The 72,089-nt window shown below is 37.7% G+C and overlaps 1 protein-coding gene across 2 annotated transcripts; it reads right to left on the bottom strand.

Moving 5' to 3' along the window:
- Positions 1 to 28,881: 28,881 nt before the first annotated feature.
- Positions 28,882 to 70,072, bottom strand: ZBBX (zinc finger B-box domain containing). Of its 2 annotated transcripts, XM_054075047.1 has the most exons (20): positions 69,854 to 70,072; positions 59,452 to 59,529; positions 56,823 to 57,023; positions 52,884 to 53,060; positions 51,366 to 51,520; positions 50,850 to 50,948; positions 45,723 to 45,810; positions 45,010 to 45,123; positions 43,403 to 43,511; positions 41,989 to 42,037; positions 41,745 to 41,848; positions 34,681 to 34,848; positions 34,027 to 34,192; positions 33,045 to 33,165; positions 32,452 to 32,582; positions 32,131 to 32,234; positions 31,695 to 31,801; positions 30,754 to 30,785; positions 30,220 to 30,464; positions 28,882 to 29,018 (listed from the first exon to the last, which is right to left on the bottom strand). In XM_054075047.1, exons 6-20 carry the CDS (start codon positions 50,881 to 50,883, stop codon positions 29,007 to 29,009), a joined length of 1,584 nt encoding a protein of 527 aa, XP_053931022.1. In that variant the 5' UTR covers positions 50,884 to 50,948; positions 51,366 to 51,520; positions 52,884 to 53,060; positions 56,823 to 57,023; positions 59,452 to 59,529; positions 69,854 to 70,072; the 3' UTR covers positions 28,882 to 29,006. The 2 variants fall into 2 exon arrangements, with proteins under 2 accessions (XP_053931022.1, XP_053931021.1); XM_054075046.1 differs by lacking the exons at positions 28,882 to 29,018; positions 59,452 to 59,529 and having other exon boundaries at positions 29,417 to 30,464.
- Positions 70,073 to 72,089: the final 2,017 nt, after the last annotated feature.

Below are 72,089 nucleotides of genomic sequence, written 5' to 3'. Positions count from 1 at the left end.
TTGCTGCTAAGAGTATGGGTTCAGCAGTCGGAATGGGCTGAGGACACCTTTTTTTGTATTTGATTATTACTGTTAGTAGTATTAGCATTAAAATTGGTATTACTATTGGTTTTTTCTCTTCTTTTCTTGTTTTATTATAACTGTTTTATTTCAACCCATGAGTTTTCCTTTCCCAATTCCCTTTCCCTGGTTGGTGAGGGCTAACTAGGTGGGAGAGCAGCTGCCTATTGCTTAGCTGCTAGTTAAGACCTAAACTGGCGTACCAGCAAAATCTGTAACAACTTGGAACAGTAGTTAGTAAGGCAATTCACTTTTGGAAAAAAAAATACATTTTCACTCCGCTCCAAAATTGTTATGCCATGTAAAAGGACTATTAACATAGACTTTTAGTCTGAGCCTCTCTTTCACCAAGGTAAGAGGCACAAGACCTGCAGACAGGCTTCCAAAGAGCCTTTCACAAACTGTAGTTGTGGTAAAAATAGGAGACCTCTGTGTGTGCCCAACAAGGCAGCCGAATTAACAAAGACAGTCATTACGAAGCTATCTGGGGAGACATTCTACCACTGACAAAAAACTGCTGCAGGAACCAGCCTCCCTCTGAGGATGAAATGCCCAGCCAGGATGCACAAGAAGTGAGAGGAAGAGCGGCAGTCTAAAGTCACCCTCCAGGCAGAGGACAGGCAATCTCCAGGCAGAGGACAAAAACTGAGTTAAATTCAGACCTCGTGTCTCAGCTTTACACCCTTTCACAGGTCATATCTTTAACGAGATAAAAACACTAAATTTCACCCTGAAAACGTTATCTGACAACAGAGTGGTGGACAGAAGCCCACCTTTCTGTTTGCAAACTGGGCACAGTTCCATATTTACTGTCTTCACATTCAAACCATTATTTGTTTTTGCTAAATTATTGAGGCTAATGAAGTTCAGTCTGAGAGTATTTGTTTTGATGTTCAGCTTCAGTTATTTATATTTGGTGACTGCTCATTTGTTATTTCTGCCATTGCTCTGATGACAAACATTTTGAGGAGGAAAATAATTAGGGCAGAAGGTAAATCATCTTCCTACAATGTCCTCTGAGTAAAACTTAAAGCCCATTTCGGCTGAAAAGCTGACACACTGCAGTTTAATCTTGAAACAGATCCAGCAAGGTAAAACAATGTCAGAAGTTCAAGGGCTTGAGCTGTAGCCAAGAAAAAGAAAAGTTAGCCAAGGTGCTATACAAGTACAAACACAGAGTGTGAATAAATGCAAAATCCGCCTTTCATCTGAGGAGAGGCAAAGAGAAGTAGACAAAAAATCCCACCAGCTATGTGACTTAGCCCAGGTATAGCAGAGCTTAAAACACTGTGTGGAAAAAGTAATAAATTTCTGTCTTTCTGAAGCAGTCTGACTTGAAACTTTTCAATATTTTACATACATGCAACATTATTCATTGCTAAAGACACCAAAACCATAAAAGAATCAAACTAGAAGCTAAATGGCAAACCCAGCCACCAGCTTATAGAAATTTTTTACACTGGAGAATCAGTGCAGGACCCCATGGGAGGTCTGGGATATCTAGTTCAAAGTCATCCCAAAACTCCACCGTCTGTCAAGATGTATTTATATATAGTCTCAACAGGATGATTTATGCCACTTGTATCAGATCATCATCAGGAGTTGCAAAAGCTGAGTCAGTTCAGAGTTGCAGACAGCCAGAGGGGTGAAGCTCTGTCTTGTTGCTATTGCTAGCAAAAGAAGAGGAAGAAAAGCCATGTGAAGCTGGACGTAACAAGTTGTTTTCTAGCGCTGCAAAACCCTACGAGTAATGAAGAGAAAGTTGCAAGTGGTATCACTTTGGAGCCAAAGCATCCTTTAAGTCATAGACTGTAGCAGTATGAGACCACACTACCAAATTACCCAAGCACATGGCTTCAGAAGATCCTTGAAAGGATGTGAATTACCACAACCACTGTCTCTCTAACCTGCCTTCACTGTCATCTCTGACAAGTTGTTCTACTTCTGTCAGTGGAACACAAAACCTCCAAAATTTTCAGTTCTATACTACTTGCAACCCAGGATTTCTTCTTTGTTCTCTAGTACCGAAATAGCAAAGGATACTATAATTTCTTACAAGATAGATGGATGTTGTCCAAAGGCAATTTTTTCTAGTAGATGACTCCTCCCTTATTTCCATTTTATTTAAGAAAATTTTTGCAGCGTTGTAGAGCCCTACTGAAGCAACTCAAGTTCTGGAGTTGCTCTGAATTTGATTTGAACAGTGCTGTCTCATGAACCTCTATATACTCAGTAACAGTGGTAGATACTTCCTTAGGTAGGAATAAAAAATAAAACGAGACTTAGAAAAACAACCAAACCAAAATCTGGCTGACTACTCTTATATAAAAGATCTATGGAAGTTTCAAAGAGCAGCACAGAAGACAAATTTTCTAGGTCAAAAATGTGTAAATGCATATGAAAACATCACACATTGATCAATCTGATGTCCAGGGCCTTTCATTTAACACTGCAAGTTTGGAGTAAGTCTCAAAATATTTTGCAGACATATTTCTGAAATAAATTCCTCACACAACCAAAAGAGATTACAGTGCATGGCACATATAAAAATATAGCCTACTCTGTCTTCATTGAAAAAATATCTCAGCTGTTTGGTTAGATTTAAGGCATTATCTAAAAGACTTTCAATGGGGAAAAGATTAACATCAGCGACATTGTTAAAGATAAAAATAGACCATGTTAATGGCTAAACAAATAGAGTACCTTGGGGTTTTTTGTTGTTTCTTTGGTTTTAGCTTATTTGGAATTACTGTGGAGTTGGATTTAGATTTCAATTAATTATCAGTTGCTCGTAAAGAACATAAGAAATCTTTGATCTTAAAGAGGTCTTTCTATTCCCAGTTATAGACATGCATGATAAGAAAACAAAGAACATAAATTCATATTGTATCTTGTTAGTAATGCATGAAAGCTGTGAAATCAACAAGCCACGGTTCTGTTGTACACCACATGACAGAGCCAAGATTAGACAGATGGTTTGCCTAAGCAGGGAGCTAACATGAATCACGGTCACAATATTCACCAGAAACAGCCATGGTCCAGTTTTTGGACAACAGCTTTAGTGACCCCATCTGATGCAAAGCTGAGCTGAGTGCCCGTCTCAGGGATAGAACTTAGGGCTCTGGTTACATATTGTGCGTTGTTACACATTAAAACTCTGTTGCTTGGGGTAATGGGTATAAACTGGAGAGGGGCAGATTTAGGCTTGATATTAGGAAGAATTTCTTCACCATGAGGGTGGTGAGGCCCTGGCCCAGGTTGCCCAGGGAAGCTGTGGCTGCCCCATCCCTGGAGGGGTTCAAGGCCAGGTTGGATAGGCCTTGGGCAGCCTGAGCCAGTGGGAGGTGTCCCTGCCCATGGCAGGGGTTGGAACTGGATGGGCTTTGAGGTGCCTACCAACCCATTCTATGATTCTACGTTTTGTTTTTTTTTCCTTTTGGAGTCACCATCTAAACAGCAAGCATTAATGCACATTCCTTTATCTTTGAAAACACTGGGATCAAACTGGCCATGCACAGCTAAGTATGCAAATATAGTTCCAGGTCAACTGTGTAGGACCTGCTCCAATCTTAAACAGGATTTCCCTATAATCTAAATCAACATAGTTGTAATTGTTCTTTTAATCATTAGTACTGAACTTTCTGGGCAAAAATCCATAAGGCAAAAACCTGTCTCCATTTCAGATTACCAACCCTTCCTTGTGTGTATTTTTCTCTAAACTGATAGAATAAATTACTCTGTAGGGTTAAGAGATTAGCTCTCCGAGCAGTTATACTTCAGTGAAAAATACCCCACAGATCTATAAAAATGTTATGTCAAAGGACACACTTAGTTAAGCCAATTAGCTATAAACCATTATATGGTTTAAAGTATTTTTTTCTGCTAAGGAACATTGTATAAATGAAACGGCTCCAGCTCTAGGACTGGTTTATATGTCCGATCTGAGATTTCCTAGGTGCAAATATATGCAGAACAGAGCACAAGTGCTCCGTACTGCGCAGTAAATCCAGCACTTCAGACAGGCATTGGATTTGCTGTATACACACAAATTAAGTCCAAGTCTCATGCTTTCCTGAACAGCCAGAATTGCTGTGGCTCTGACAGACATTCTGCATAAGCAGAAACATCCAAGACTCCTACAGCCGAACGGGTCACTCACAGCTGCTGCAGAGCAGCCACGAAGGATCAGATCGCTCTACGACCAACACCCAGACTAAAACAGAGTATCCTCAGAGCATCCAGCTGAACAGGAAGAATGATTCCTCAGGGCATTTTTAGATGACATTCAGAAGAAAAGAAAAGAAAAAAAAACATCCTTCTAAGGGCAAAGCAAAACCAGGCTCAGCAGCTACACAAATAATCCAGTTCAAGCGACTGACAGCAGCTGAGTGCAAACCTCAGTGACAACGGTGAAGATGGATCAAATAAGAGCTTGAAGATTTCTTTTCAGATCAGGAAGGGTCTTTTTGTTGGTTTTTATGCCCTTGCATTTTACCTGGATGGCAACAGAGATAGGAAAACTTGCCCACACTATTTTTAAAATTAGAAATAACTGTCAAAAAGGCCCAAAAGTTTAATAGTTTGGCATTACTGCAGGATGACAGCCCTAATTAATCTGTTTCACCACAGAATTTTCTATTCTAGGTGGGGGAAAAAAACATGCTAAGGGGAAGTTAAAATCATCAGGTCATATAATTAAATATATTCATAGAGTATTTCAAGAATTTAAAAAAAAAAAATTCTCACCCATCAGAAATCTGTGAGATGCAAAATTAAATACTGCTTTTAGGTGCCTTAATTGTGCTTCTTCAAGGTCCTCAAGCACTGATCTTTTGTAGAATATATTATCTTGCTTTCTTTGCTTGCAAATCCTAAAAGAGTAGATCAAACGATGTGGTTATTACTGTTCCTTTTCACAACATCCCTTGTTCTTTTCCTACAGCTTTCCACAATCCGTACACTGTAACTTCCATACGGACTATCCAGGAGTTCACCCAGTTAGCACTAGATGGTGGTGTGATGCACTGCATGTTCTGATTGCAGACTGAATCATTCTTTTGGGGAAAGGAAAGTCAAAATGAGCTTTCATTCCAAATGGACTGCTGTTAAAATGGTTCAGATAGCTTATTTCAGAAAAAAAAAACCAGCTATAACTCTGCATTCCTTGATTTCTTTTTAATGCTAATTTGATTATTGTCATTCTGTCCTAAACTAGGGATGGTAACCTTAGTTAATTGACTTAGAATTGCAAGATGGGAAATTACACACTCTTTTTCTTACAGCTTCCATCCTTTAAAAGGTTTCCATAGCAAATGAGTTGCCACTGACATTTCCTGATTTAAAAAGTTTGGTTTAAAGTTTTCATTTTTATGATGAAGACCTGAAAATTATTCAGAAAGAAAGAAATACATCCTATAAATAAAGAATGCCCCATGAAGATCCCCAGGTTTTGTAAATTTAGACAGACAGTTTTGTGGATGGGCTTTAAGTTCCACTATCTGCAGTACTCCATATCCAAAGCTGCCATGTGTATGACTATTTCTCCCACACGGCTCTTGCAAAAGTTACTCTTGGAGAAACCTACTGCTGCCATCAGAACTACACTCCAGGGGAGGCAGAAAAGAGCACACAAGCACAGAGCACCACTGCATCAGAAGGCAAATTTCTTGGCCTGAAAAGAAAATGCTGTAGAGAAGAACTACCCGATACTCTTCCTTAGGTATTCATACAATCTGCAGAAAGAGCTCCTAAAATGGAGCAGTGGAAAGCGAAACGTGTTTCTTCCCCTACCCTTCCTTCATCTATATTTAAATCTATTTGAAGTAGAAGAAAAAAAAAATCTCATTATTTTGTAATCACTCACTTATCTGTCACCGGAAACTGAAGGAGTGAAGTCACTAAGTTTTATTTACTCATAGTGATCTTTTCATGGAAATTTAAATATCATGGTAAATATCATCGTAGAAAAACCTAAAATCTGAACTATCTTACTGGTTTTCTCTTTCTAAAGACTTAAAGAGGGGAAAAAAAGTTTCATTTGATTAGTTTTTTAAAAGTTCATTTCCATAGTTCTACTTGCTTCTCAGACAAAAGTTTCCATGACTGTCAGGCCATTTTAATGAGTTGAAGAAAGTGTTTTCTTATAAATTATTTATCTCTTCGCTCTCTTACTTTTTAGTTTTTCTTCTTACTATATTATATTAATATTCTATATCCTATATAACAAAATCTGTACTTCAAAATTACATTTGACTTTTCCATCGAAAAAATTTAATAAATTAAGTGCTGTAGAGAATCCTGTCCGCAATTTCAATGCATCGTACACAATTTAATCCTTTTTCATCTGTCATCCTTTTTAATTTCTTTCTTTTTATGTGGTGGGAGGATAGAGTAAAAAGAATGAGAGAGGAACCTGAGATTGATGAACTAGCCCTGCGTGCATGAAGGTTCAAGAAACACCTAGAAACTTTAACTCGTCTGCAGCACTGGCTGATATCACACACTTCAGTACAACATCTAATATTGTCAAAAAACCATAAACGATCTGGATAGTATAGGAAGAAAAATCACTGAGCCTATCTAATGATCTATTTATATCCTGAAGCACGAGAACTAATAGTCTTGTAATTTTATCCCAGCTAGTGAAACAGCAGACTCTATTCTTATATTCATGATAAATGAATTTACACCATCAGTGATTTAGAGTCTTATTGGGACAAACAGAGATAAAGTAGTCTTAGCCAACAATAAATGACTGTATTGCTTTTGGCTGAGTAGACTCTCAAAAATATGTTGCCTTCATATACTATTAAGACAACTGCAGATAGTGAAGGTTTAGCACAAAATAAGCAGCTGAACAATTTTGGTAAATATTAACGCTACTTATTAGTACTTCAAAAACATACACATCCATCAAATAAATATTGTAAACATTACACTTTACAGAAAAAGCAATCACACAACTCACAGAAGGAGATGCTGAGCTGAATTACCCAGAAATTTATCATGATTCCTTGAAATATCAGAAGGTGCCTAAAGCTAATAATTAGTAATTAGACTTCAACATCTTCTCTTCTCTCCCACTATGAAGACTGTTTCGTCCTGTTCCTTCTTGGAATTTATACTCATTTATATTCTAGAGCCCATCTTTTAAGAGAAATGACCCCAGCATGAAGAAACAATGAGTAGAGACTACACACTGAGAAGGGTCTTAGAGTTTCACTAGCAAACTACACAGCAGCTAAGATCCACAAATGCCAGAATGTTAGACAGAAAAAAAAAAACCCAACAAACCAGGAAATAAATCTTGGACAGATTCCAGAAGTGAGGAAAAGAGACAATAAATAAGAGTGCCGAATCTTGTAAATCAATTTATGATGATAATGCTTGAGGCTCAAGGATGGGGCATGGGAAGGAAACAAGCAGCTGAAGCTCCAAGGAGAATACACACCATACATTAGACACATTCAGGGCAATGGAGGGATAAAATTTATACAAAGTATGAAAAAAGGCAAACAAAAAAATGTACTAGAACATAATGATAGAAAATTGCACATTAAATCAACATCCTACGAGAAGTAGTTTCACTTAGTGTTAGGCTGCCATAGATATAGCATCCACAGAGTACTCTTATGTGGAGCAAGTCACCGTTTAAGTTCCATTAGTTCAGATTTGTCACGGTATTGTTACCTTGAAGTAATTAAAATGTATGTCATACTCTCAGTTTACCACTCAGGAACACATGAAACTGCAGAGAAGTTGCCCATAGTTTTACGAGCCTGCCGTTATCAGGGTATCTGTGCATCTCAGCCACATAGTTATTAGAAATATTATTCTAATTTTAATTACATTACCTTCAGTAACATGAGATCATTAAAGCTGCAGAAAGTCTAAGAGAGAGCTTCTCTGGAAGTAGAGGGACTTTTGTTCCCAAAAGTGACTATGTCACATAATCTTCTGAAAAAAAAATCATTTCAAACTAATGTCAATCAGTAGACCCTATGCCATCGTATTTACAAAACTCTGTCGTGTGCAAATAAAAGCTCCACTTTTATATCCAAACTGAACTAGTAAATCTATTTCAATTAGTCAGTTTAAATTTTTTCTGACTGTTCACTGAACACTTTGGGTTTTCCCCTCTCCCTTCACTGAATACATTTTTCTCTCCTCCCCAGAAGGAGACAAAGATCTTTCCTTATATTTCGCACAGCATATACAATCCCTGGTTCTTAACGTGTAATTTCCCAGTTTGCTAAGAAGTGCCCAAAAGCCTACTTGAGCTGGTTTCCTACAGTCAGACAATCAGAGCCGTTCTAGTTTCTTCTGAGCGTCACATAGCTTCTCTATTTAATTAACCTCAAGTGCTGTATTCTCCAAGGAAGAAGAGGGAGACTTTATTAGCAGGTGCAGTATAAATTACATAGTAATTTGAACAGAGTGCAAATCCAGGAGAGTTTGTGTGCAAGAAATCTTTCTTTCACATACCCACCGCTTGAGAGGCTAAAGGTCAGAACGAGGTTTCCAGCTCTCATTTAAGACCACATGGCACTATAATACCTCAGCATCTCTAGCAATTTGATCCATTAGGTATGCACACGAAGGCCAGCTCCCAAAGGCTTTGTACAGATTTTGAGAGCTTAAATCAAAATAACCATCCAAAAAAAACAACCATTCTTACTTGCTGCCTAGGTAAGAACCTCACAAAATGTCCCCTTTTGCCTGAAAACTTTTAAAGTTGCCTCTAAAGGACCCAGCCCTTAGGAGCCAGATACATAAATCCCAAGTCCCTAATTAAGCAGAGAGCCTCTTAACACCCTTGAGACCCCAATCTACTAAACATGTCCCAGGCACAGCTCACAGGCAAGAGCAACTGTATTGGCTTTAAATGATTGCCAGAGCATCACTTCTACATTATTAGATAATAGCTTAATAATTAGAACAGCCCTCCAGAGAAGTGAGAAACAGGTCAATATAACCTTCTTCCAGAGAGGATTGAAGACCGCATTGTTCACTGCTGATGACAATATCCGAGTAAGCATCCTGTAAAGCAGCCTATGGAGAAGAAAGAAGAGGAGGGCAACTCATTCTGCAAAATTATGCCAAATGAACGCGGCAAAAGAAAAGACTGTAAAATTAACAACGATGTTGCGAGCCTTGTGATCATGACACTGTGGCAGAAGGTGGAATGGTGACCCTAGGTCTGCCATTATTAATAATTCACACATTTTATGCTGCACGACAATTGGATTAAGGAAGAAATAACTCACTTACAGAATTCTTTTTGAAAGCTAGAACTAAAACCACTGCTTCCAACACTCTGTCTACAGCTGCACCTTTACCACTACTACCAACCTGTTCCTTTAGAGACGTGAATTTATACTTAGATTGAAGTACCTATTAATACTGGCTGTAAAATGAAGGTTCAAGACATCTCCTTCAACACTAATTTAAAATAGTAAGTCCTATTCAACACTTAAGGAAATTATGTAATTTCATACTTTAAGCAGAGAGAGCAAATAATATACACAAAGGGGACCCGAGCACAGTTTACACTTTGGATAGCTATGAAAAACAACACCATCAAATGCATACATACTAATTATTAATGCTTATCTCAGCAATCAGTTAAGCACAAAACCAGAAGGTTTTGCAATATAAAATGGCTACATTTTGGGGCAAGTGGAAAAATCTTCATCAATTCTATCAAGCTACAATTTTATTAACAAGATCCATTTCAGGTGTCAGTATTAACATGATGAAAAAATGTGAATTATTTTAAAAGACTTTCTTAATTGCCACAATTATAAAGTGAGAGGAGGGGGGAAATCTCTTGCATCAGGTTCATTATTAAAAGGATAAGTAAATAAATCTATAAAACAATTTATTCTTAGTTGCTGGGAAACCTCATTGTTGATATGACAACCATGGCACAGTAAACCAGACTACAGCTTCCTTCTGATCTGTGAGTATTCTACATTTTCATTAAGGGAAGTGTTTTCTATCCGCTATGCTATAGTGACACCTACAGAAAAAAGCAGTAAACATGGGGCATCAGTGTTGCCTAACCACACGTGTTTATCTATGCAACATGTATTGTTTAAAATCCAATGTGGAAGCTTTGGAATGCCATATTCCAATCTCTCAGGACCCAATTTATAAATGTTTCCATGGCAGTTATGTCAGAAAATCATGTTAATAGCAAGTTTCCAAGCAAAGTTGGTTATTATAATTGCTGAGTATATTTTGCTAACACTTCTTCAGAGGCAGTAATTTTTACCATTTTCAAAACACCAGCACTTTTCCCCTGTAGCACTGCTGAATTTACAAAAAGGAGCATCTTCAGGATTTCATATTGATTTTGAATTGTTGCACTGATGCTGTACAGTGTGTTTTCTCTTGAAAATGTACTCAAGACTTTGCCTCTGCTTTTGCAGTAGAAATATTCCTTTTTCTAGGCCTCCTTTCCTTTACTAACTCTAAATGAAATGCTCTAAGAAGTTATGCCTTTTGAGGCTGACACTCTTTTCAACACCAGAAGCCATTTTCATTACTCTAATTCATTCAATATCATATTCTTCAACACTCAAAGCCTGACACTTAAAACACTATTTTCATTTTCCTTTTCATATTCCTCTAAATATCCTGAGATATTTAGAGAGTAGATTTTTTTCCCCCTCCAGGCTCTTTTAGGAATGCTTTTCGGTATTACAGTTAAGGAAGAGTTAAATAGCAGCATAACATCAAAAGCTTCTATGAAGAGGCTTCTTTCTTCAAAGGATTTGTTAGAAAATTTTGAATCAATTTTAAAAAGCCTTTATTACATTTCCCAATATAATATTAAAATACTATATTTTAAAATCAGTATAATTTTCATGGAGAAGAAATTCAGTACTGAGAGTAGTACTAAGCTTTCTGTGATAACAACGCAACATCCACAATATTCTTACTTTTTAAGAACTACAACACATGCTTCCCCAAGCAAATGAGATTATAAGAGATACAATGTCTTAAACAACAATACCATTTTGGCACATCCATCAGACAGAGATTCTACTAAGCAGAATTAGAAAAGATGTTAGTGATATCCAAGCTCAGCATGGCAAAAATCCCACAGGCACTCAGGTCCTCCTGACAAGGGATGACAGTGAATGACCACACTGGAGGTATGAAGATCAAGGAATCTACTGTTTCATTGATTTTTCCAGCATCCTCAGTTAATAGAGTGTAAGAAAGGTACTCTACTTCCTAGCTGAGAACAGTTCCACAATCAGAGGGGAATGACTGACTAAGGTTTCTTCTCCCCCGTGTTCAACATCTGAATATAATCAGAAGGAAAGACCTAAATACCTAAACTTGGTCCTAAATGTAACACAACAAACAGCTCTTGCAGTTGCCTTTATTCATTGCTTTCTATTTAACCTATTCCTATTGGATAATTCTTTTTCTTTAGTTTTCTCAACTAACTTGGCTTCAAATTGGGCCAGTCCCAGACATCTGTATATGCTAAATTGCACAGATGACATTTATTTCCATAAAGCAGCCACACATTAATCTGAGCAGACCATAAGGGCTCTAAGCAGTGCTTGATACCACTCTTAGGACTATGATCATTCCAGGCTGGCAGCAGAAGGCCTCTGTAGAATTCCCTGTGAGTCTTTGAATAATTATAAATAATCACAAAGAAGCTACCATCCATAAAACATTTTTTTATTACTTCCTTCATAAATGTTTATTTAAACTCACAGATGGTTCTTTCTAAGGCAAATGATAAATCAAAAGAAGCAACAAGGTCAAAACGATGTGGTTATCCCTGTAAGAGATACGGGTTACTCCTACTTCACTCCCTACCCAAAATGAAATGGAAAAGTTGGAATAAATCGGTGAGATGCAAGAGACATTACTGACAGACAGGCACTACCCGTGAAGAACAGGCAAGAACTTTTTGCTGTGTACAGCAAGAGTTAAAACTAACTCCATTATCTCCTTCCTTAGAAAACTCCTCACATCCCACCTACCTTAAATTGCTCCCTGACTTAAGCAATCATCTCTTTCAGGCCCTTAAGCAATAAAAACTGACTGGAGCTAGAGCAAGTGAAAACCAAATAACATTAGTATCAGTGGAGGTAGCACAGCAGAAGCAGAGGTATTTCTGGTATCAGCAAGCGTATAAAACATTTGCAGTTTAGAAAGGAAGTCTTTTTACATACTACAGACACACTGCAGCTAAAACATTAAAAACCTGAGTGTTATCCTAGGCATCCCAAAGTTTTTTTGTAGGATATAATTCATTTTAACAATTCTCTCCGACACAGAAAGCAAAGTATCAAGTCCAATAAACTTGTGTTTTTGTGGAATCCAGATCCACACTTCACCCAAAGCGATTATCTCTGCATTTCCCATGGGAGCAAAGGCAGCTTTTGGAGTCAGCGCTGTGACATGGCAGGCATCTGCCCTCGCAAAAGGAATGAAACGGCTCCACTGCCAGTGCTGCCCAGTATTTCTGCCACCTTTGAAAGTGTTATATCACCCATCCAACTCTGTCTCAGTGCGGTTGTTATCATGATATATCATGATATTTGCCGTAGTTAATGCAGTTAAGAGTGTGAGTGGATGCTTGTAAGAAGGCATGGCCATATATGTGTTCAAGATTTTAAAGTACCACGTGTTCATCACCTCTCAGACCGTATTGCCTCTGTCAGTGGATTTTCATTTACTTCAGTATCTGAAGAGCTGCAACTGATTTCGGATCAAACAACAGGGCTGCCTTGAGGCTCTTACTTTGACTACTTTGTGACTCAACTCCCATAAAAGTATTGCTGCTTTAGCTTCCATTATCTTTTCTGACTGCTTAAATTTTGTTCCATGCATCTTATGCTGGTGAAGAGTCAGTTATTAGGTTTCCTCCTCTCCTAATCCTTCCCTCTAGCCAGCAGAAAGAAATTGTGTAGTATTTTAAAGCAGTGTCCTGCAGCAATGATAAAATAAAAAGGGGCAAATCTGTTCCCAGACATCTCACGTAGCTCTTCCGTAGCACCTTTTGAATCGACCACACCAGGGGCTGTTTATGGCAGTTTAGCACAGGGTGCAAGAGGAATGAGAACTTACACAGCACCATTCTCAGGACCCCACCTTTGTTGTTAAATGACCTTTATGCTTCTTTTGATTTGCTTCCTTTTGCTCTTCATTTAAAGGCTTTGGACAGCAGATGCCTGGAGAGGGCTGACGACACTTGTGGCAACTAAAATACCAGCACCTCTGGACATCGGCAGCCTGTCATCTTCTCTCAAAGCAAATCACCTTATACATTTGTTTGGTAACAAATCTTTCAGGTTTTGCTTTCTGACTGTGGTGAATTTTTGTTTCAGAGAAGCGTTTCAGCCAGTTTCTGTTCTTCTTATCATTCAAGATAGGAATGGTCTTATTTAATGCAGCTCCCACTCCTTCCTTTATTTCCTTCCTTTATTTCATTTTCTTTTCATGAATCAGAGTCTCAAGTCCCACCTCAATATTCTGAAAATTTCACTTCAAATGCCCACTGCCCACCGCTGCAGAAGGGAAGGTCAGTAGAGGTCCAAGTCCAATAAGGACCTGATAAAGCAAGGTATTCAAGTGAATAATAAGCCGTCCTACCAAGAAAAGCCATCCTACCAAGAGAAGACAGAGAAATGGTTTGTACTATCTCAGCTAACCGCCCTCTATCCACTGCCATGACACATTGTTACTCCAGGGACTTGGACAGCCACTGAACAAAGAAAAAAAGAACATAAATATTTGTAAGTTCGGGGACCTGTACCACATTAGAGCAGAGAAAAGTGGAGGAAAAAAAAAAAGAAAGAAAAAAGACACTCCCCAAAAAAAGAACCAGTAAAAAATCTTGTCTGAATTATTACATCAAGAAAACAATATTAATATCATTACCAAAAGATAAGGACCGCTTCATTTTAGTGTCTAGAAGCCTATTAGGCTACTTCATTTTTCCTTTTGCATGTAACAGGATATACCTCACCTTCACAGGCGATGACAGTAACAAACAGCACAGTATGAAAGGCTGTTTTCCTTCTAAAACAGAGTGCAGGTTTCTTTCTACAAGCCTACCAAGGCCCCTACCAAAATCAAGATTCAGTAATTCCGAATGTCTGCATTAAGCACCCAGCTGTTGTAGCAGGCCCAAGATCCTGAGCCGGCCCAAGGGAACCATCCTTCACGGACAAATGAGTGCTCTCTAAAATTGAAAAAAAAAATAAAATAAATTGTTCACAGGTGGCCAGCAGTAAACTGGATATAAATCAGATTATAGAGCTGTCAAATGCAAGATTAACTGTTCTCTATTCAATGGGGGAGGGAGGTTCCCTGCATTGTTATTTCTGCTTAGGAAATTACAGAAATCACATCCTTGAAAAATACACAAATTCTTTAGCATTTAGTGAATAGTCTTTGATATGCCACATAATATAGCCTTCAAAAAGCAATGCAAGCTAAACCACTCCTTTAGCTTGGACACAGAGTGTTTCCTGTTACTGAACTGCTGGTAAGAGAAATTATTTATCCTTATACACTGAAAACTAAGAGAACTATTTTGCTTCAAATAGTGACTTACAAACTTCTTTCTATGTTCATTTTCTCTTGATTTTAGATAAATATGGGCCTTAGTGCCTGTCTTAAACTCCCGTTATTTAAAATATCTTTCAATGTTATACGCAAGCATCGAGCTTTATTGGAAGAATAAGAAACTAAGAAAGTATACAGCAAATTTCCCACAAAACTTACCGACTTCTGTTGATGAGAGCTTCATTCTTTCTCAAACTGCATCATTATATATTCATATCACACTTTTGATGCTTTGCAGTATAGATTTCCATAAGCACCTTTGATCAAAAGTATCCGAATGTTTTCTTTTAGCTCCACCAAATGCCAGATTTTGCATCTATGCAACAAATAAGGAATTTTATGAGCATTATACAGTCAGTCTTCATGGCATCTCAAAAGTAATTTGCTTCATCTTGTGGATGGCTGCATTAAACCTCTTCTAACTCATTTACCTACGTTACTAAACAATGCATCTAGCATACCTTTTATACCAAAAGTAGGGGCATTCATAAAAACATGAATTAGTCATGTGCTATTAGAACGACCAAGGGGGATCTCGTGAAAGAGTGCTGTCTTTGTTCAGTTTAGCAAAGTGCCATCTTTTGGGTTTTAATTGCTGCCTCTTACTAGATACAATGGATTGAAAGAAAAGCACTAACGGAAAGAACAGATCCATTTAAACTAAAAGTGCAATTTAAAAATAAATATATTTCTGATGGCCAAATAAATTAACAAATAAAATCAAAGTTAATTCAGGAGTGAGATGAAGGTTCCAACTTGACCCCTAGAGCAGCAAGGTTCTGGAAGCACGTCCCAAACACAGTATCGACAGCAAAAAACAAACAACCGAAAGAAAAAAAAAAAACACAACTCTACATGCTGCCTCCAAAATAAAGATTAGACTTGCTGATACAGGACTGCTTCTTCTAGGACCTAATTTTCTAATGGGGATTTTTTTTCCTAGAACAAGCAGAGAATCTGAATCCTCCTACTATTACATCAACAGTGCCACTGTATACTGAACAATGTAGCATAACTAGCATCTCTACATAAAGAATTACGTATGTGGCAGCTTGATTGCCATTCAGCTAACATTCTCAAGGAACTATAGACAATGATTATTTCCCAACTAGCAAATTTAAACTCATCCATGACTTTGACTAAGGTTCCTTCCCACCCACAGACAGTAATTTGCTTATCAATATTCAATTTCCTCTGTTACCCAATCATTTCTGTAAGCTTGCACGGTTAGTTTTAATTAGAATAATTAGTCATTTTGCATCAAGAGTAAATTGTCACATATTTGCCTCCTTTTCCAGTCCACTTTTGTTACATAGAATCGCAGAATAGTTTGGGTTGGAAGGAACCTTAAAGCCCACTCAGTTCCAACCCCTTGCCATGGGCAGGGACACCTCCCACTGGATCAGGGCCTCCAAGGCCCATCCAACCTGGCCTGGAACCCCTCCAGGGATGGGGCAGCCACAGCTTCCCTGGGCAACCTGGGCCAGGGCCTCACCACCCTCATGGTGAGGAAGTTCTTCCTTATGTGTAGCTCTGGCCTTGTAATTGTCTTCTGCATGAAAACATACAGTGCTGTCCTTCAGTTCCTCTGCCTTTTAAAGTAAGTTACAAATGCACAAAGGGCCGGCTCTTTAATCCAGTGCTTGTTCAACATCCTAAAAGCTTTTTATAATTTATAGAAGGCTTTTTGGAAAAATCTATGCACAATATGTCAATTATGTCACCCACCATCAACAGACTTGTTAACTTCTCCAAGGAACTATCATCTTCCCAGTACTGTTCATCTTCATAAAAGTTACAGTGATAACTCTCCAACATATGTCTATCCTCTCCTCTGATTGCCTTACTTTTTTGTTATGCTGTACTAATAAGTCAGACTTACTTGTCTTTGAATTCAGCTACACGCTGAAACACTAAAAAGGCTGGTGTAATAGTTACTCCCTGCTATTCTTTCTGCACTGAGGCAGATTTAAGTGGTATAACATAGCAGTAGTCTGGTAATTTCCCATTTTAATTCCCTTAGAAGTACTGGGTGAAGACCATCTGGTCTCTTTGAAGCGTTACTGCTCAATTTATTGATTTGTTTCAAAACCTGAGAATTGCTAAAGAGAATAAAGCTGTTACAAAGGTCAATTCAGTTCAACAAACACTACATAAAACTCACATTTTGCAGTATTGTTTTCCTAGAAAAACTCAACTACAGACGCGGTGTCTGTTTTTCTACGAGACATAGCTTGTTTGCCATCCTTCCAGCTGGGTTAAGCGAGGTCAATATCATAAAGGAATCTGACCAAAGTCGTAATACTAAAGCTGCTATGTATATTCCACAATCTTGCTACAAATCATTTGCCTTTATTAAGCCATTTATACTGCTTTTATACACACATCTCTGAAAACATATAAACGTAAGGTTAAGCACCTATAAATACATTGCTGCTCTCACAAAATGTAACCTTTCCATTTTAAATCTAGTTCCTCTTTGAAAAAATATGAAGTTCATTAGTTTCAAAGTCATATACACATACTGTATGCATCCATACAATTAGAACTCCTCTGCCTTTCTCCCTACCGTTCCTCTCCCTACTCCCTTCATCTTCTAAAAAAAATAACCTGAAACCCAAGCTCGTTTTTATAGGGCTTTGTCTACTGGATGCTACATTTCTAATAACCCAAAATAAGTCAATGATTCTCATCTGATGGAAATGCACACATCTTCCCAAGTTAGAATTTGTACAGAAGAATCATGTTGTGTGCATCTTGTGGTAGCTTTTAGTTCCTGGCTATATAAAAGAAGAATAGCAATCGATTATTTTAGTTTCCTGACCTGAGATCTATACAAAGTGTTCAGAAAGTACAAGCAATATCCCTGCTGAGGGCTGCCTACAAATGAGAAACACTGATGAACAAAACAAAGGCTAGAGCGAGACGGCCTGCTGAGGAACAGAGGTCAGGCACTGCCTAACAGTAGGGAATCAAGGAAAAAATCAGCAAAACCTTCCCTTGACTACAGTGAGGGCTGGGGTGGAAGAAGAGGCCTGGATATATCAGTCCTGGAGACCAGAAATTTCTGTAGCAAGTGCCCGAAGGAGAAAATTCACCATTAAAGACCAATTCTGCTGTGCAATCAGCCACATCTTTTTCTTGTCTCTTCTTCTCTCCCCTCCATTTGTTCATTACCAGCTACAATGGGAAGGAAAAGAAAGAGATTAAGAACAGGAAGAAAAGTTTGAGAGGGAAGCAGTGGTTAACTCCCACAATAGGAGATAAAGGAAAGCAGAAGGAAATGTGCCTGTTTACACAAAAATGGTTTATTTGCTTTACCTTGCAATATATTCCATCTTGATTAGCACCACTGGAATGAAAGGGGACAAGGGCGGAGGGAGAACATGAAGAGAAGGCACAGAAAAAAAAATGGGAGGGAACTGGGCTAGATGTCTTAGTGTTCAACACCCACAATACTTTGCATAGAAGCTTTCAGAAATAGGTAGGTTATTCAGAACCTAGATAAAAGTTTGGCTGTTCACTATTACAGAGGATTGCTCCCAAAAAAAAGCCGTTTCTAATTAAAAAAACACTTTCACTAAACAAAACAAGTAAAACCAGTTAACGTTCCTCAGTTATCTTTCATATAAGATAAACCTAAGAATGGAACAGCTGCCACGTTTGGCTGACAATTTGGTTGACATTTTGACACATCATTCAAATTCAGAGCATTTTTCTTCTCTCTGAAGCAAACAGATTTTTCTTTAAATAGCCCATTTCATGCAGTGATACTTGCAGGCACGAATCCTTGGTTGTCATTCAGCAAAAAACCTTTAACTGATTTATAAATTATGAGTGACTTTGAGAAGCACAGAAAGATTTTCACATTATGAGACAACAGAATTTGAATCAAAATGACGAGTCAAACATAGAACAGATATCACCAAAAGGAAGAGACATTATGCTGTTTGGAACTTTTTTTTCTAATTAAGACAAAATGGCAATAGCACACATCAGGATATTTAGCACTTTTCAGGATGCTTTTCTTCAAGCACCTATTAAACTGCTGGACGTGGTTTGGGCACCGACCACACAATTCATAGTGCTCTACAACATAAACTACAGTGCTGTTGTGAGAGCCTGCAGAAAACCTGAAAACATGAAAGCTCTGTCAGTAGAGGATTTGCTCATGCAATTCAGCCCCACCATATACCACACAAACGCTGTCAGTAACATTCATACTGCTCTGCTATGCTATTTCTTCCAGAAAAATTTCTGAAAGTATTTCAATTCATTCCATTTGATTTCTTAAGTTTGTGACTCTATTCATATCTAACTTCTCATTTTTACTCAAGTCCTGCTGTTCTATAAGGTGAAAATCTTACTATGCTTCTCAAAGTCACTCAGAATGGACGAATAAAGCATCTTCACATGAAACGAAGCTCATGCTTAGCCTCACAAGGCTTAGCTCCCTTCTTTTTCTTACTTAACATTCATACCGAAACATTGTAAGAGGTTACAAAACATTTTTTAAAAGCACCGTTAATTTAAGTAGTGTTAACCTTTGAGGAAACTGAGAGACCCTTAGGACACAGTCACACATCAAACTACCACGGGCAACGATGGTGATGCAGAACTGGGGGCTCCCAAGAGAAGAACAAATCTGATCTCCCCTTCTGGCTTTTCAAAGATCACAGAGATGTGTTTTTTGGAGAAAGAATGCAAAGGACTTACCATTAGGGTTCCAGAGGGTTTACAGTGCAGCTTTTCCCTCCCTAGTAGATTTTTCCTAGACAGGACATCTGGCCTCATTCATCCCCCTACCATAGACGAACCATTACTAAGCATTGCTGCGCTTTTCGTTGTTTTCTTGCTTTCCAGAACGCGCAGCAGAAAGCATTAACAGTCTTAACACCAAGAAGGAAAAATACTGCATGACTCTCGTAGTGATTTTCCTATGCCTTGGCAGAGTACTTAACACCACTAATACCACAGAGCGGCCCATAACTTCTGTGATGAGTTTTAAATTGATTAGCTTCCTAGGCTGCTGTGGCTTCCGCACAGGTTTTATTTTGACAACATGCTGAGAGTCCAGCTGTCTGGGCAAGTTATCTGCAAGTAATAAAACTCTACAGTTATTTCTTTTTCTGATATTTGACTAAGTGAACAAAAGCTTTTGTTGAGCAGTAAGAATTCAAGAGTTTAAAAAATTGTCAGGAAAGAAACCTCATGATTGCCCCATTGCCTTGTTAAATGTAGATGCCATACAAAGTAGTAATTATAAACACCCTGCAGACAGATCAAAGTCCTGTAAGTGAAAAACAAACCTCACTGTTGTGAAATAGTTTATGTAGAGTGATTTTCTAAGCATGCATGACACTCCCTACATGCTGTGCCGTAAGCCATGGTCCTAGTACTGCTACACAATTCCCATTTCTGCAGCTTGTGTTGTAGGAACAAAGGAAATACAAGAGACATCAATGTAGAAGTTGAACATCCTAATTTTTACAGTTTCATCATAAAGTGCTGCAGGGATGTGGAAGGCAATTGGTTTACTTTGAGATTGTTGGTGTATTCGAGTGTTACACACAAGCTATATAAGCAAACTCATAAACTTTCCTGAAATTACATTTCCAAATATATTCAGGTAGAAAAATTAACATGCAAAACCTTCTCTAAAAAGCTATTTTGACTTTCAGAAGAGTCATCTCATGCAGCATAAGAAATGTTACTTGGTGACAGTTATCTAAGACAGCTACGAAAGTTTTAATTTGTTCTGTAGAATAGAATTGCATATAACTATAAAACACTCTTCTGAAGTCATGTAAGTTATAAATGTCTGTTAGATTATGAAAAGATACTTCATGTTCCTAGTGCGATATAGAAAAAGTAGAAGGTAATCATTATATTTCTGTATTGGTTTTCGATGAAATAAACAGCATTTTAAACTGTAAATTCCACAGAACAACAATCTCCGTATTCTTTCAGATGGTTTGCAAAACAGCAGGATGATTTCCACTACCCGTTAAATACACATTATATTGTTAAATACAAACATTTGCTGTGAAAATAAGTTCTTGCCAAAAAGGTCTAAAAAGTTTCTACTAAAATCAAAGTTGACTCAGCAACAATAATATTCATAAGTATGAATGTTATTTACCATTATAGCTGGTTACTCTATCATTACTTTGGCCTGGCTAATAAAATCATGGCTGAAACAGTTCTTAACCCTTCAGCCTACTTAAGAATTACACAATCTAAACAGCTCTTAAACAGACAGCAGGAAACACCTGTGGTTGCTTCATTACCTCTATTAAAAATGTAAACCAGCAAAAATATTCCACACAATGCCATACAGCATTTCCTACAAACAGAGCAAATTCTGATCTATTTAAATTAGCACGTCTTTCCATATTGCCTATGAATTTCCAGCTTGAAAACAGAAACATCTAATTAGCTTGCATAATATCTACACTGAAATTGAAGTTTAGTGCTGTACTTTATCAAAATGAATATTATTCCTCATTCCCATCTCAAAGCCCTACACAGCATTAAATTTCAAAGCGTTCAACAGCAAGTAGTTTGAAAAGAGGAACAAAGCCACATGAGCATAACTTAGAATTACTTGTGTCCAGTTCTAATTTTCCCAGTCTTTGCTACATCACAAGGAGGAAAGACTCATTTATAACCAAGCTGTTAGTAAATACTACAGCTTCCAGTATCGGAAACATTAGTCTACATACAAGAAAGCTGAAGGTTTTATTTCCTTCCACATAATCTTGAAACCACCACAAATACACACAAGCAATTTACACAGCAGAGCATGAGAACTTCTTTACTGTCTCTCTTAGCGACTACTACGACAAAACCTACCAGTGATGAATTTCTGCACGTGTGGGGAATTATTTCAGAAGTCATATTATGGCTTTAAATAAAAACAATGGACATGGATTTGTAAAATAGGGTTATCCAAAAAGATTTTAATGGTTCACTTACAACAGAAGTCAAGCCAGTCAACAGATCACACTGGGCACAGAATACACGCTCTCTGTACTAGAACATTGTCGGAACACTATTTCTGTTGCTTTTTATTTCTTAGGCAGTTTAGCCTGAACCCCGTCTTCTAAACTTGAGGAAGTTCAGAGCAGTTCAAAGACTTTGGAAATTATTTCTAGGAGCTCTTAACACGCAGTACATAAGGGTACTGCTCTTCATTCCCCAACCCCCTCTTTCCAAGCGATGCCGTACATTAGGTTGACTAACCTGACAAAAGCAGATGAAGTCCAGTGTGCAGCAGCTAATGCAGGCATTGGGGTCCATTACAGTGATGGAGAAAGATACTGCATCATGTAGTACATTTTATAAAATGAATTCCAAAGTCATTTAGCCAGTGAAAGCAAAAAAATGTGACCAAGAACATTATGTACTTTTCACTGGCAAGACTCCCACAGACTTTATTAAGAACAGATAGACTGTCCCTGGATGTTCTTAAGATTTCATCCTTCATAATTAAGCCATTTGCATAATTTGTGCTGAAATGGAGGACAGGATATTCTTTTCTTTTTACCAATGGTAGTAAAGAGTAATCAGAGTCCACATCTCTACTCAGATTTGACCTTCTCCAAAACAAATACACAACAAAACTAACTTTTCATCTTTTAAATGTACACAAGCTCTCAAAGTCACCTTTAAAAATGCAAGAATTAGAAAGAAAAATTGGAAGAGGGGAGTGGAGCAGGAGAGCAGTGGTTGTATCTATAACTGTAGCTTTTTCTGTTCTAAAAACCCTTGCCATAGTTCTGTTTTCTCACTCTTTTCTTGCCTGCTTCCGCAGTCCAACTTTTATGAAGCACAGGTCATCTCAGCTACCAAGAAGGCTGTGTAGCACAAGGAGGCTATAACCTCAATTAGCATGTTTTAGTACTAGTTTTATCTCACAGATACGCTAACAAATAGCAAGGGTTGGGAGAGGGGAGGAGGAGGAGATGGAGATAGGAACACCAAACAACAGTGTAAGAACAGTTTAGCCAAGATGGAAACAGGGAATTGGAATTAAAGAGGACAGATGATACACTACCCCTTTGCCTCTCAAAAGCCCTCTGTGCTTTCCGTTAGGTACCTGGTGTTCCAACTGTGATTATAAAAGCTATTTTTATAGCACTTCAACAGCTAAACGCAAATGCCAAGAACAGTAGCTGTGTTTTACGCAACACATGATGACTTTGATAATTTCATAGTAATTCTAACATAATATAGTAAATAGGAAAATGAAATATAGTAGCAAAGTATACATGTGTTCAGCAAGCTATGGTAGCTAGACAGAAAAAATCCCACTGAGCATTACTTTTTCAGGACCATATATTCCTAGTACGTTAAGAAAAGTGTTCACATTTTTCACACAGAGCCACATTCAATTAACTTTTTTTCAAGTTTCCCTGTAGAAAATATTCAAACTTATAATAAAAAAATAAAATACTTTGTCAGGGCTCTGGTGCAAAACAGCACTGGCAGGAGCAGGTTGTGTGCACCATATCATAGGCCACTATATTTATAAAATCAGAGGCTACCACAGATGAGCTCTCTGAGCCTGAACACTGAACCTGTACCACGTCCATGTCACAGAGACAGAAGCCCAGGGACTATTTCCTTCCAGACTCTGGGGTCTTGGCATCCTTCACAATGGAAGGAGTGTCTCATGCCTCTGAGACTCATCTGCTCAGACAAGTGCCCTTATTGTTTTACTTTGCTGTTGGACGTGTGAGCATAGTGCCACAGGGAGCACAGGTGCAAAGCAAAGAAAAACACTTTCTGTAGAGAAATGTATCTGCACACAGAACAGCGGTTTAGACTCAGAGCCATTCGAAGACTACAAACTCCTCTCTTCCAACAGATAAGTGGACTGATTTTGTTCAAAATCTCTAGCAAAGGTTTTCCTGTACTTTCTCCAGCTCCTACTTCTCATTCATACAAGTTTTGAAACTAGACAAGCACCCTCCTTTAAAATAGAACCATTGTTAGTCCTCCAGTTAGTTGAGAAACCGAATATGTCCCAGCAACACAACCGGAGAAATGCTTTGCCCTCTTTCTTTCTCCCCTCAAAATAATTTTGTAAGAAGAAAACCTGTGCAACATGAAAAGCCATGCTGGCACATATCCCATCGTTCAGAAGAGGAGTACAAATAGGTTTTCATCCCTCTGTCTTAGTCATGTTTCTATCCTATGAAGTTCCTTCTACAAAATGGATTTCCCAATTTGCAGCCATTCATGGCTATAAGAAGAATCTAAGTAGATCCAAGTGCAATTCCCAGTTCACAAGTATCACCCCTACATCTTTATACAACTGCTTATTTAGAAGTTCCTGCATCCACTGCCATTGTTTAATGGTACAGAACAACTTACTATAGCAGAAAATCATGGAAGATCTGTCCCAGGGAAGTAAGGAGTTCTTGTAGCCAGCAGTTTTCAATCTTGTGTCGACAAATCTGTAGTAAATGTAATATATGGAAGATTCACAGCAGACAAAGGAAAATAAAATACATTTACAGAGTTTTACCATTTCTTCTTCCAAAATATTTTTTAAAAATTATTAGGCCACAACTGAAACAGTTTAAAAAAAAGAAGATTCATTTGTATTCTTCAATACATTAATACAAGATAATTTCTAGTATTGGGTTCAGAGAAATGTTTTAGGTACGTATTGAATCAAATCCTGAAGTACTACTTAATGTGGATATTCATGAGGGATTTGCTGAGTGGTTTGGGCTTTTTTTTACAGAATGTTAACTTAAACTAGTATCAAGAAACAAATTCCAATCCACCAAGGTTTCACACTTGTCACCCTGCAACCTTTGCCTTCCTAATCAGCTACTACTCGGAACTGAACCTGATATGAACTGTTGATACAGACTCCAAAACCTGACCTCTGCTTCTCAGAAGCCCTGTGCTTTTCTTGACTGAAGCAAAGCAAAACCATTGGAAAGATGGATATTCTGCTGAATATTTGTTCCTTAAAAATCTCTGTTCCAATTCCTTCAGAAATCAGCACTTCAAATTCCCATTTTACTGAAATCAAAGTTTATTTTTCTTTTTGTGGGTTTTTACATCCCTCAATATAAGGAAAATTAGTTTTGTTTTTCTGAGGCTTCCATTTCTTGTGTTTGTTAACCGATCTGTAATATTAATATAAAGTAGATTATCATGTTTCCCTCCCTTACAAAAAGCATAAGCGTATTCAACAACCTAATTAATCCTAATTAAATAGAAAGTCACGGAACACTTCTCTCAACCAAAATAATTTAGAAATGCCCTTGTGTTGATGGCTTGCAATTTGCAGAACTGATTTTTCAAATGAAAAAGACAGATGTATTTTTCTTTGATCTAAAGTGTCTGGATAAATTAAAACTAATTGGTTTCATGCTTTTCTGATAATTGAATGATATGCATGTAAACCATATTATGACGGAGGAAAGAACAGCTCTCAATTTTTGTAACCAAGATGCAGCAAATGAGAGCATCTTATTAAAGTCTATTAAAAGTTACAATAAAACAGTAAAATAGAGCCCTGCTCTGTTAGAGGAAGAGAATGGACCAAAGACCTTTACAATACCAGCACAAGTAGAGTCACAAACAGTATTTTCGAAGTAATTCATTCATTGCCAGAACTGGTTGAAATGAAACACGAATGGGAAAAATCTCAATTCTCACTTTCCAATCTTAACACGTTCTTGTGCGTACAGCCAACTACATTAGCAGAAGTAGATAGCACTTCACGTGGTTTCTGTAACTTGACTACTTGGATGAGTGCCCTTTCTATACAAAAAAGATAAGAAAGTTAGACATTATCAGCCAGTCAGTCAAATGGCATCCAATTAAAATATTTCAAGGACTCCCAGGTAAGTGCTTTAGAAATAAGCATTCAGCTGAAGTTAGCAGCTATTAAGTTTGTCTGTAGTTTGAGAATAAGACACATTCATTTTACACTGCAAATTCACTCAATGATCATGAAACAGCTGTTTCATCTTAAACAACTACATAGACACACATCAGAATATGGCATAACAGCACAGCACCCTGGATGGATGCTGCCATTCCATGCTACTTTACCAGTGATTTTGTGACCTCCTCTGAAATGCACTAAGGTACCCAGAGAAAGACAAGGGGAATAGAAGTCTTGGAATTACAGCACTTGGGAATAAGACAAATTTCACATGATTCCTTTACCATGGTGCTAGATATTTCTCTTATGGCAAGCTGGAGGACGAAGAGATATTTAAAACACCAAGATACAGAAAGTGACTGAAAAATATTTGGCAACTTGTTACCAGCTAGATTGCCCGGAATCAGTAGATAACTTTTACAGGTAAATCTGGTAGGTACACAGGGAAAGGTAATTTCAAGAGAACAGTATGAACTCCGCTCAATGCACTGTCAGTTTGGGGCACAAGAAAAAAGAAATACTGGCTGGTAGCAAAGAATCCTGTAATGACCAGAGGCTACGAAAGCTCAAAATCTTAATATGGGAATTTTTGCATCAGAGATGGGCAGATGATCTCTGTGGAGCACAAGCATTTCTCTAAGCATCTAGAAACATCTGATTATTAGCATATGCTAACTCTCATTGCTTACATCTGCCACACTCTGACATGTAAACTGCACAAGCACGCTGCTCTTGGCACAGGTCATAAAGCCTGACAATTAAAGAGACACTTCCTAGGGGTTTCATTCAAGTTATTACATCCCCTGGTATTAAATACGTTTGCAACAAGTTTCTAAGCAGAAGAGTGGTAGAAAGAGATTTTTCATGGGTCTCACACCAAGCTCTTAAGGAAAAAAAAAAAATCACGGGAGAAAAAAAAAGCTAATTTTGTTGGAAAACTAATATTTAAACATTACAGACAAAAATCATGCCTCCTATATTGTCTTTCGTTGAAAGGACAGAAAGAAAACATTTGCTCCCAAGGTAACAAAGGAGCCTTCAAAAAACTCTCTGCTAATCCAATCCTTGCCAGGCTCACCTATTCTTATACTGTATAACCATCAACAAGAGTAAGTCCACCTGCCCAACAAGCAGCCCTCTACATCAATGTATCTTAAACTGAGAGTTGGCCACATTCCAACAAGCGGAAAAAAAAAAAAAGAGACACAGACCTGGAGAATCTGACAGATTCCTGAAAACTAGGTATGTCCACAGGAATCCCAGATTACTTTAACATAGAATGAATGAGGTATCCTCTTTTAAAATCAAGTTAATTCATAGGCTCTGTTTCATAAAATCAGAAGACATGTAGACTCACCCTAAGAGCTTAAAAAAAATAAACTCATCTTTCACTTTTTCACTCCTTCTTTTCTCTTTCTCCAAATGGATAGTAAAGATCATTTTTCTATGCAAATCCCTTGACACCTGAGTTTAGCTGTAGCCAACCCTGCAACAGGCACAGGAGGCGAGGGAAAAAAAAAAAGGAAAAATCCCCACAACTTAACCATTCACACAGTGTATCAGTATCACAGCAGACATCCAGGGAAGTACATTAAAACACCCATAATCATAAGCAGTAATCTTTCAACACTGGATTTTTTCTATATGCAAGACAAAAACAAGCAATAAATGTCACAGAACCACATAACTTCCGATGTTCTTTTTGATCTTCTAGTTAAGATATCAGTTCCACCACTATGTCTTGAAGAGAAAAACATTCCACACCAGAAAGACATCTTCAAGTGTGTTAAACCTCGGAATACAAAACTGACATGCAATTAAATCATCACTGATTACCCAGGGAGATTACTAATACATTGAAGTAAGCTTATTTTTAGTCCAAAGTTTGTTAGAGGAATCATCAGAAGAATTTTTTTCTTTCAAGAAAAAGGCATGGGAAGGGAAAAGTGTTAAAATCAGATGCTGAAAATAGTCAGTGACTTTCTAGTTACCTCTGACAAGCACAAATACAAAGGATTAACCTGGTTGTTGAGGGCTCTAGGCACACACTACAGCAGTATGTGTTTCATTTGTTTTCTAGTTAAAAAGGGCTGGGAAGAACATGGAAGAAGCAAGCCTATCTGTGCAAGGGAAATTACTGTAACAGGAATATTTGAAAAAGTAAATCAAAAAGAAAGAAAAGCTTACGTTCATGAGAGAAGAGCTCTAGCCTTAATCTACAAAGTAGAACACCTGCTTTCAGATTTTATTCTTAGAATTTCTGGCAAAGAACTACTGTAATAAAACATCAGTATGGTAAACTCTATAAAGAAAACTGAAGTGGAAAATATGCCCTCACCTTAAAGACAAGAAATGAGGCAGGAAATCAAATCAATGGTCTGTTCAGCCCGATGGCTCTAGTTGTTATGAATTAAGGTTACTGAAGTACTTTTTCCTGTAGAAGAAATTGTTCAAAAGATTACTATCTATCTATGTTTTCTAATAGTGGTGCATAACTGCGGTGAGAGGGAAGTGGGGCAGACAACAAAAGCATATTCCATTGGAGTCCTGTGGAGTGGGGAGAATACAAACAAGTGTGTGTTTAATTGTCAGAACTTAAACAACACATTTCAGTGATTCCACTGATACATTAGTGAAGGTCACTTGCCACCTCTGAACACAGAAACACAAAGTTTTCAAGATGAGCCTTCAAAGATGTCTTTAAACATTTGAGGCTATAAACAAAATTAATTTCTTAAAACTATCTACACATTATAATTAACCAATTTAGTGATGGGAATCAATATCTCTGAGCAGAAAGTGCCAAGTTTACTGCTAGTAGAAGATGCCTACAGAAATTAGGAAGAAAGCAGTGGAGCAGGAGAAGTAAAACATACTGTGTTAAACTGTTAATTCCTATTCTTCAAAATCAAAGTCTATTAGTGGTGAAATACATGATAAGGAGTAAAGTATACAAGACCTATTACACTTTCTACTGTACATCTCGCCACATAAACTTGGCCACATCAAGGCCCCAGGTTTAAGAACACTCCATTAACACCTCTTGCACATTCCCTTTCAACTTGGCAATGCAAAACTGCATTTGGAGACATAAAATTCAATCTGTGGGCAAGGAATCTTGTATTCAATAAAAATTAAGGATAAAAAATAATAGCACAAGATCAATTTTCTTTTATTCTGTTACTTCTTCATACTAATAAAAAGCCAAAATCAAGGGATTTTTAAGCATTTATTGACAGATTTACAAAATAATCATTAATAAATAATATCTTGAGCAACACTCAAGATACTTCTCTGTCTGCTTCTTGGTTTTGTATGATATGCAAAGATAGAAATTGCATTAAGGTCTTCGTATGTTCATTGTAATGCAAGAACTGGTCGCTTATCCTTCAGAATATCTTCCTCATCATCTGTTTGGCATTCATCCCAGCCCCTTAAAAGAAACATACAACAGAGATTTTTCAGCACCTCGAATTCCTCAGGCTACTCTGCTTTAAGACTTAGTGACATATGTTCACATATGCAGAACTAAAAGGCATGAAAACAGCTTTTGCTGTATATTGCAAGCACACATATAAGTGAATACATTTCATTTTTCACCTCAGTTTTTGTTACATGAATCTTCACCTTTTAAACAAATAGGAAGTAAATAACATTGTCACCATTGTGTCTTAATGGAGATATCACACATCCCAGATCAGGTAAGCTAGGAAACTGAGACACACTTACACTACGCAATATTTGCAAATAGTGTTTAGTTCAACACTGAACTGTAATTTCAATATTATGAACATTTAAAAAAAAAAAAAAAAACACAAAAAAAACCCCCAACCAACTGCAAACATCTGAATCCTGAAGCCACTACAGTCACATAGCATGTAGTTAATCTCAGTGTCTCACCACCTTTACTAATTACGAGATCAGAGTAAGAAACTAATGACAGATAGAACTTTGGGGAACATCCCTGTTTGTAGTCATCCACTTAGTCTCCAAGGCAATATAACAGAGATATCATAGACTATGGTGAGTTAAAACCTTAAAACCAAAAAACTTCGATGATTTGTTTGTTCTCACTTACCTTTGTGTACATCAACTAAAGTTATACTGTTTAACAATGGCTCCAAATCTAATTTGCCAACCTCCTCCATGATTTTGCTTTCAATTTGATATTCAGCAAAAGTACATTTGAATAACTGAGGTTAGTTACAAGTATCTATATTTTTTGTCATTCAACCAAGAGGTGAAGTGACCTTGATACCAACATGGGAAGAGCTGTCTTCTCCCCTGATGCACATTTTTTTTATCCAAGACCAGTCTATTCTTTCTTTTGCTTCTTTTTGAATATCAAGAGAAGATTGCCTACAAATTGGAAAGTACAGAAGCCTTCATCTCCTACAGAAGAAATATAGTAGGCAGTGACAATCCTCTGATTAAAACTGTACTCTTGATTGCTTTGTGGTGAGGAGGGGAGCTGGAGGAGAATGGGGAAAAGCGGTAGAATATTTCATGGTAACCATACACTATCACTACCTCTCAACTGATTCAGCAACATAGTACATTGCCTTAAGCTAAACTAGGAAAGTAGACTAGGCAATATAGTTTATTTATTGAGCAATCAAAGATAAATATTTTACCACTGAAGACTTTGTAATTATAGGCAAAACCAGACTCTGGCTATTGCAGACACTGTCCAGTTCTTGCAAATCTTTACTGGTTTTCTGTCGTTGTGTCTCAGGGAGATATTTATTGCTCATTAGTTCAGTAGGACTAGAAATCTTCTCAGGCAGTTCACAGAAGCTAAGTGATCTTCTCATAGTCTTTTGTTTCACACTCTCTTTCTGAACTGTATTTCTTTCAGGACTGCAGACAACCATTTTTTCTAAAAGTATACCAAAAAAAAAAATCATTACAATAATCTTTTTTAATGGAAATGAATATGAATTATAACCTGCAAATCTACTATATTTTCTTCATGAACTTAAACTTGCATCAGCTTCCTGTCTGCTACCGAGACATGCCAACATAAAAAGCTCAGGGAATGACACATAATTTAATGATCTTCAGTTATTTTGGGGAGGCAACCATTGTAGTTGAGGACCACATCCTATATGAGACTGATAAAACTGTATAAGCTTATGTATATTATAAAAACAACTTTCCAAATTTACCTTGAAGTACTTCTTTAGAAGAAACAGGATTTCTGTCAAGAGGAAGAGGTAAAAAATATTGAGTGTCAGCTGCGGATATTAAGAGACTGTACTGTGTCATTGTGATCTGCAACTGCTGAACCACTTTGAAACAGAGGAAGGAGGAAAGACCAGAACAGAAGAACAAAATACAACATAATAGATCACATCTGATCATAAGTAAATTTTGGGAGATCAAAAGAATTGCACACATATCATTAATTCTTAGGAGTCCTAGTTTTGCCTGGAATGACAAGATCAGTCGAGTGCAAGCATCTTAAAAATACAAAGCATTGACCAATTACGATTTGTCTGTATGCTAGTAACTGCTTCTACTGAGATAAGAGTATGCAAAAGAAATTCTAACTGCAATTCAGGCCATACACATATAAAGAAATGTATCCTATATGGTTTAACATTGGAATGATCAAGCAAACAAAATAAAGACATTTCAAAGTGATGTCACTCTACTTACTGGCAATTAACATACCTTTGTAACTCCCTGACACAGTGGAAGACACAAATTTACTATTCACTAACGTCAATGGTAACGTGTTGTACACCTGTAAATGGCCAAACTGTTCTTAGGCTGTCTTACAAATTATTGATCAAATCATTAAGTCATTCAAACAGGAACTTTCAAGGACAAAACCAGCAATGATAGACAGGATCTTGGAAGAAATATAAAGGAAGGGAAATCCGTAACTAAGTGTGATGACAATAGCACAGTCTGCATCGTGTGCCAAGGGTGAGAAATCTTAAATCTCACTCATGCCTTAAAATAATTTACTGTTTATAATCTAGGCCTCTACCCTTTCATTTGAGACTGTCTGCAAATAAAAGTGGCTATTTTTTAGGAAAGCAACTAAATCAGAAAACAGGATTGTTCTCTTTTCTCTCCCAAATATCTACATTTCCGATACCTTCCATACTGCTTGAATGGTTCTGTTTTCCTTTGCTGATTCATTCTCATAACCCCTGCTTCCACCAACAAAGAGTCCGATGATAGTTCCAAATCCTTGCCATAAGACTAATTAAAACACAATACCAAAAAAAAAAATCACATTCAACAACAGGATACAGTTCCCAAGAACATTAACTCAAGTGATTAAAAGCGTGCAGATTTTATTTTTATGTAATTTCTATATAGTGAGAATGCCTGAACAAAACAGGAAAATACTACAGGACACATTTGGAAAGATGAGGCTTCCACATTTGTATGGAAAAGGTAATGCATCAATATTTTTTTTACTAGAAATTATTTAACACTTACTACTTTAAATATTTGACAGATCAACATTTAGACAAATCACTTCAGATAATCGTGAAGATTTGTGAAGTCCTCCATTACATACTTACATCATCAAGAAATTCAATCTTCAAATAGGACTCAACATTTTCAGAAATAGCGTTTGGTTCTTCCTCTACAAAAACAGATGCCCAATGTCTCTTCACCTCTTCAGCTACAAAATATAATTAATGTGATGTATTTCATTTTTTGCTGCTCCAGATACACTTACAAACACGAAAACTTCTACTTATTGTGAAGTATCATAAATTTCTTTCATTAATGTTACTTTCTTTAATCAGAAACTGCTTATGCGTATAACAGCAATCATAGCAAAAATAAACAAACTCAAGAAATAGTAGTTAGATTCAATAAACAGAGATCTATTACACCTGTTAAGTCATCGACTTCATCACCATCATCTCCTTCTCCATCTCCTCCAATCCCAGCCTGATGTACACTCAGTGTTTGCACAGGCCTTAAATCTTTATTGCAACTACCAGAAATTTGATCAACAGGAGTTCTAAAAAAGGAAAAGAAATCAATCACTGTCATTAAAAACAAACAAGTAAACAAAACACCACACTACTTCCTGCAGCAGTATGAACTACTGCTGAAAAGCAGCAGCTCTTCCTAATTTCACTGAGATTACTTCCCACCTCAGGAACTAACAAAACAACTCTGTAATGTTCATGAAAGTACCCTGAAAATTGTACTTTCTTTTGTCTATAAAACTCCTGCAGCAAATGCCCCCAAATCATTATCAGTCTTCAAATTCTACAATAAAGGGATAGGAATAAGAATCCATCCAAATAATACCTCTGCATGTTATCAAGTCTGATTATAATGGTTATTTTATTAAAATAAAGCACCCTGTATACAGTCACCTTAACTCTTGACAGTATAACTTAATATTTTAAAAGTTTCAACTGAATTTTTGTTAACGCTACTATTTCTGACTTAGTACCAGCAACTTCAACAATACCTTCTGTATTTCTTAAGCAAGAGTTTCTCCATGTAGCTCAGGCCATCCTTCTTGAATTCAATTTGGATAGGTTCCTTTGGAACATTAAGATTGGTCTGTACCTCACAAATTCCCACAGATTCTATTAGAATTACATATATAAAAAAATTATACAGCTATTCAGATTTATAAACTTGATATTTAACTACATTATTTTTGAATGAATGCCACATTAGCAGCCTATGCCTTGCTAAATCTCTGCATAATTCCAGAATTTAAATGCCCAGCAGTATTATATTTACACAACACAGTCAGTAGTACCGGTAACCAGTAAAAACTCATTTATCACAACTTCTGACATAAAGGAAGATTATCGCATCAGGCAAAGGGTAGGAATGGGAAACCATGACTCCAAAGAAAAAATCCCACCATATCACAGGAAAGAAATCAGTATAATATTTTGTTGTACAAAAATACACAAAGTAAAAACATCATCCATGGACAAGAGGAAAGAGTTAGCTTGCACAAATCCAATCAGATAAGAGGGGTTTTTTCCATGAACATTTCAACTGATTGCATCTTTTCACTGGAACAAAGAAATACCAAGAGCCTCTGGAAGGCAAGAAGAAAATGTACTTTGGTACAACACACAACATCCTGAGACATGCACATTCCTTGTCTCAATTAAAAGTTGTGACTTTATGCTTGAGCACACTGAAGTTTCACATGAGATACAATGCTGTAGAAAATTACAGGGACCCAAGCTAAACAATCTCGCCAATGCCACAGTTCATTTCAAGAACTGAGATAAGCACTAATCCGCATACTTTTAAAAAATTGTGTTAATTTTGTTAATTTATAAAGGAACACAGAGAGAAAACTTAAGAAGAAATACTTACTATTCTAACAAAACAGCTACCTTCACTAATCAAAAATCTGCTAACTCACCCAAATGGCTCCTAATGTTCTTAAAACCTAATTAGAACAGAAAAAAAAATCATACCTGATAGGACGTCTTTGGCATGCGGTTGTTCTTGATTACCTTTCCTCCACTGAAGTAAAACTTCCTGAAAAGACTTTGCAGATTCTTCCTCATTAAATGTACCATTTAGTAATAACTCTTTCTCCTGATTTTCAAGGCCTGTACAAGTTGATTCTGAGGACAGTTCCTAAATCAGTTCCACAACATACTTAATACAGCACTTCTGACGGTAATCGTCCCCCCAGTTACACCAGACAGCAATAACATGTTTAGTATTGTCAATAGAAATATTTTCTAGGCTTAGTCTAGCTACCCTGATAATCAAGATCATTCAGTTTTTACATGGTCTTGCTCACAACCAAATTGTAATGGTCTATCAAGAGTAAAATAAAAAAACAACAACAACAAAAAAAAAAAACAAAAAAAGTTTATATAAGCACACAAACCAAACACTTAAGTTAAATGCTTTTAGCAGGCAGAAAGCAGGAGCCATGGATAACCCACACCTCATGTGCAGAATGACGTTAGGTTGACAGACACAATCAGGGGTCAACGGACTGTGCAAGTCTGACAGCTCGATCTCTATCTTAGCACAGTGCAGAAAAAAACTGACTCCACTCCACCTAAGATGTCCTAAACAAAAAGAATTATTTTTCTCCCCAAACTGTACACTACCTCAGCAACACCTGCTGGAGCTAGGAGAGATGAAAACTTGTCTGAGGTGACTCGATGCTTGCTATTTACTTCCTTCTGCTTGTGATTAATTTTTGATTCATTCAGATTTACGTCCTTGATGAAGTGATCAACAGCTTGCAATTTTCCTGCATGTATATTGGCTTCTGTCTGTTAATGAAATATTATGAAATCATTAATTTATTCTAACCTTACTCAAACATTCCACCAAACATCATATTAAAAGCAGGTAGGTAACCACATATTGAAGACAGACGGTGACAGAAGCACATAATAATTTCAATAATCAATAGTGTGCAAATGAGTGAGCAAAAATTCCATAATATTCCATTAGGTACTACACAGGACAGACTAAGTGAGGCATTTTATGCAGCATATAACATTTAAAGAAATTTATGAGCTATGTACTTTACTAATGAAGTTCTGCTTAATGAAGCTTTCGAGTAGACAGAAGCACATCTGCAAAGGTCAACAAGAGGAAATGTACACTGAAGGAACTAACTGGAATACCTGTTCACCTGTCCTCACACACAAAAAAAAAAAAGTCCAGGGAAGTCCAAACTATTAAGAATTAGATGAGAACGACTGAAAACAGCTACAGAAGGAAAATATCAGTTTTACTCACACTGGCACTTTACTGATTCACAACCTCCATTAGAACAGAAGAAAATTACTGCAGAAATGTAATATAAAGGTTTTGATCGTCAACCCTTGAATGATTATCAAACAAAAACGTTTATGCTCATCCTTTCCCTGCACTCTCTTCCTATGCACAAAGACCAGAAGAAAACATCCTTTGTCTATAAAATCCTCAATTAAGGCACAAGAGCAGTAAAGGCACAGGCAGAAAACATAATCAGAAAGCATTAAAGATGTCAAGCAACCACTGCAAAACCAGAATGTACTCTCAACTCCTCCTTTACCCCCCACTCTACACTACAAGGGATCCAGTGACTTTGCAGCTGCTGGTGGCACATTAAACGATACTTGTGACATGTCAGGGAGCATGCATGGAGATGAACTGCTTCACATAGTAGTTACGTTCTTCCTTTTGCAGTCTTCCTCTGATTCCTATACCGCAATATAGGATGAATACAGCTCAAAGTTTACTGTATGAATTTGTGTGCTTTGTTTTCCTCTATCCCAGTAGTCCATAATCATCCATAACTGACAACAGTGTTGCTAACACACATTGAGGTCACAGAAGCACACACTTAGAGAAAGAGGGGCATTTCTCTCTGTACTTGTCCTTCTCTTTGGCCCATTTTGTTTCTTGCAGCAAATGCATTCAAAAATACATAGCTAAACATTGTGATGATTTCTTTTCCACCGCATAAAGAAAATCTTAACGTTAAAGTAGAAGTCACATTCCTGTGAATGAGATAATTTTATTGATGTAGCTTGACACACCTGGTCTCTTTGAGCAGGCATAACTGCATTATATATGGTTCTTTTTGGTACCCTGGCACACGGTATATAACAGCAGATCAATATTTGAAAGATTCACCCTGCTGTATTATTTGTTTAAACAACGCTAACAGCTTCATTCATATTTTGCTCAATTGTTTCAAAATATTTAAGAAAGAGTTGCAAAACTAATTTCAGAGAACACTTACAAAGCTTATTTGTTCTGCCTTCATGTTAAACTCTCCAGCAGCTGAATGCAGACACTACTTTTCTCCTACTTTGATGCCTAATCAACCTACTACTCTTTCCAAAGCAGCAGTCAGGAAGAGGGCAGGAAGGAGGCAGAAGCAATATGCCCCATCAAGAAAGCTGGAAAGCACTTCTCTGGATTCTCACATCTAGAGTGACTGCCTTGAAATTTCCTATTGCATAATTTCTTTAAAAACAGTCTTTCCTCCTCACTCAGACAGCTAAGGTTCTAGATCTAGAATTACATAACCTCGGCTGGACTGCAATATCCTTTCCCCCTTTGAAAATACTGAACTACAGCTACTGTTTTCTATTCCAAACAGAAAAAAACACTTTTTGCATCGCTCTGCTTCCTATACTCTTTTGTTAGCTCCCTTTATTAATAGAGGCAGTTTCTGATTAGTTTCAGAGTAGGTTTGAAGAAAAGAGGGAAGACAAGGAGGGTAAAAGGGAGGGAGGAGAAGGTGGAGAGGATCATCACAGCTAAACTGGAATACTCCTGACACAGATGGAATGATCACAGCATTCCATGATTCTCCATTTAAATCCTTGTATTCTTCCACTGCACTGCTGTATGACCTTTAATCCCTACAAATAAACCTCCGGCATCTCAATACAGTTTGTTTACCACCAAAAATGAGATAAGTGGCTTATCCCTTTAAAAGAAAAAGGCCTGAAAGATAACACATTATAAATGTCAAGATTTATCACTCTTATCTCACTAGTGCTACCACCCAGATTTCAGTCCTAGGTTTAAAAGATCTGCTACAGTATATTAAAAAAAAAGGAACCCTAAGCAGTCTGCATTTAGATGCGTGTGGTGAATTATTTTTATACCCATGCAAAACAGCTCACAGAAAAACTTTCATATCTACTGCCTAACTCAGGATAGCACATCATCCCAAAAAGATTATTTATCGCTGGCTTTTCGTGACTCACAGGTTGGTGCATCCTTCAGTAACTGCCTTAAATTCTCTCTTGAAGTTTTTCCATCAAATGATGTAATCTTTCTACTAACAGACTATAAGTAAGGATTATTTTGACAAGGGCATATTTATGACACCAATAGCTTTGACAATATACCACCGTTCTAAAAGGACTATACTTCTGGGAAGAAAGAATGAGATAATCAAATAAATTTTAGCGGGATAACAGAATGACATATCCAGTGACATCATCAAAAAGCAAAATTTACCTTCAGGAAACTCTTATATGGTAGAATGGATATAGTTAAATCAACTTTCACTTAATCAAAACTCTATTTTCATTTTCTGTGTTTATATAAACTTGCAGTTTCATGTTAAAATAACTATGATTCTTTGTTATCATGAAAATGATATACAAATCCAAACATTTGTTTCATAAAAATGTTCCCATCCACTTTTCTTTGATTCACTAAGTCCAGCTATAAAGTAGTTATTATCAACATAAGAATGAAGGAAAAGGAAAGAGAGCATAATAACATATATCTGAAAAGTATTTTTAAAAGTCAGATCATGGCATTTTTCTAAATAAAAATTGGAATAACATTGGAGAACAAAAAGAGTAGTTTTATTCAAAAGATAAAATCCAAAATGCAGCTACAATTTGTTTGAAAAAAAAGAGTTTTTACAACCCATTCACAAAATACAAACAAATATAAAGCACAAGAAACTTCAGTATTATACAATTAAGTGTTAAACAATAATTTGAGGATGAATCTTTACTACCCTAATTAAAAACTTATAAATTTTTTATTATTTCATAATAGATATGTGACATCAAGTTGTATGATAGAAACTGAATAGTACTCTGCTGAATAATAAAATCACACACAACGCAAGCCTCCACTGCTCTGTACAACTCTTTATTTTCATTGCATTTTATTCTTTTGTGAGTAGAATCCAAGTATTAAAAAATCAAGAATGCTGAAAGTGGCATCTGAAAGAGCAGACAGAATTATAAGTAGGAATTTAGATTTTCAAACTTACAACTATATTTAAATTACAAGTAACATAGACTGTTAAATGTACTCACAAGGATATATAATGGTCTGATTAATAAACAAACACCTTTGGCCATTTTTAGAACTTATTTTTTTTCTAAATTGCTTGACATCCAACAGTTTGGAAGTCTGAAATGTTATACCAATAGCAGTATTCCAAAGAGCCTGTGTAAAAATCTCCTGACCCAGCAATTTCTTATGTATCTCCAACCACATAACACTACCACTGGTTCTATTTCACTTCATTTCCTGAGGCATGCACAACTAGAGAATCCATCAAGGCACAAGAAAAGACAGCAGGATGGGGTTTTTTTCAATAAGCATTGCAATGAAATAGTTTTGCTATTTGCTTCTATGAAAACTCTTTTTAACCAAAACTCTTTCTACTGAATAAGAAGCAGTGGCTGCACCAAAAGCAGCGCAGCCAGCAGGTTGAGGGAGGGGATTCTGCCCCTCTGTTCCTCTCTTGTGAGACTTTGTCTGGAGTATTGGGGCCAGTTCTGGAACCCTCAGTGTAAGAAGGAGATGGAGCTGTTGGAACGGGTCGAGAGGAGGCTACGAAGATGATGCGAGGGCTGGAGCACCTTCTCTACGAGGACAGGCTGAGAGGGTTGGGGTTGTTCAGAGAAGGTTCTGAGGAGACCTTATAGTGACCTTCCAGAACCTGAAGAGGCTACAAGAAAGCTGCGGAGGGGCTGTTCATCAAGGCTTGTGGGGATAGGACCAGGGAGAATGGGTATAAACTGGAGAGGGGCAGATTTAGACTAGAAATAAGGAGGAATTTCTTCACCATGAGGGTGGTGAAGCACCGGGACACGTTGCCCAGGGAAGCTGTGGCTGCCCCATCCCTGGGGTGTTCAAGGCCAGGTTGGATGGGCCTTGGGCAGCCTGAGCCAGTGGGATATCCCTGCCCATGGCAGGGGTTGGAGCTGGATGATCTTTAAGATCCCTTCCAACCCAAACTGTTCTATGATTCTAAGAAAGCGACAGTGTGACAGCAACCCCTCTGTTATCTAACAGGTTTTAAAGCAACGCCGCGTTACCCACCCACGTCGTCCCGATCTCAAGCGCTATTCCTGACCTACAAGCCTCCCTTGGATCGGGGATGAAGCGCTGGGAAGCACATCTTGCCCTAATTCACACTCCGAGCTGCGAGCGAGCGGCAGCAGCAGCGGTGCGGGGCCGGGTGGGTCCCGCGGGGGCGCAGCGCCGCCTGGCGGCTCGGCTCGGAACTGCAGCAGCGCGTCCCCGGGGAGCCGGTTGGGCAGCGCCAGGTACCGGCTGGGGTAAGGACAGGGATGTACGGGGCGGACAGCCGGGAGAGCGATTCTGCAGGGAGCGCTAAGGAAACGGGGGGATCAAATATAACAGTCAAAGGAAGCGAAATCCCGGTCGCTCTGACGCCCGGTAAGAGAAATTTAAAATCCAAAAATTATAACCTATAGCAGAAGATCGATTTTTTTTTTCTTTTAATTTAAATTTCTAAGGAGAACCGTTTAAAATAGCCACATAAATAAAAAAAATCTGTGCTTTTTGTTTGGAGCGTGTCCAGAGAAGAGCAATGAGGCTGGAGAAGGGGCTGGAGAACAAGGGTTAGGAGGAGGCTGAGGGACCTGGTGGTGTTTAGCCTGGAGAAGAGGAGGATGAGGGGAGACCTCATTGCTCTCTACAACTGCCTGAAAGGAGGTTGTGGAAAGGAGGGAGCTGGGCTCTTCTCCCAGGTGACAGGACAAGGGAATGGTTGGACTTGATGATCCAGCGGGTCCCTTCCAACCTAGTGATTCTATGATTCCAAGGGGGAATGGCCTCAAGCTCCGCCAGGGGAGGTTCAGGCTGGACATCAGCAAAAAATTTTTCACAGAAAGGGTCATGGGGGGCTGGCAGAGGCTGCCCAGGGAGGGCGGGGAGTCCTCATCCCTGGAGGTGTTTAAGGGATGGGTGGATGAGGTGCTCAGAGACATGGTTTAGTGTCAGATAGGAATGGTTGGATTCGATGATCCAAGAGGTCTTTTCCAACCTGGTGATTCTGTGATTCTACGATTCTATGAGTGTTAGCAGCTTGTCTGGTTTAATTTGCCATAAAAGCAGTAAAAATACCTGAGGACATTTACTGCGAGCGGGAGGGGAAATCTTTCCAAGAGAGGCACTACTTTAGAATAAAGATGTTGGGTTTTTATTCAACAATGGAACTACTGTATTTGCACAAGTTACTTTAACAATCTAATAGGATGAGGCTGCATCCTATTCTGGAGACTAGGTTTCGTATTTACACTTGCTAAAAAGTAAAATCTCCCTGCTAAATATAAATCCCCACATACCTGATAATCCTGATTTCCAGTCTAACGTCACCAGCAAGCATGAGCTCAGAAAGCAGTCAGAATCAAGAACGTGCCCTGGTGCTTATCAAAGTATTTAAATATACAAAATATGCATGGACCACCCAATTTTGCACTACTTGCCTGCAACCATACATCTTACTTTAATCGTATGGTAGCGTTCTTTAGTTAAGAGATCAGTCTTCTTCAGTCACATTCACACACTAGGCAAATTAATAGGATACAGTTTAAAGATACTCCCTGTTAAAGATCTGGTACACAATTGCGATAACAATCATTTAATCTTTCCTTGCCATTCAAGGCAATGAGCATATAAAACCTCCTTTTATCTTACACACACTAAGTAGTTACCACAGTGAGAAATCCTAGAATTAAAGTGAATGCCACCAACATGTCTTCGGAAACAGATGAGCAAAACTAGTACTATCATTTCAATTCCAGAAAGAAATTTAAATAAAGTAGGCACAAATTAATCCAAATATGTCAGTAATTTTTTGCTGCTTTTCAGTTGCTGCACGTCTCATAGTTGATACAGCATCTCTTAAAGAAGTCTTATTTTTCCTAGAAGAACAAACTGCAGAAATAAGGTACAAAACACTATTTGACCAGAAATTCTAAGGCTAAAAGTTCAAATGAGCTCCTTGACCTTAACATTTCAGAAGTAGCAATACTGCTATCAAAATGAATCCTTTGTGCAGAAGCAGCTAATATGACGACTTCCACAGACTACCATGATACAACTGTGTTGCACAGACAAGCTAACACACAGAAAGTTAAGGTAATATTTAGGCCTGCACCTGTGTTTTAGGCATGCACATATGTATTTCCGTATTTTTTTTTTTCCCCCCATATATCTTTTCTTTTCGTAGAGAAGCTTGGAAGTAAATTCCAGGTCTGACAGCTTGTCTGTGCAGACCACACACAGTTTACTACCTGGACAAACCCAAGGTAATTCATTTTGCAGTATATTACACTATATAATATACATATGTATATACACTGCCACACAGCTACTGTATGTACACATTATATTCTGTTGATATAATGTAACTTTTAAACCATTTACTTACCAGTAGCGCATTCTTAGTTTCACATAGTCCACATGCTATCCCCTTCGCTTCAGATTTTTCATGAGCTATAGCATTCGCTTTTTCATGCTCAAATGGTTCTTTCACTGGGAAAAAAAAAAAACCAACAGCAAACCCAGTACTTCAGTCTCTGATTTCTTCATGGGTTAACTGCAGCAACCTCCAACAATAAGGTACTCTGCCAAAAGTTTGCAAGTTTTTATTTAGTTAACAAAGATGCCTTTACCTTGAATCTGTTCTTTGAGTATTTGCAACTTCACTTTTCCTGAAGAAACCTATATGGAAGAATATTAATTATATATATACATTTACATATATAGATATATACATTTACATATATATATAAGGTGCTAATGAAAATTAAAAGCGTAACTTTTATGGAATTAAAATGTCACTGTTTCTAGGAAAATCACTAAGCATGTATTTAAAGAGCAAACTGTATGCATTGCTCAAGGCAGCCAATAAGTCTGTGACCAGATTTCCTCCCCATTCATGAAATGACCCTGTCTTTGTTTTCCCAGCCTGATACGTAGCAAGTGTCTTCCACAAACACAGACCAGCAGAACTTTCATAACCAAGTGACTTAAGCCTAAATGTCAACCAGTGAAGTCTACTGCACACATAATCTGCACGTATCTATAGTTTGTTGGGGAGGAGAGGACGGTGGGTTTTTTTTCCTTCTGCTTCTTGCCCTTACCTTTCCATGAATTAGCAACACAGTAAATAATAATTTTCAACATTTTTCCTCCTCATTTTTTTCCCTGCAAACAGTCCACATTGCACCCTCACTCCCCCAACACACACACTCTTATGCAGCTGCAGGCATTTTAATTTTGGCCTTTTGAAAATTCTGCCCTGTGCTGCTTCTCCTTAGCCATCACCACTGAAATCTGAAGTCTTTGAAGTAGGAACAGCTATGAGTTATTTGTCTCAGAGAAAAGGAAAGAGAAAGAGGTGAGTTAAATAAAATCTTTCTATTCTGATCCTCTCTTCTACTCACATGCATGCAACTAGGCAATTTTATTGAAATTGAGTGTATTGGCTGAGAAGACCTTCGCACCAAGCTGCTGCTGCTTCAAAAGATTTCAAATAGCAACTCCGACAGCTTAGTCTGAAGTTGTCGTTGTCTGTTTTTCTCTTCAGAGTTATAGGAGCTTTATTTCAGTCTGTCTCAAATAGTGTCTCTTAATTAACAGCTCTCATTTCAGCTTAGCATACATTGTACGGCTTCCAGAAAAAAAAAATGGTAAGAGAAGTCCCTCTTTTTATGTCCCACTCAGTCCAATTTGCATGGGTCTCCAGAAACTCAAAACTACATGTGAAGCCTTGTATATGAGATTCATAGTGGACATTAGACATTTGAAAGGCAGGCTCCCAATTACTTCCATCACTACCAAACTAAACTCTTACAATATTAAATCTGTAGAAGAAATGACAGTTTGCTATCTACTGCAATTAAAAAAAAATAACAGAACTTGATGTTCCTCTAGCTCAAAGTGAAAAATATGCTTGGCATGGAAAAATAAACAATCAGAAATTTTACTCAGAAGGTGGTTAACCTTTTATTTCTACAATATTTAAAATTTCTATGATCCATGGCATAAATGTTGTACATCTTGTTTTGTTTTAAATAGCTTTACCTGCAAACATGCTACCTTATTATTGTTTCTTTTGCTTTGTGATAAAGCTTGGGCTTGAATGGTCATTGGTCCTGCCTGTCCAGATTTCCAATGATAAGCACGTGATTTCCTATGAACCAAGAGCAAGAAAAAAATTAAAAATTACGTACTCTGTAAGCAAAAATAAAAGTTTTCCTTCAGGTTTTTAAATAAGAACAGAGCATCACACAAATGAAATACCTGTTAACAAGATCATCAATTCCCCAAACACAAACACCTCCCTTCAATTTGAAATCTGCTTCACTACTACTTTAATAGTAGTAAAAACATCAGATGTATAAGAAAGTACTTCTGTTTGACCATCAAATTGGTCCGAGTTTTTAAATGTGAGAAAATCTCATCCATCCTCTAAGGTTGGTTTTGGAACAATAAAAATGTAACAGAAGTACACTTTGGATAAATCTTTGTTGCCACAATTTACTATAGGGCATTCATCCAGCACAGCTAAAAAGTAGCACCTTTTAATAACACACACCTACAATTAAGAATTCAGTGAATAGATATTGACTACTATGACAAACATGGAAGATAGTGGGTAAGAACTGAAGATGAAGGGAGATTAAACTGTGATTATTTGCTCTAGCACACTGCATTATACACTACTGCACAATGTGCAGTAAGTATTCAAATGACTGATCTACTGTATTTTACAGGAAACCAAACATACTGCAAAATAAAGTACAGTGTACAGAATAAGGAGTAAGGAAAACATGTAGGAGGGAGGATGGATGGTTTGCCCACCAGTGGTGCAAATGCCAATGACACCTGTCATTTGAACTCACCATAACACCACTGCCAAGGTTTGCAGGTACAAGGCCATGAGAACAATACAACAACAACTGCATGAGAACAATAATGGGGGAAAAAATGCCATGCACTATCTGGAAAATACTGCCTCAACAGCTCAAGAAAATGTTTGCTGAGCTACAAAACAGCAGACCCTTAGCATTATCAATACTAAGACACAAGGTATCCAAGGCACTTTTATGTTCAGTGGCAAGATAATGTCGAGCAGAAATGCAGAGAAATAGAAGCAGATGTTGCAGACATTAGTTAACATGCAGAGTGAGACAGTAACAAAGCTGAGATTTAAACTTCCACCTTAACACCTGCTTCATTACATCATCCTTATTTTCCACACCACCTTTCCCATCACACCAAAAGTGTCTTTCTAAGAAGCTACATAGATGCATGCAAAGCGGATCAAAGCAACAGCGTCCTGTTTGGACACATCTTTCATAAGACTAAAACAGTGCAAGAAAAACCACTTTCTGTTTCCTGCTTTAAAACTGAAGCGACAAATCTAACCAGATGGGGGAAAAACGGAGAAGAGGGAATAAATGAGGAAAAGGGCTCTTTGCCACTGAAGGATTACCCCATTTCAGATGGGATCTTAAAAATAAGAAATCAATAGAGTAGCAAGTTCATCATTGGGAAGAAAGATTGGAAAGAGGAGATTAAACACTATTGTGAACTCCAAACTCAGCAAGAGATCCCATCTGGGACAGGGAGAGGTGTGGAGGGAGCATCTCATTGGAATCCTTCTTTTGAATAGAAATTTAACCTACTTTCTCTCTTCTTTTTCTCTGCTCATTTTTGACTGTAGTTGTCGTAATTTCTTCTCCATCTCTCCGTTTTCTGCTTCTAACCTCACTTTCTCCAACTGCAGTTCTCTGACAGTTCTGGAAAAGCAGTAAAATATTCATTAGAAATTACATGAAAGATAGTAAAGTAGCTGAAGAAGTTTAAAGCTGCAAGAAAAAAAAACAAAAAAGGTGAAAAAAATATCATTAAGTTACTATTCTGTCTTCCAGCAAGACAGAGAAAAGTTCTGCAAAATTTAGGCCAGGGTGGTTGCAAGCTCCCTGTACCCAAAAATATCTCATTACATAGGGGTATGCCAACAGTGATGCGGCTACTGCAATATCAGCTTTAGAGTGGCCAACATAAAACTGATACAGTTGCATTGGTATTCAGAAAAAAATGTTGCTTAATTATATTAAAAGAAATCATCCCAGTGAATCCTTTAGTATCATTTGTTTACAGTGTATATATGGTAGATATACAGTATTACGAGACGTATAACTTACTCAGAAAATAGATTAAATCTTAAGAAACGAAAAGCTTAAGAATAAAAGCCTAGGGAAAATAATAGAAAATAAACACATCATGATTTTTCTTGCTCTTACACAAATAAGCTCTTCTACTTAACGTTGCATTAAAACATATTATAAATGATGGAAAAAAATATCTTTGTCACAGTCAGATAAAAGGCACTTACTTTGCTTTGAATCTCACTGAGGTTAAAGATTTTGAGTCTGGAAGTATTACAAGGTCTTTAATGTTCATGATTCCCAGTATAATTTTTTCTACAAAAAAGAATTTCAATGATCTACAGTGAGCAACCTGTTGAAACAGGAACTCAATTGAAATTAAAGGAGTAAAAACCAGTAGCAAATACAAAAATATTAGTGTATAGAAGGGAAGAACTGGAGCGCAAAATTTGTTTATCTGAAGTGCCAACACAATCTTGGAGAAAATCTAATTTACATATAACTGAAATTATATTTATGACACCAGGGAAAAGGTTTACTTGTCTGTTTCATTCAGGCAATTCCTTAAGTTCAATGAAAGTAGTTTAATATTAAATAAAACACAGCTTTCTTAAACCAGACATATGGAAAGCACAGAGAAGAAGACTGTATCAGTGGCTGTGGAGTCAAACCATGTCAAATGATTTGGAAAGAAAGATAAATGTTTTCTGTCTTTCACAAACTGATACAAAAGAACATGATAACTTGCAGAGCAGAGTTATTGCTATTCTCAAACCTTCAAGACAGTGGAATTTTAAAGACAATTCTTATCCCTGGGTTGTAAGATACTCTTCCAAGAAGCAAGTTCATACAGTACGGAATCCAAACTGAAGCTTAACATCCGTACACTCCCTCCGCTAGAATGTTTGCTGTAGAACTAGCACAGCCTAAGCAGGCTGCTGGAAAAAACATGCCAATACTTGATTCTAAGCACAATGCCAAAGATGAACATTTACTTGTGCTGCTGAAATGCATATAGTAAAGACAAAAATACTTTATAGTCCAGAAACTTACAGCTGACAGGACGTTTGGAAAGTGTCCTTCGACTGTGGGCTAATAGATTCCAGCTGAAAGCAGGATCTAACCAAAATGATGTGGAGAAACTTAGTATTTCAAATACATCAAACCTATAACAGCTCAAGAACAAAAGCTCAGCTGCCTGCTAAAACATAAACCCAAAAATGATGATAATACTGTTAAAATGTGTCCAAATAATACCAATAATACCTCCATCCGTCAGGACATGCATGTTAATGGCCCATTACAAACAGGTAAAACACTCAGTGCCACAGAACTTAAAAGCAGTGACATTGCAGTGCTGACAGAAATTTCAGATGTGCACACAAAACATGTTTCTTACTCTGCCAGAAAACCCAAGGGCTCAATTATTCTTTTATCACATTCTAAGATTAAAAAAAGATTCTATTAGCTTAGAATAGAAGCAGTTTCTTCTGTTGATGAATGTGCACTAGCAGGACTGGTGCATCTCGAGAGGCAGGGATAACACTCCGGTTTTGATGTATCCCAAAGACTACTTAGTAGTAAAACCAGAGGTAAATGACTGAAGCCACATTACCAAGCTCAAGAGGGAGAGTAGTTAACTCATATCAATGATATTTTTTATAAACATTAACAGATTGCACTGGAAACAAATATTTAAAGAGGTAACTTAAACTTTGTGATAATATCACAGATAAAACAATCTACAAACTTTTGGGAATACTAGGTGGGGGAAAACAAGCATCAGGTTCTAGCTATAGAACTATACAGGGGTACAGAGAGACGAAAGTGATCAAAAACCTGAATAGTTCAAATACGTGAATTCAGTTAACAGCTGTTAGAACATAATTCTATTTTTTAAGAATGGTAACATTCAAAGTTAAACATACACGATTTGGGAAATATGCACCCATAGCTTCTAGGACATCCTTAAGTATCTGTGAGGTGGGCTGTCAGGACTGCCAGGGAAGTCCACCAAAGGCAAGTACTAACATGGGAAACCCAAACCCCTCAGAAACAAACTCTGTACTTGAAAACAGAGTTGTAATTTAAATAAGACTAGAGTTCCCTTTCTCTGTGTGCATCTTGTTTACCTATGAATCCTCTTCTCTTTCTGATACGCAAGACAATTTTCCAGTGAGGCAGAGCAAAGCAACTCATCAGCATAAATAAATCAAGCATTAATTAGCCATATCCTTTCTGCCTGCTCTTCCACACACATTAGCACCCAAATTTCATCATCCTAGCAGATTCCTCTGTGCTGCTAATGGATAAACAGTGCAACTGAATAAAGCAAAAAAAATGGTATTTCTGCTAAATGAAATTTTAATTCCATTTAATTTTAAAGTCTGCATAGCAAAATGAACACAAATCCCATATACTCTATATCTCAGCTTAGCTCAGATTTCTTCCTAATCAATTTAAAGATAGCTTTGTCACTTAGACACAGCTGAAGATGGCTAAAGTTTATTTCAAAATACAGGAGTTTAACTAGAGCAGACTAAATTCCAACAGATTTCTCACATCAATAAATCCATGAACTCCGAAGGGATACTACTGTATATGTAACAGCTTACATCCTATTATCATAACCATGAACACAGATTTCACGCTAGACTGACTCCTATCCTCTAACCAATAATTCAAACCAAACTATTTCCTTCGAAGAATTTTTAATGTGATGAATAATTTGCCTACCATTCTCCCCACCCATTTTCCGTTAATTATACCAAGACTTCTGGTCCTTCCAAACAATGCCTTTTATCATTTCACTGATTAGTTTAATAAACAAAACAAAAACCTGAACCACCAAACTTTGATTGCCTTGTAAATCTGTTCTTAACAGTGCCTCTAAATCCAGCGGTATACTGCTGCAATCTCAGTCTCTAAGGATTAATTTGTATTCTTCGTGCCCCTATATATGTGACATCAACCTCTTCAAACTTCACTTTCTATTTTTAAATAAATTTTCCATTTCTATGTTTAATGCCATACAACATGTGTAAAAGTAAGATCATGAAAACCACATTAAAACAGCTAAATGATACTTCCGCTAAATTATTTTCCTGTATTTTGACACACATTGGAAAAATGTATTGTCTCAATGACTCTGACAAGTGAGCAATTATTTCTACTAGTTGTGAACCTTCATTGTTTAACCAAGAACTATGAATGCAACTATATTTTAAGTAACTTGAAAACACGAAAGACTCTAGAAGTCTAGTCTCTGTCTCTCTAAGCAGCTTACTCAAAAAAATCCCTCACATTATCAGGTATGTTTCATGACATGAATACATTATTTTCCACTTTATGCAGCTACAGGAGTTGCCCCATGAGCTCCTGCAGCAGCACTGCCCAGAAGGCAGCAGAACAAATGCAGCAGCAGGTGGGATAAGAACAGGTGGATAAACAGATCAAAGTCAGCACTTGCCTTTAATGCTTCTATCAAACTCTAGTCTCTCCTAAGTCAGGCTTGCAGATTTCAAATGGTCCAGATGACAGCTCTAGAAAACACAGGACAATGCCCAAGAGCAGAGAAGAAAGGTATTAAGAACCCTGGTGGTTAAAGCAGTTGTTTTGCTGTTGTTTAGTTACCAGCGGCTGTTTTTCGAGAAGACTGATGAGAGGTAGGAAGGACAGGGAAGAAGGAAACCACCTGGAACTGTAACCCAAAACCAGACAGCAGTAAGGGAGAGATGAAAAGCGCAGAGAACAAATGCAAACTCAATTGTAAGGCCATGTAGCAAGAGCATTCCTGGGCAGAATTCAGGGCCACCTGCATTCGCTCCCAGATACTCTCTCAGCCTGATACCAAAAACGCCAGCAAATAAACTCTCTGAGACTTGTTCTGCAGTTTTAGAAAGCAAACCTCCTTTAATCAGGCCTGGGCAACACGAGGGAGTGATCTCCATCAGTCGAGACAAAAAGCTGGTTACAAAATGTATTTCCCACTTACATGCATATGTATAAATATTCCCAGAAATCTTATGCATATTCTATTACTTTCCAAAGACTAATATTAATATTATTATGAATAACAGTCAAAACTTTTGCTAATTTGGAGCTGGCTCCAGCTCTCTGCCTGTCCTTGCATTAGAAGGGATAGGGAAAGGCTGCAAACAGAGGTGATTACAGAAGAGGAGACATCTGTTCGGCACAGATCAGACCGAACACAAGGTGTTATCATCTCCAAAGAGTGAACAGTTGAAACACCACTGCCCGAAAGAAAACACGATATTGGAGAAAGAAAACATGCTGTCAGAAGGACGTTCTAACTCTGAAAAAACACAATTACTTAGACAAAACTTAACTCTACTTTAACTTAAATCAAAGATATTCCACTTTTTCTAATCGTAACTGCTTCTTACATCAAGTCAGGCTCACAGATTTCAAATGGTCCTGGCAACAACTCTAGAAAACACAGGACAACGCACAAGGGCAGAGAAGAAAGGTGTTAAGAACCCTGGCGATAAAGCAGTCGTTTTGCTGTTGTTTAGTTACCAGCGGCTGTTTTTCGAGGAGACTCATGAGAGGTTGGGAGGACAGGGAAGAAGGAAACCGCCTGGAACCGTAACCCAAAAGCAGGCAGCCAGGGGGGAGGCGAAAAGCGCCGAGAACAAATGCAAACTCAGTTGTTGCCACGTAGCAAGAGCGTTCCCGGGCAGAATTCGGGGCCACCTGCCCCGAGACGCCCTCCCGGCCCTTCGCAGCCGCATCGCTGCCCGCCGTTCCCATGGCAGCGGCCACACCGCACCGAGGCGGGGGCGGGAAGAGTCCATAGGAGGCCATGGGGGTGGGAGAGACCACTCCGTGCGGCGGGGGGGAAGAGTCCATTAGAGGCGATGGGGTGGGAGAGACCACTCTGTGCAGCAGGGGGGGAGCAGGGCTGGGAGAGGAGCAAGACCCTCCATTCCCCTCCACTGGGAGTACCTCACTCCCTGCGTTTAAATATTTACCCCACAAGATTTTATCCAGACTACGTAAAACCTTGTAGGCACTGCCTGGCCAAAACAGAATCCTGTGTCCACATAGCAGTATATTGTCCTGCGGTACAGGACGCAAGAATGAAGAGACGCAACCAAATTTGTGAGATCTTAAGTAACGAAGCCAAAAAGAAAGATGATGTGTTTGCAGAACCATCTGTAAGAGACAGTAACAACAAACTACATAAACCAGAGTTGATAATAGTTAAAGGAGATGCCACAATTGTTATAGATATGAAAGTAAAATAACATCTCTAAAAGAAGTGGCTGGTGAAAAAGTCAAAAAATATGAGCATCTGAAGGAACAAATGTGGGAATTAATAAATACTTCACCTGTCAAATTTGTTGGCTTCCCCCAGGAGCACATGGAACGTGATATACAGGAAATTTTGAGGTATCTCTCTTTCCCAACAAGAAAAGGTCGCAAAACACCTGCCAAATAAAGCACTGTTTTCGTCAGTAGATACCAGACACATCTTTGCTGGCAAATCATGTGTATCACATAATTGTTTTCCCGCTATATTTGTAATTCATCTTGTTCCAATAAAGACACCTTGGTTTTAATGTGGACGTTGATGGCAAACCATGTGGAACTCATCATGATTACTAACCATGATGTCGTCACACCGGACTTGGCACAGGTGGATGTGCCACCAGAATTTAACTTGGGAAGGGATCACATACTTTGTGTGGGTTCTATAAATGGCCCTCAAAGGCCCCTTCCCATCAAGCAGACCCAGTGTTGCTGCTGCCACGCACCCTCCACCACCATCCAGCCCACAGGGCAGCAGGGAGGGTCTCCGAAGATCCTGAGATACAATAACGCATTTGCAGCACTGTTTTACTCACTTTGAAGTTTTCACGGTGTTGTCATGTTCCCCTCTCCCCCCAGAAAATAAGTGGAAAGGCTTTTCTACAACAACGTGTGGCTGCTGTTGTCACACTGCTGCATGAGGTGATGCTGGTGTGAACTGTACTCCCCTGGCAGAAGCAGTAGGGGATACCTGGAAAAGCATGGGAAACATGGGAATTGCTTCAATCCGTATTTAACACAGCTTTCCCCTTGATCAAGGACAGTCCACCCAGGCCAGCGGAGTTGGAGGCAGCTTGGATCCCCTCTCGGCAGGCGAACCCAGGTGCACGTAGCTGTGCTGCAGAAGGAAGCTATGTCCTTGCCCCAGCACCCATCCCATTTCCCATCTCCTTTCAACCTTTATTTGCAAAGCTACAGCAAAACATCCCTCTCTTTGTTTCTGTATCTGGGCTTTTCTATGTTTTCATTCTAATTTATTATTTATCTAGAACTTTATCTCTGGAGGAACCAATATATATATATATACACACACTCTTCTTGCTGATTTAGTGTCGTGCTTTAAGCAGCTAAATCAACTTAGCTGGATGCAAGGCAGCTTCACGTGGCTTTACATACAAGTAATGCCATTATCTACTGCTAACACTAACTTGTAGTTAGTGCTTAGGACCCAGAGAGCCATAGGGCTTCCTTGTAACATTTAATTTTTCAGAAAAGCTCTGTCTGTGCCCACAGTAGCTATGTGCAGTTGTAGATCCCTGCAACATTTCTTGGCTATTCCAGACCAGGTGTTTATGTATCTCCCCTCAAAGGATACCTACAGTGTATTACAAGACAACAATTCTTTAATCAATCATATTTTTTCAGTATATTTGCTTCAAGACTAGACCTTCCAATTTTGGCAGCTAGACCATTATTTATAATCGATGCTCCTTCAGGGGGAAAAAACAGTCTTTACAGAAAAGCTGGTGTTTCAAGAATAAGCACTCTGTTTATGATCCAAGCCAAGCTTTAATAAGTGCAAACTATTATCTCTTTGAAATTTATGTGCTCTAAGATGTATTTCATTTGGAAAATTTGCATTTGTCCCATATGCATTCAAGCTAGGAGGCACAAAATAACTTACAGTTTTTCTTGACTGTATAATCTGTCTGGCAGTAATTTTCCATCATCATCCTGGTTGCAGTACAGTTTTAGAGATTTTACCCTGACAGGCAATTTGTGTTGAGAGACTGCGGAAACACGTGTGTTTTTTGATCTTGAGAAGGAATCATAGTTTGCATAATGAGTATCAATCTAAAAATATGTTCTAGTACTCTCCCCTTTGAAACAAATTTGGACTTGTTTTCTGTTTGACAAAAAATGTTTTGGTGAAAAGGCAGAAATAAATTATTATCTGTTTTAACAAAATAATTCAAAGACCATGCAAAGTGGAGCCAGTTTAGGCTGTCCTGGAAGTAAGCAAGTGCTTCAGAATGAAAAGTAGTATGAACATCAGGAAAAACATATTTTTAGAAGATGTTTACTCAAACCTCGGCTTTCGAAACAACAAATACCTGAATATAGAAGAGGGTCTATCATCCTGAAGCCTGGTGTCTGTATCCTTCTGCCCTGTTTTTGTTGTGATTGGAGCAGAGCAGTGTCCACAGTGTAACTGTGCCATTAGCAATAGCTGATGTCTGTTCTGGACCTTATTTGAAGCATCGTTTTGTAGCATTTAAACATCTTCTTTCCTGTAGAAAAACATGTTGTTAGTAGCCACAAAAATACAGTTCTTCATATTACACATTAAATAATAATGCTTTACTGAAAGGCATTGTACATGGGATAATTACCTGCTGTCTTTAAAGAATGAAAAACTAATACATTATTCTAGATAAATTGCGTCCAGATCTTTGTTACAATACTCAAGCCTACTTTTAATTAGTAAGTTTCCTCTGGGAAAAATGCCAGACTTTCCTTTTAGTTTATACATAAGGTAATTTTCTGCAGAAAAACTGGCATTCAACTTCCAAAATTCATGCTGACTTTGTAAGCTTTGGATCAAGTACGTTAGCTGGAAAAGTATAAAGAGCTTGTTTTGTATGAGGTCTGAATCATTGGGTATGCATACATGAGGGATGAAGTAACGCAGAATTTGATGCTGGCTTACTATATGTCACCATATTTTCTTAAGTTTCAGCTATTTTATGTGTCTTCTTTGGTGTTAAGTTCTATTTGTTGTTTCTTTTATTTAAATCTAATTTTCATAATTAAACATAATTTTGTATTTTTGCAATCAACTTTCAAAAAATGTAGATCATACAAAATTAAGGAGTGGATGCCTAATTTCTCCCAGAGACACTTTTCTTGAAAGTAAACAAAGTTTATAAGGAAAAAAAACAACTGAAATTCAACTAAAATCCATCTGGTGGAGTTGTGCTATAAGTTATAAACCTTCAGTGTTTCTAAAGGCTGTTGCTGTTGCCATTATCTACCTTTGTTCTCATGTTGTTCTTGGCAACAAGAGAAAACAGATTTGCTAACTTTGTGGGTTTTGTCTATTCAGTTATGGAATAATTGGAAGCAGTTTTTACTGCATCATGGGCAATTCACAGGTTCATGAAGATCAGTCATTTGGGCCTTCCTAAGTCAACCACCTGTATCACATTCCCTGGCCCCATTTCCATACTGTAAGGCTCAGCCTTTGAGACAGATGAACATCACGGTGTTGGTGGCCCTCAGGCTCGATTTGGCCAATTTTGCTTCCACTCAGCCTCCTGCCATTCCCAGAGCAGATGAGTCACTAAGTACAACTGTGCGCCAGTGTGGAGAAGCTGATTGACGGTGAAAGCTGCCAGAGAAGGAGAGGAGGATCCTCTTCAGAAGAGTCACTCTCCCCATCCTTCCTTTTTTCTGTGGGGGGCTGTAGCACCAACACACCTACAGCAGAGACTGATAAACTGGCAGGGAGACACTGCCTCCTGTTAAGGTGGGGTCCCAGACCCAAAATTTCAAGCTTTCTGAGGCTGGGGTGCTGTGAATTAGTACTGAAAAATGAAGAAGAAACAGATAATATAATTTTGTTTTTTCTCAAGCTCTGTTTGTTCACTTTCCACAAACATAGTTGAAATTCCACTTTCATGAACATTTGCCAGTTTTAAAATCTCATAATCCAGTATTTGCAGGAAATGTACTTCAAATTTGCTCTAGAATTGTTTGTTCTTATGACCAGACAAGAAATGGAAATAGCATTATTTTACTTACCCAACCATTCACTGCTAACACACTTTCAATAAAAGCAAAGTTTTTAGTCTCCAAGAGGAGACTGAGTTAGTTGGGCATTGTCAATTATTTGCTGCATTTTGTCACACAGCAAGAAACTTGTTTTCCCCCTTCCTCCACCATTTTTTTTTGCAGATACATCTATGGAATGAAAGCTAACAATCAATCAGCTGTGAAGCATCTTATGCTTTTAGTCACATCAGATCCCATTTAAGATGGTTTGGAGTCTTAAAGCTATTTAAATGCAGGCCAACCCCTGAATAGCATAATCTCCTTTGCTTGATAGGAGAGGGCTGGTTAAGTCTGGTGAGAAGACAAACCCAAGCAGGCTGCACGTTCAAGGAAGACAGTGGTGGAAATACGCCAGTTATCCAAGGAGCTTACATGACCTTTGTGGTCACTGAGCTGAACATCATGCTCTGTGGCATAAAATACTCCAGCTTTTCAACCTGTCAGTCAGTAAAAACCCTGAGATCAAAGTCTCTATTACATGTTTGGTTTACTGTCAAAACTGTCCTTCACGCTTCCCAGAACTCCAGGGCTACATGGCCACATTCAATAATTTTTTAGCACTCTTCATAAATAGGGATTTCCTTGCTCAGCCAGAGCTCCTTGTCTGATTAAAAACCTTGGCCTCAACCTTGTGCTCAGCTAAACACATACAGAAATGATCTCAAAACTGCATGGAGAAGCACACATCAAGGCATCAGATTTTACCTGACAAAAAGAGATATTGTTCACCTTGAGGAGTGGTGCAAAGAGTAGGTAATTAATTTGTGATTACAAATGCCTTGAAGAAAAAACAGTAGTGCTTTTATTGGCCCTGCTTCACCCCAAATTCAATCCAAAGCATCAAAAAGTGGATCAAAGTTTCGGGTTTATTGTGAAACCAGGTGAGTTTCAGGTTCCATTACAAAGTTTCAGGCAGCTCTGTAATCAGCAGCCTATACATTTGAAGGTAAAGCAGGCTGATACCTACAAAGAAAAGCACTTTGCATTAATAAATGGAAAGGATTATTCTCAGTGCTTACAGTGAATACAGCTGCTGGATAGCGTTTTATTTGTTCACTTTGTAAGGATGAAAAAAATGAACTTGTGTTAAGCCGTTCATGTTTAAGACAGGCTTTATCTCCCTGGTTGGAGGGAAAGATTAACACTTATTAAAGCCTAATCTTAATCAGAACCATTTATAAATAGGGCTTCAAATTGTCCAAAATATTTAAACATGATGAAATGGAAAGACCTAAGAGACCTGAAGTCTTAAGAGGAAAAAAAAAAAAAACCTGAAGACTTATCTACTAAGATTAAAGTAGCTTTCATGGCAAAGCCCAAGAAAATAAAAGAACATAAAAGATCAGAAGAAGTAAAATAGCAGCCTTTGCTGATGTCTGTACAATTAAGTTGTAGATGTACTAACATGGCTTAAGAAATTATAAAGACTTGACTGTTTAGTTGCTATTTCATAGCCAAAAACAACACAACCATTTTCCTTTGTCTAATAATTTGCTTGTCTAGGTGGTTAGACAATCTTTGCTTTTCATATAAAAGAGCATTAAAGCATTCATGCGTATTCAAAATATTAAAAATAGAAATGGCACCTTTTCCCAGATTTCAGGAAAGAGAAAACATAACTTCTTGTTCATATGCAGAAATTATCGTGGAAGAAGCTGCTCACAGGATGAGATCAGGGTTGCCTTGAAGGCATTTGACATATTAGCCCCATGACACTTCCACCTCTGCCCAACGTCATCCTTCCTTTTTGCTCGAGAGTTTCACCATCATAAGTGAAATTGATCTCTTATGCCCAAACTTCGGAGGAGCTTGAATGTGAAAGGTCTTTTCTGCAAGGCTTTTCAGTAGAGAATTGATGTGAAGAGCAGGATGGCAAGATAGACACTGTGATATCCATTGCAGAGAGGTGTTTGCTATCATATTTGATACCAACAATGGCTTTTCCAGGTGTGTGCATCATAAGATGTAGCCATCAAGCCTAAAGATTACCATGCCAGTACTATATTCAAACAGATAGACAGCAATTTTTTCAGTGTAGACAGGGAACTGGCAGTTGGGTTTTTACAGAAGGATAGGCTGAATTTGGTTTATTTCTTCTTCTCCCCAGTTACTGCTGATCTACAACGCATTTTTTAATGCCCAGGGTTATACAGCTGCAAGTCTAAATGCACCTACATCCATTCCTTGCTTCTTCAGAATGACATCACTACTTTTCTTACCTGATATCCCACGCCTCTCGGTGTTGCTTTTCATACAGCCATTTGTAAGACTCTTATTGCCTTTCTCGCTGTTAACGTAAGTCTCGTACAGGTCTCAGCTTTTTTAAGGCAGCATTTACCTAAGCTGGACTGGATGTTTGAAGTGGTTAATAAACTTTTCCTTCAACATTCACAACTGCAGTGTCTCAGTTTCTCTGCGTTCTGGAACAAGAGAAAACAAGATTGAGTGATAATACATCTAAGATTATTTTTGTTTTCAAAAACATGCATAAACTTACTAGACAGACTGAAACTAAGGAATTCTCAACTGAACTTTATATATTGACATTCACTTGACATAGTTATTGAGTGCACAGTTTTTGCAGTTTATTTCTGTAATAGCTTTGTAAAGCTTTTTCAAAGCCTTGCCAAGGTATTTCTATGTCATCATCAATATTTTCTTAAAAAATTGGATATGAGAAACAGCAAATGAGCAGTTTATATGTGAATAATGATTGGCTCTAAAGCAATACTAAATTATTTCTCATAGCCCTAGTAGAAATAGTTCAACTATTTCATATATCTATAAAAGTGAAAGTAGAAGACAGAAAAAGGAATACAGATCACAGTCAAATTTTACAGCCAGAATGCCAACACATCATCTTTTAAAGAACTTTCACTGGAATTGCTTACAAATATGAGGAAATATTGCTTTCTTAGCACGTTTGTAGGGGAAACAGAGAAATGCTTCTCTAGAGAAGAAGGTTTTTAATGTGATCATTAAAATAATACCATCTAGCAGAAGTTTGCACTTTTGCTAGGCTTTGCAAGACTGCAGTCTTGCCAAATTTTGCTAGACTTTTACTATTCATTTGTTTCAGCTCCTAGATATTTAGTAAACTCTGTGCAAAATGTGATAAGGATGGTTTGCTCCTCTTGTATTAAAATCTTTTCTTTGGTAAACCATTGCAATGGCATATTGCGATAAGAAATAGCCAAAGCTCAGACTCTTATTTTCCTGGGCTTTAGATATCAGCTCTTAGAAACAAATATCATACTGTGATCATTTCTAACTTGCTGGATAACTTTTAACAAGCTGTACAGAAAGCACCGTGATCAGAGAGACTTACTGGAGTCATTGACATTGAAATCGGTGCTTAGTGGGTCAGAAGAGGTGATGGAGCAAAACTGATTTGTGCATCTTCGAAGTCTTTGTTATGTTAACAAAGAACTTCTTGATTCCTTTAAGTTGCTAGGAAACTTTCCATTATAAAAGATCTTTGCAACTTTTCTAGTTCTGTAATTCTTGAACCGTTAGCAGCAGGCCTTCAGAATTCAGAAAGTCCAGAGAAATTACTTTTATTAGTCTGTACAATTTCGCAAGATGTAAACTTTGAGAAGATTTCTCTCCTCCAACAATTTAATAACAGTTATGCTTATGCTTTTAAGCACGTAGCTCCTAGAGCGATCTGTATCTCTGGATGAGCTATCAAAATGCAGTCCACAATGTATGGAAGAGGAAAGCATCTCAAGAAGCTGCTCTAAAACAGTGATTGTGCAAATTCTTTCATTCTATGCAAGCATTTCTTTCTTGGTCTCTTCTTAAGAACTTCAAGTGTAAATATACCCACCTCTAAAATAGTCTGCTCCGTATTCCTCCAAAAATACAGAAAATTTTGTCCCTTGATCACATCAAACACAGAGGTCTCAAATGAACATGTTAGACCTCCCAGCAGACCCTCCTTCCATAATTAGCAATCCAGATAGGAACATCCTTGGATCTCCTGTTAGTGAGTGGATTTTTCCCAGTCTCCTTTACGCTTTATTTCTGTCCTCTGTTCTGAGCTGTCACTGTTGGACTGAAAATTTTAAGTGACCACCGTTATTTTTTTTACTAATTGTGCCTGCTTTGATAATGAATAAGTGAGTAAGCCTTTTAATTTCAAAAATAGATGGGTTTTGGATCCCAGTTCTGTTAGGCAGTTGTGAACAGCGAGCAGAAATTGAATTATGATGCTTAGGGAACATTAGTATCAATAGCAATGATCTGTTTTCTGTGGTTTTACATTATTATGTTGGACTTAGGTATCTCAATTCTGCCTGAATACTGCTAGAGATGCCAAAGATCTTTACTAGTTAGATTTCTTTCTGTGCTTTTCATGGAAAACTATTTACAAAATGCCATAATTAAATGTAATTGTTTAAGCACTGGTAACCTACGAATGAGCCCTCTCTCCTAGTAAAATCCTAGTAGAGCCCACAAAAAAAGTATTTACTATCTTATAACTACATAAGGAGGTGGCTGCTACAATACAGGAGTAGCTGCTAGCTGTGTCTGCATTAAAATTACATCTTCGGTCATAGCTCCAATCAGAATTTTAGATGAAGCAATTAGCATATGTTTAATATTTGGCTATAAACAGAGCTGTCTTTATAGAATAAATTTTGTAGTCTAGTTATTGGATCATTACTGAGAAAAGAGAAGATGGAATATCTATCAGGGAATTGCTGACAATACCACAAATAAAGAAGAAAAAGTTTCAAGTTGTGTTTAAAGAAGTTCAACAAATGTACAGCACAAAACAGCTTTTAGAGTAAGAAAAGTAAAAAGAGCAGAAAAAAGAGAGGAAAAAGCTCCACTGTAGCAGACCTTCTTTGTTGTCCCAAATAGCAGTAGAAATTAATCATCTCTGCTGATATGTCAGAGTTACAGTCTAAAACATTAGTCCTGCAAATAAACACAAGTGAAGATCTTGCTGTTAGAAAATTCATGTAAAAATCATTCCTGCAGAGGAACAAGATCAGACATTTTCTTCCAATTCCAGCAAGCTGGCAAAAGAAAGAATTAGATATCAATTCACAGTGTGTGTGAATTAATCAATATGGATTTCAAATACATCTTTGTGATAATTGCACTGAGATGAACAGACAATTATTGAATGGGCAAAGAACAAGCTGCTAGAGAAACAGAATTTTTATTCTGAAATTCAAATTTTCTCATCTTTTTAACATTTAATGTTGAAAACCAATACTTAATCATTAAAAATTAGATTTTAATTTCAGAAAATTACATCTTTCTATCTTTATGTGATTATTACCTATCTCTTCCACTTTGTGATCTAACAGGATTTTTCAGCTTTCCCCCCAAAAAAGCATGGAATCTACACATTCAAAGAAAGGAAAAACTACTTAAAGCTAATTGCCACTGTGAACTTTGTTTTTTCATCAACTACTAAATATCTTTGGCATTAGAAAATACCACAGTGAAACCTAACATCACAGAACATTAACAATTCCATTTTCTTTACCAATTAAGCTGACCTTACCTGCCTTTACTATTTATTTCAACAAGCAAAATCTAAACGTATAATATATACCTAAACTACTATTGCACATCTCTCAAGCTGACGTAAATTTGACTGCTTTTGTGCTACATGTTGGGGCTTATTCTGCTTTTGTTCAGCAGCAAACTACTACTTAAGGTACAATTACTGATTTTGCATTCTTAATGTAGTTCCTTACTTTCATAGAGACCTAAATAGTTCTCTAAATGCCTATCATTATGCGAGACTCTCCATGATTCATTTCTGAAGGCACTCCAATAAAAATACCGATTGTGAAATCATTAAAACCAGGAATTTATCTTCTTTTTATGGCATTCATTTGCATCTCCTACAAACGATCTGTCATTGATTCAAACCCATAATTTAGGAAGCATCTTAGTTTTCACGTTTTAGATCCAACACAGGTCATAAAACAACAGAATTTTTTTTCGTTAAAGGCATACTGTTAAACAGCGCAGTGTGAAAGGGCGTGGGAAATTTCCTTTCTGCCCCTCAGCATCCATTTGCTGATTGACATCATATGATGCTGTAATGAAGTCCAAAAAATGCTGCCTCATAGTAGCAAAATAAAGAAATGAAATGTGATCACAATTCCCCCATACAGCAGTGTCAAATGCTACTACAGTGGTACGAAGGGTCTTCCTTGAACTCTGGATGAAGAACAAGGAAAGCTGGGGTGAGTACCTAGGATTCTTTCTGTAAAGATATTCCAGTATACATATTTGTTTTAATGCTTAATTATATTCAGAAACAGTGAAGTATCTTAACAGAAGGACTGCTGAGAGAGGAAGAGTAGCTTTAAATCATTTAAATCTCATACAATAAAGAAAATAACCTAGTAGACTTTTGCTGTATTCTAATAATTAGAGTCTACAATTTGTTCTTTTATAAGAGTAAGTCACCTTGGCACTGAATGAAGAAATAACTTTTATTTTTCCCTTTTTTAAAATCAGCTACCCAACATCCACTTTTAGGTCACGAAGACTATGCTGTATTTCTCCCTTGTAAGTATAGTCAAGAGTCAGAACTGTAGAATCATAGAATAGAATCATAGAACAGTTTGGGTTGGAAGGGACCTTAAAGATCACCCAGTTCCACCCCCTGCCATGGGCAGGGACACCTCCCACTGGCTCAGGCTGCTCAAGGCCCATCCAACCTGGCCTTGAACACCTCCAGGGATGGGGCAGCCACAGCTTCCCTGGGCAACCTGGGCCAGGGCCTCACCACTCTCATAGTGAAGAAATTCTTCCTAATGTTTAGTCTAAATCTGCCCCTCTCCAGTTTATACCCGTAATCTGCCACCACTGGTCACTGTTTCATCACTCTTGTGCAGTTCATCCTGCAGCAAAGAATAGTGACACTGCTCAGAGAAATACTTTGTTAAATCAAAAGTTAAAGACAATTGAGCAATTACAAGGAAGAAAATTTGTCACAGTCTTCATATAGATGTTGTTTAATATGCATTTTCTTTAAAGACCTAGCACAAATGATTATGGATAGTAATTGAAATAGCAGGAAGTTTTAATTTGTTCCACTCAGGATGCGGCATTTCATTTTAAAACTTATGCAGAGGGCATATTGTAACTATATTTTGTTTTAATTGTAGTTATTACTTTCCCTGCAGGCATTTGGCAAGTGGAAGGCTTAAAATGGCCCATTTAAGTGACAACAGATATGCTCAAAATCAGTGGTTTACAGCTGAAAATGTGCTTGCTGGTTAAGAATGAAAATTTGATACAAACTCCACCATAAAAATAAAGGCAATTTATCTCCAGTTCCCTATTAGCATCCTTACTAAATGTAATAACTTGCTTTTTCTGCATTAAAACAAGTTCACTAGCGCCTTAAGGACCAGAAAACTAGAGCAGAAATTAAGGGCAAAATTAACATTCTTAAGGTGTAACACAAAAGCAGTGCCAACTGGCAGGGCCCAGCAGCCCAGGGTTTACTGGTGCTGTGCAGTGAAGCACTATTCACATTCTTTGCTCCCAGATTACAATATTCAGAAGTCAGGCAAGCAGGACTCTCAGTATGTGCAAAGCAGGGGTTCTTGTCTTCCTGGGGTGGGTGGCAATGAGTCTAGAAGGAACCGGATCTTCTGCTTAGCCAATGGAAACCAATGAAAACCAATGGAAAAATCCCCATGAAATCATAAGACACAAGATGAGAGCTTGATACCATGAACATCCTCATTATTTATGTTAATCCTTCAATTTTTACGTCGTGAAAACCAACAAAAAAATAATGGAAAGAAGTAAAATACTAACAATCTATAACTTGACTGAAAACTTGCTTCTCCCTCCTGAATTTCAGTAAACCAGTCTCAAATCAGCTGAACTGTTGTACTTTTTCCCACCCCTGCTGCAGCTATACATTACACAGAAGTGTTAAGACTAAGCTGGGCTCCTTTTTTTATGGCTATTGCAACATACGATAGTCCTCATGATTGTCAGAAAAATGACCAGAATAAAGGTGAAAAAAGTTATGTCTAGTAATTGGCAAGTGATTAAGGCAATAATTAATGTTTCATATACATGGAGAATGCCACTTATATTAAAATATCAGTTCTCATTTTCTGGGAAAAATGCTACATTGATACCTCAGTCATGGAGAACTCTTTCTTACTAAAGCTGTTTATGAGCAGCCTCTGGGCTGACACTATTTCACTCCCCCAGACAGTGGAACTCAAGAGAATAAGCCTAACCAGACCAAAGTCTGCACTTAATGATTTATTATTATTGTTATTGGCCCATAAGAATGTAACAAAATTTGCAAACATTTCCTACGAAAAAATTACAGTAGTGTCAACCATTATTTTTTAAATAAAATTAAAATCTAAAAGCAGGCATCACACAGAGTCTGTCTACAGATGTCTGTCACTCCTCTCAGAGGAAAAGATTTCTTTGCTTGTGTGAGGAGAAGCATTGACAAATGTGAAAATTATTTGTGTTCCTGGCAAGAACTTGTGAAAGATGGCAGTACATGTCCTTTTAGAGAAGCTGATTATTATTTTTAAGTTAGTAGCACACCATCCTTCAGTTTAAAGCTCTTTCTATTAAAAGTTTCCCTGCCAAGAGTCACATTTCAGATTGCAGGAACAGCCAGATGCATCTTCAGAAGTCATTTACGAGACAGGGACTTTTTTTCATGGCGAGTTCCCAATATCACAACTCCTTAAGCTTCACAAAACATCATTCTGTATAATGGTGTTAAGAAATGCTTCTGACGGCTGAGAATCTAAAGAAGATCACTGATGTTTACAGAGCAGCATAGCGGCTTTCCTGTACTTTACAGATTAGCAGCCCCTGTGAACAGGCTGCAGTGGTGCTGACTTCCAGTTCCACCGAGAAAAGTCCTGAATCTGTCACGGATCACAAATGCACGGTAAAACAAATGTTTAGGACATAGGGGAAAGTGAAGAATAACTGGCAAAAAAAAAATGATTCTGCAAAAGCTGTAGAGAATTTACCATCTGTTTTGTTTTCTATCCAGGTACTTCTGGGCTCTGAACAAGCTTTTGTGTCTTGGAAATTCACCAGTTTTCTAGTCATCTGAAAAAATTCCTCGTTGCTATGGCAATACTGTTCTTTCACAATGAATCCTTCTTGAAGGTAGAGGACATTGGCAAGATTAAATGTAAATCTGTTTGGGTTTTTTTTTTTTTTTTGGTGGTGTGACAGATAAAAGAGGCTGGAGCGGGGAGAATTCCTTATCCCCCAAATAAACATTGCTAGCATCATCTCCATTTGAACAACATAAAGCAGCTGTGTAATAGTCCTGTTAGCCATCCACAAAATGCATCCATAATCCCCAAAACTTGTGGTACAGTGACCAACACTGCTTTGTGAATGAGTTGCAGTGTTCTGAATGTTGCTTTTATGCCTGAAGGTCTGTTTTAATGAAACAGAAAGTTAAGAGAGATCAATAGTCATCTCAGCTTCCAAATAGCCCCTTAGTGCGATCTTTGTAAAGGTGATAGGTAAGAAAATTAAATGCCTTGGAAACTGGCAACATTCTTGTCAGATTCACACGAAAGAGGATGGTTTGCCATAAAATGACAAACCACAGCAGGTAGAAACTACCTGCGGATACGGGCAAGAAAAAGAAGGCTGAACAGTGTGTGAAAAGAATGTGATAGCACACTTTTTTTCCCCCCTCTTTCTTCTCCCCCCCCCGCCCCTGCTTTTTTTTCATGCCCTCTCTGCCTGCATACCAACATACCTCCAGCTAAAAGTAGCCCAGATCTGACCCACAAGACAAGCAGCAGGACAGGAAGACTGACATGGTAACAATTCACATCCTGCCCTCACTCAGGGCCCTCCTATAAATATAATCTGATGGCAACTGAAGCCTCTATCAACCCTGCTTGTGTAGAGTGGAAAATAAAATAAAGCCACCCCTTCAGCATTAAGACCTAATCTATCCTTTTGCAACTCAGACATGTGCAGTGATTTATGGCCAAATTCGTTCCACCCCTAAAATGCACTTAACATCACGAACAGGCTCAGGAACTACTCAGAAAAATTAAAACACAGCTCAGCATAAGTATGGCAAATCTCTCTGTTAACCTTACAAGTTTCTTCAAAGGGTAATACTGAAAAAAAAAACTAATTTCAAACCAAAACATTAAAAAAAAGCAATTTAAAGATAGTGCTCCAACGAGATCTTTGGTTCTCTAATAAATTTATGCCAGGAGCTGAAAATATGAAGTGTTTAACTGATTGCTTCTCAACATGAGTAGCATGTCAGAGATACAAGTGAATTTTTAAATGTCTTATGTGCTTTGGCTGTCATTATTGAGAGGACTCATATTTTGAAACCTTCAATTTATTGCTTATGTATTTGATTCTAATTCTATTTTTTAAGCCTCAACCAGCTGCAGTTCCAAAGTATCTCTACTGATGTCACTAGCATTACAGCTCAACTGCTTTATTCCAGTCAATCAGCAGTTTATTACAGTCTATTTTTCCCCTCTTAAGTTCCACAGTCATCTTACTCTATTTTTATGATGTTGTCATTTTTACAACCTTTGCAGGAGATGAAATTCATTTAGTGTCGCGACCACCTACTGCCCGTGCTCTGCTCATGCCATGTTGTATCAATAGGCGGCACGAACAGAGACCTTTCTGCCAGAGACTCACTGCAAGACGCTTGGCAGCAGTCAGAGAGACAGTATTTAACACAACTTGTCTGTTTTAGTATTTCTAATAGTGGGGGAACAAAATGTAGTTATCTCCTGTCTGAATGAATATTGCATCACCGACCAAGGTTTTGCGAATGCATGATAAATGCCCGTTTATATTAGTAAGTATTTTGGTGAGACTAGAAAGGGCTCTGGTAGGAATCAGTGGTTCAAAACAGCATGAAATACGCTGCAGAATTTTTATTTCAAGTGGAAATCAGTGACTGTACATATTAAGATTGTATTAAAATGATAAAAAGTAATTAAAATAGACTTACTTCTAAGTTTTGAGATACAAACTCTCCTGCTTTTAAAAACATCAATTCAGCTTTTCCATACAGGTTGCACACATTCAGAAAGTATTATCAAAAACTGTGGAATTACACGGTAATTCCACAAAGGTACCGGTATAAATGTGACCTTAGGTGACATTTAAAGAATAAGATTTTTTTCACTGAAGCTTAGAAACGTAAGTCAAACTTACTTTTTGAAATACTAGTTTCAGATATTGACTTAGAAACACACTTCAAAAGGATCACCAACACCCACACAACACCCTTTTCCTCCATTCAAAGAACTGCCACAGCATATTTATTTTCTTTTATGGGAATCTTATTTATCACTGAACAAGCACCGTACAAAGAAATAGGATATATCTAATGTGTTAAGCTAGAGTACAAACTTCAATCACATTAGGGAGCTGAAGGCAGGGATTTTAAAAGCATCTCACTTCAGCTCTTTCGAGAATTCTGCACCAAACCCATATTTCTGTTTATTACCTGCACGGTCCTAAAGGCATCATCTGAAAAGGAATGAAACCAACGGGACTCTTCCCATTTATTTTAATGGGCTTTGGATCAGTGCCCAAACATGTTAAGCATCAGAGATAAATATATATAATTCAGTCAAGTTTTCCACACCAGTTTCTGTTGAGATCCATAGCAAACTTACTGGGTTAGGGGAAAAGAGATGATGTCCAGGCTCACCGCTCTGCTGTGCTGCTGAAAGCTTAAGCAAAAGTAACCTGGATTTAGATAGTGGCAATAACAAACACAATTTAAAATATTTAGCCTCCTTGTGTTAATAGCTGTCACTAACTGCTGTTGCAAAACTGTCTCGTGTGGATAACAATCACTAATACATTAACTGTTCCCAAAAGCCGTTTAAAGGATTAACATGTACAACAACCTGGAAAACAGTATCACACCTCCCCAGAGTTAATTTTTAAAGTAGGTTTGCCTTGAAAAATAAAGACTAGAACAAGGACACAGCTAAGCTTATCACGAAAAAACAATTTGATTAATGCACCAAGGCCCACAACAGGCATAAACCAGCTTTACACCGAGGCTGGTGCCTTGAGACAAACAGTGTTAGCTGGGCCATTGGGTCTGCCTTTGGTAAGAAATTAATGGAGGAAACAACGTTTCTATTTAATGGGTTGATGAGACCTTAAGAAATATTCACTTCTGTTCCAATTAACCTGACATTTTTGTTTACCTTGCAACCACTTTGAAACAGCGTCCAGAACTCTGTGTTTGAAACCAATATATCACACAGCATTTGCGATTATCTTGTCCTGTGTGGCTGCATGAGGAATTGCTCTGACCCTCGTCTCTTTTCTTTTTTCCTATAGAAAAGGAAATCAGGAGAGATTGCTGTAATCCTCCTCAGTCAGCACAGGGGCTGCAATTCAGCCCAGCCTTTATCCAGGGCGCACCGTGCAAATGCAAAAACACTCCTCCATCCATCACTAGCTGAACAGGCGTATGTGAACAAAACAGCTTTAGCCTAAAAGCAATCCAGTCTAAACCAAAGAAATATCGTGACATTAAAAGTGCTGGAAATATATTATACAACATCTAGAAAGCTTTTAATCTGGATGAGCTTGAGATAAGGCTGTTGTCACTTATGGGAGTCGTCACAAGCACGTTTCAACTCTAATTTATTATGAAGTCTGTGTGCGGCGTACCTATACCAAAACCATTATTAGCAGACCTTTTACAAACAGTCATTTTCACACTGCATTTTTTAAATTCAAGCTTGCTTAGGCTTTAAAGGAAAGACAAATAATGTTTTAGAAATTACTGAGACTGAAAAAAAAAAATACCAACAAAAAAATCAGATAATGGTGACACTAGTTTAAAGTCCAATATATTACCGTCTCCTAAGACTAGAAGCAGGTGTTGTGAAACACCTGTTGGGAAAGCAGGAATCTTCTTTGCTCAAGAGTACAGAGATTTAATTTCAAAAAGACTAAAATAATTAAGCTTAAGTCACCGGTACAGCAAAGCTGTTGCCCATTTGCACCTCAGACCTGCATAGCTCTGATCTGGGGCAGATGTGCAACAATTGCTTTCCATTTCTGGGAAGCAAGAAAGGGCATCGCTACAGTAGACGAATTTTTTAGAAATTGGCCTCTGCTTGAAACTCTTCAAGTTTGAAATTAAGTTTAACTGATATGACGAAGAAAATGCTTTGTGTGAACATCAAGCAGTCAAAAGGGAAAGTACCCTCTGCTCCCACTGTGCTGGCAGATACATCTTCCTGTCACCCTTCATAATAATCATCTTTCTGCCTTTTCACACCCTCTAACCATACAGTGGTCAGACAAAGCCTATCTGCTTCCACCCTGCAACTAAGATCCTCCTCTTGATCCTTGCCGTACCCTTTACAAACCTACCTACATACTGATGTGTAAGAACTGCTTGTTCCATTTCACTAAGCTATTTGATTATTTTAATTATCTAACTTAGAATTAGACTTTCTCAGAGCAAGGATAATTTTTCACCACTTAGAAAGCATCAGGAATCTAGCAGGTGTGTAATTGAGGTCCCAAAGTCAAGGACATTACAACAATAATACAGGAGAGCTGTGACAAAATAAGAGAAGTCAGACAGAAGATATGAGATACAGTTCTGGAAAAAAAATAATGAAAATTCAAAGTTCTATTCTTCAGGTCTTTGGTTTAATTACTTAACCCTCCTCAGCTCCCTTTACTTCAGGAAGTTGTCCACTGATTCTTAAACCCATGACATGAGGTGCTAAAATGGCTCTGAATTACTTAACACATTTGATATTATCCATTATCATGTTATTACGAAACTATGTTCTCATGGGAGATATTATTTGCTTTGAAGTTTACACGATATGGGAGTAAAACAAATTTTGACCTTGTAAACAGCTATGCACTAGAGATTTACTTTTTTAAAAGCATATGTAAACCTGAATAGCCCTACTGAATCTAGCGCGACTAACATATCAAATCTTAGCAGAATTTGGTCTGGAAAATTACACATGCAAATTGTTCCACAGCAGAATATTTTTCAGATCGAGTTAAACTTCAGGATGAGCCAAAATCCTAATATTGTTTCAGTAAGATATGTAAATTGCTTTTGAATAAAGTCCATTTTCTAGTGTGAAAATATTTTCCAGTAGAAATGATAAGACAAACAGTCAATTGTATACTGCAGAGAGCAATGTTTCCTGAGCCGGAGCTGCATCTGAGGTTGAAAACCAGCTCACTTCCCATAATCTGATCTTGCTCCTTAAGGAATAGCAAAGCTCCCAGTAGAGAAAGAATTAAGGTTTGAGTTTTCAGAGAAAGTACTTCTTAAAACATTTCCATCAGTTTAGGCAAGGACTTGAATAGTCAATTACTTTCCCAAAATTTATCTGGAACAGGTATTAAACTATAAAATGTAGGACATAAAATTGTCTACAGAGATTTCTTGTACTTCAGATTCAAAAAGGAGATTAGAGTAAAACAGAGTCAGAATAGTTTGGAAGGGAGCTCATATCCAAAGAAACATAAAATATTTTTCATTTTTCAGTCCAAGGGAAAAAGAACCATGATTGCAACGATTAATGTTTTGACACCACCTAATCCAATCAAGCATCCAGCTCGGCTGCTAATTGTCATTCGCATATGGCTTCACAGATACAAAGAAATGTCTGATAGAAGGCTGAGATCAAGTTTGGGGTCAGTTCTTATTTAATCTGAATTCATGAATATCAAATCTTTGAGACAGCACACGCTTAGGAAGAAAATTCCTGTCATATGCGATTCTTCTCTGGCCTCACACTTGCATTTCTCTTTTTAGGGTTAGAAAAGAAAACTCTCACAGAAAACATTAAATTGGAATAAGATAAATAACTGACAAATAACTTCACTGGACTCAAACTGTTTGGTTTAAATCAGATTTTATTTGATCACTCTCAGTTTTAAAACACTCCAACAACATCCCAATACCTGGAAACTTCTGCTGGGTGTCATCAGAAAAATGATTCAAAACAGAGACACCCCCCCTATAAAAATAACCTTATTGATTTCAGTTACTTTGATGGAAAACAGGGGACAAGCTAGAGAGATGGAATCCTAGTTAAGACCTCAGAGCTGTACAAGGACAAGATCCCAAGTAATAACTGAGAATGTTGTCCCTAAGAAAAAAGGTAGCACATTGTAAAAACTAATAGCATGTAGCAGAGGCAGTTTCAATCTGTGTATGACATTCTTTATATACACCTACCTTTGTAAGGGAAAGTTTATTTTTCTTCCAGCTTTGCTGGCTTCTTATTTCTTTTTATCTTGCCTTCACCGCATACTTGCTCACTAAGTTGCCTTGCTTTTCATTCACAATCATGAATTTCTTTTGGGAACAGCCTCTTCTCATCACACACAGCTTCAATGACCACAAAACAGGAGTGAATTCCACATCAAAATCAGTTTTATGTTTGGTGAGGTACATAGTGAAAATCAGGCTGCTGGAAGAATTAAAAAATAAGAGACAGACCTCATGAACAATTGCATGACTGGGAAGATTTACCCTGCAACCATTTATTTACATGTACAGCAGGCTGATCTTCAGGGATTCCTCCAGTCCTTAAGGATAAGATACTTTTTTCTCACGTGCATATATCCCTCCAACTAAAGTCAGAGTAGTTCATAGAATTAAATGATAATCTCTGAGCTGTTACTATGACACCTGATAGTATCTCATTTGAGCAGTGTAGGCTGTAAGGCTGTTCTGCTTTCTTTTTTTAATTCTTGAGGAATTAAATTGTGAAGAATTTCATACCCTTGTACATTGTTAACAACCTGATGAGCGTGAGCTCATCAGAACACGGATGAGCTGCAAAGATCAGAATTGCTACAACCATTTAGGCTGAAAGTTCACTTGCATTTAACAAGCTATGAATCCAGTACAGGAATAAAATTCAGTCTTCACAAGTGAAGTGTAGAGCCCATTAAAGAAAAAATAAAATCAAAGACGCACAATACTCACTGAGCCCTGCTCATTACTGCTTAGGCAGGAAACTAAATGCTTTGTGCAGAGTAAGAAACCAAGCAGAAAAAAGTCAAGACAAGTTTTTGTCCAAGCCATGAAATCTCACCTTACAGCTATAATTACAGATACTCTGCTCTTGGGAAAGCTACAGGGGTTTATCTGTTGGTTTCAGTAAGCTTAGGATGAAACTCACAATGATTTAAAGGATTAGAATTTTAAAGATGCTGTGTTTCTGGTTTCAGGTAATTAAAAGGTAAATTAAACTCAAAAAAAAAAACCCAAAACCAACCTAATGAATACATTAGCAGAGTTTAATACTTAATTGGTGTATTTCAGATAAAACAAAGCAATTTAAAGACACACTTAAACGTGAACATTTTTTACTAGGAATTGTTGTTAAAGTTAGCTGTGAAAAGAATCTGATACTGATACCCTGATGCAAAAGGCAGCAGTGCTGCTCTTGGCTCTAATGAGAGATGGTTCAAAGCCTCAAACAACAAATCAGTTTACAGTGCCTAAGTCTACACAGCCATTGCAGGAACAATCTCAGTAATCAGCATGCTTGAGGCAGGACTGTGTCCAGAATACATTAAAAATATGCGGTGGCACAAAATGGATTTCTAGTAATTATCCCACTGTTTCCTCTATATAGTGGTTAAGGATAAGCCAAGCCCACTTAGAAATAAACTACAGGTTTACTAAAAGCTGTGCTTAATTTGGTTTGATAATGGTGGTATTCACACACAGCAATTGCACTTCATTTGTGTTTTGCTTTTAAAATTGCACTGCCCACCTTATTTTTATGATGTTATCTCTCATTTATCTCTCATTCTAAGCAATTCACAGTGATGCGGAAAGCGCAAGACTTATTCTTCTATTGCTTGACAAGGACAATTTTTGCATAGTTAAAGCTAAAACAGCAGAAAAGTTCTGAATTACTGGAATTGTCTATATTAGGAGCACAGTATTTCACACCTTGCCTCTTACAGGAAAAGCAGAAAGAGGTGGGAAAGAGACAGGGGGTGGAGAGAGACAGCTAAAGAAAACCTTACTGAGAAATAACATCCCTTGGTCAGATGAAAACAGGCACCGGATTAAAAAAAATTAAAGCTCATATGACAATTAATTCAGCTTCAACTATTTAATTCAAAGATTGCACATTTGGCCTTGCTGAGTCAGCGGCAAAGTGTCTAATACAATCAGGTTCTTTCACCTCATTTCTTTCCACGAGCTCAGCTATCGACCTTCGCTATCCATCTCACTGAAAGCTGATAGTGTCTCACAGAAGAGCACCAAACAATGACCTTCAAATAGCTGATATTTGTATCTACAAACCGCGATCAATTGAACTGTGTAACGTGCGTGGTAAGTGTCATATACCCTTCATACCAGAGCCAGACTGTTAGCTGTTACGTTTTGAAAGGAGGTTTTCTAAAGAATAAATTGGAAAGCAAATTGCAAAGCCATCAAAAAGCCT

Source organism: Cuculus canorus, chromosome 9 (genome assembly GCF_017976375.1).
Source record: "Cuculus canorus isolate bCucCan1 chromosome 9, bCucCan1.pri, whole genome shotgun sequence".
Classification (NCBI taxonomy): Eukaryota; Metazoa; Chordata; class Aves; order Cuculiformes; family Cuculidae; genus Cuculus; species Cuculus canorus.
This window is presented reverse-complemented; position numbering and strand designations above follow the sequence as displayed.

Excerpts from the sequence above, each read along its gene's own strand:
- ZBBX (XM_054075046.1), bottom strand. The coding sequence starts at position 50,883 with ATGTGCTCCTGGGGGAAGCCAACAAATTTGACAG. Across the intron at positions 43,512-45,009 it reads AGAGAAAAAGAAGAGAGAAA|GAAATCACGTGCTTATCATT; the intron begins GTAGGTTAAATT and ends CTTGGTTCATAG. Across the intron at positions 30,786-31,694 it reads CCATTCAAGCAGTATGGAAG|AAATCCTGTTTCTTCTAAAG; the intron begins GTATCGGAAATG and ends TCCTCTTGACAG.